Below are 70,392 nucleotides of genomic sequence, written 5' to 3'. Positions count from 1 at the left end.
GGTCCAGGCAGATAAGCACAAAGACAAGTGCATTTCCCATCAGGGTGGCAGAATAGAGGACAGAGAAAATGCCAAAGAGGCAGAGCCGCAGGGCCGGGTTGCTGGAGAACCCCAGGAGAATGAATCCTGTGACAGACGTTTCATTCTGCATGCTGTGCTGGAGGTGAGACAGCACAAACTGCGACCACAGGGATCTGGAAGGGAAGGAGCAAGGAAAAGGAAAGAATGTTGCGTCCTTTACTCTTTACGCTGCAGCTCCCTCCTCCCTGTTTTTCCCTCTGACGCCAGTGGAAGGTGCATACTACCCTTACCATGCTGAGCAATGTAGATCTGAATTGTAAGCTCTAATTGCTGCACAAACTTTGAGCAGTTTTGAGCAACCTCGCACAACTTTACTGCCTAGCTTGCCCTAAGTGTCTTTCTTTTTGTGGGTTGGTTGGTTGTTTTTTTTTGGGGGGGAGTGGGGTTTCTCTGTTGGAGAAAATAACAGCTCTCTATCATGATGAAGATTGCAGGTGTCGATTAAGGTGAAGTCAGAACATCTTCAAAGCAGCTATTTTAAATTAAGTCCATATTAAAATGAATGCACATTCATTTGGTCAACCATGCCCTCAAGATCTGGATCTCCTCTAGTTACCGAGTTAACTTGCAGTTTAACAGCCTGTTGTAGAGACCCTGACTGGGAGACTACTGTACATTGAGGAGTTAGTGATCTAGGTCTGGGACAGATACTGAAGAGACCAGAGGGTCTGAGAGTCAACTATTGCAGGGACTGGGAGGCCCAAGCCAGCCAGGGAAGAGACCAGGGGATCTGGTAAGGTTGTAGGTCTGGAACAGCTACTGAAGAGACCCTTTTGCCTGTGTCTGTTTTTTACCCGAGGCAGCTGAGAGACCATGGGATCCTGGGGCCAGGTACCGGACAGGTTAACTGTCTAAGGCCAGCGACTGATAGGACCCATATTGCTTCTGTGTGTACATATGTATATATTTTCCACTGAGTGTCTTTCATCCTGAGTAGCCTGAGAGGGGACAGGGTCAAGACTGTCTGTGCTCTTTGTATTTGTGCGAGTGCTTCGTTTTCAGTCAGCGTGGATCAATGTGACAGGCCATGTATCTATGCATGCATGTGTACGTGTGCCAGTTGGAAAACACATGCTCAGTCTCACTACTTGGCTGAACATGGGGACATGGAGCTGCAGCAGTGTTGTACTGCATCGAGATACTGGATTTGGCAGGTCCTAACAGTAGGATTTATCCTATGCTAGTATCTCAGAAACAAAAAGCTCTGTACGCTATTGGAGGCAGGGAAATTCTGGGAGGCAGCAAAGGCATAAAGGGGAAAGTGATGGAGGAGACTGTGTTTAACAGAAAAGAAACCCATATGAATGAAGGGCCAGTAAGTACAATGCCATGTAAGTACAATGCCATGTCCATTTCAGAATAACGTGGTGTTTACTTTCTGGAAGGATCCCCAGAGTTCACGTATGGAACTCTAGGGATTTATACTTGAGATTAATTTTTGTACTGCTTGTTGGCAATCAAAACAGTGTCCCTCCAGACACATTACACAGAAAACTTTGGCTTTAAAACCGAATGAATGTAGGGAGCTGAACAGAGTGGAACAGCTCTTTGTTTCTCCTGTTGTCTGAGAAAGTACACGGAACTTTCTAATAAGGTTTCCCTAATCAAAAACACGGAGCTGAACAAATCACAATTGTCCAGATGCTACAGGTAAGGAAACTATTGTGTATAAATGTCAGTAACATTCTTTAAGTGATAATTATCTGCTGTACCTCCAAGTGTAGCTCTCAGTTTGTTCAGCAATCTGAAGTGAAGTTAGATATAGAATAACGGATCAAGCAACTGCAGGATTCATTATGAATGCATTTCATTAAGGTAAAGTGGACAAAGCAATGGATTAGAAACGCTGGTTGGTTTAATGGTAAAACTGGAATTACTCTGTGAACTGTGCATTCATTTTAATATGGACTTAATTTAAAATAGCTGCTTTGAAGATGTTCTGACTTCACCTTAATCGACACCTGCAATCTTCATCATGATAGAGAGCTGTTATTTTCTCCAACAGAGAAACCCCACTCCCCCCCAAAAAAAAACAACCAACCAACCCACAAAAAGAAAGACACTTAGGGCAAGCTAGGCAGTAAAGTTGTGCGAGGTTGCTCAAAACTGCTCAAAGTTTGTGCAGCAATTAGAGCTTACAATTCAGATCTACATTGCTCAGCATGGTAAGGGTAGTATGCACCTTCCACTGGCGTCAGAGGGAAAAACAGGGAGGAGGGAGCTGCAGCGTAAAGAGTAAAGGACGCAACATTCTTTCCTTTTCCTTGCTCCTTCCCTTCCAGATCCCTGTGGTCGCAGTTTGTGCTGTCTCACCTCCAGCACAGCATGCAGAATGAAACGTCTGTCACAGGATTCATTCTCCTGGGGTTCTCCAGCAACCCGGCCCTGCGGCTCTGCCTCTTTGGCATTTTCTCTGTCCTCTATTCTGCCACCCTGATGGGAAATGCACTTGTCTTTGTGCTTATCTGCCTGGACCACCGCCTCCACAGCCCCATGTACTTCTTCCTCTGCCACCTCTCCATCGTGGACATCTGCTACGCCTCCAACAATGTCCCCCAGATGCTGAGGAACCTCCTTGGACAAGGCAGAACTATCTCCTTTGCTGGGTGTGGGACACAGATACATCTTTATTTAATCTTTGCACTTACAGAGTGCGTGCTGCTGGCCGTGATGTCTTATGATCGCTACGTGGCAATCTGCCATCCCCTCCGCTATGCCTTTATCATGAACCGGAGGGTGTGCCTCACCCTTGCTGCAGTTTCATGGGCTTTTGGATTCCTATTTGGTACACTACAAGCCTCTCTGGCTTTACACCTGCCTTTCTGTGGCCCCTGCGAGGTAGACCACTTCTTCTGTGAAATCCTTGCTGTCTTAAAGCTGGCCTGCACCGACACTGCTGCCAATAAAGTCCTGATCTTTGCTGTTTGCGTGTGCTTCCTCCTCTTCCCTTTAGCCTTAATCCTAATTTCCTACCTGCACATCCTGGCCACCATTCTGCGCATCCGCTCTGCAGTAGGATGGCACAAAACCTTCTCCACCTGTGGCTCCCACCTGACCGTGGTGGGTCTGTTTTATGGAAACGCCATCTTCATGTACATGGGTCCTGGGAGCGGTAACTCGTCTGGGAGGGAGAAAGTTCTTTCCCTTTTCTACAGTCTTGTCAGCCCCAGTTTGAACCCCCTGATTTACAGTCTGAGGAACAAGCAGGTGAAGGAAGCCTTGCTGAAGCTTCAGAGAAGGAAAAGAGTTTTTCATTCCGTGTAGTTCAGGATCTAGGCTTTCACCTGTCTCCCGTCTTCCTGCTCTTTCTTCTTGAGCTCACTGAATTTTAAGTGGTTAACACGTAACACAAGAGATTATTCTTTGTCTCTGTTTGTCTCTGCATTTGTCTCTGTTTCTCTGTACAGTCTAATGAATATCACAACACAAAATGACTAATTATTATTCGTTTTATCAGAGATAACTAATCATTCTTCCCCACATGCAGCCATCCTAGGCAGGTAGTATGTTTTACCAGAACTATCGACCCAGCTGGAAAAAAGAGTTTGTCTTCTCGATCCTAACTAGCAGTCAGAATAAACTACTGTGTAGCAGGTTTTTTTCTGAGCATGTCAGTTGATCTAATAAGATATTATTTTTCCCTACCATATTTGTATTTCCTGTATCCTTAGGATGCTAGAGCTTCAACTCTGTTATTAGAAAGAAAAAGAGATAAAACATGATGCTAACGGGCTTGCTTCTCAGGAGGGTGAACGAGCCTGTGAAGAGTTTTGCTTCTGCACACTTTTGAGCCTGACACCTCTCATGGAGGAAGTGAACATGACAACCACTGCAGTGCAGAAACTAGCTTGGTGTGGTTTTGCCAGGCTGCTACCCGCAGCAGTTCCTCAGACTGAGCTAGCTGAGGTACCTGCACTCTGCAGTGTAGTTCTTGCATTGACCCTGACTCAGGGTGTAGGCTCTTAGCGCCTTGCCGTTTACCCACATGTCAAATGTCTTTCTTCCTGCAGCTCTATTTGCTGACAATTATGCTTTGGAAAATCTTCCCTGGTCTCTGTGTTGACACGTCTAACTAGGAGGTCTAATGGTTAAGAAGTGCCATCTATTCCACTGCTCTATCAATCAGCTTTCATGGAATTAATTGTCTGCAGGATCATCCCTTCCAGGAAATACGGCTGCTAACGGGGATGGGATTTTCAAAATAATGGACTACATTCAACACGTAATTCCTCTGGATCTTCCTACTTGGCACAAGTTTAGAGAAGAAGACAAAAATCTCCCTACCCCTCATCCTAAACAAGTCTTTGAAGGTTCCTGCCTTATACGTCCATTCAGGAGAATAACTGCCCGTACCTGTTGTTGAAAACTTCCTGTGCAACATGTAACAGTTGAGACAGCTGACCTCTTTCAAAAGAAGAGAAATGGGAAAGCTGGCACCCCCTTCAGCAACAGGCGCCAGCCATGGCTGTGTTCACTAATGTGAAAATACTAAATGTCAGAAATTTATTAGCCACTTACCATTTGGTTTGAAAGGATGTTCATCTACCAGAGGAGGCTATTGCTGATGTTCTAACCCTGAACATTGATAAACCAGAAACATTAGTCCATTCCTACTTGAACCCTGTAGAAGTTTGGCTTTTTCTAATGAACATGAGAAAAGCAGAACTGAAAAACAGAAAGAGCACCTGAAATTCAAACCACAACAGCCACAGTTGCATTTCTAAAGCTAGACATTCATTGTAGCTGTTTCTGGAACACTGAGATGGCTGAGGGGCCAAATTGCCTTTTCAAAAGCACCCGTGCAATAAACAAAATTATAACCTATTAAAAATCTGACAGAATTTTAAAAGTGAAAGAGAAGTGGGAATAAAGAAATCTCCTTTCCCTAAAGAGGATCATTCCTGATTTCAGCATGAAAAGCATCAGCATTAGCATGGTACCTACACCATTTGGATAACTGGATCTGTAAGAGAGCTTCACTGCCTTCGTTATCCTTTCTTATCCGCATGTTGGCTTTCAGTTCAGAGCCAGAGATAATTCCTGCACACACAGACTCATAGAAGAAGTTAGACTGGAAGGGACCTCTGGGGGTCACCTGGCCCACCATCCCATTTCTGAAGCAGGGTACATCCTGACGCACGCTCCTTTGCACGTCTGCATCATTCTTGCCAGGCCCTGAGATCACCAGTGTGGTCCTGAAGAACATTATTCAGTTCCTCATTTCGTACTACCCTGTGGAGGGAAGAAGAAGAATGGTCTTGTCCTTACAGCCCCGGTGCGTGTAGAGCCCTTCAATGAAGTACGAGTCTCCTTGAGCCCAGCTGATGATGGGAACAAAGCTCCTGGAGTTTCATCAGACCTATGGCACAGCGTGCCCCTGAGGCCCCGAGCTGGTGGCCCTTAGCTCCATGTCCACTTACGCTCCATTCAAACTGAGACTGTCGGAGAGCACAGCTGGGCTTGTGACTCTTCTCCTCTTGGCCGCTTGGTGGGAGATTGAGGAACACCTTGTTCATCTGGAGTGTACCAGTTCTCTGAACACAGGGAAACAAACAGACTGCCTCTCTCACACCCTTCCACTCTATGTCAGTAGGTTACAGTCAGTAAACCTGAAGCACAGCCAGAGAAAAGGACAACAGTGACGGTGACTTGCTCTTGCTATTGTGATTTGCGCCCGTTATCTTGGTGGGAGAGAGACACAGCTGTTGTTAAGTCCAGCCAGGGAGCTGATCTGTCTCTGGTTCTCCTCTATCAGGAACCATCTGCCCTAGTTACGCCACCCAGCAAAACACTGTCTTACCTCATGGTTGGGCTGGCTGCGCACACCCATAGCAGAGTTTGAGGGAACAGTATATATCTCAACGATGGGGATCCAACATCTTGCTCAGGGGCTGGGTCTTTTTCTGCTCATGTCCAAGGCTTACTTCCGCTTCTGTCCCTCAAGTCCTTCCTCCCTGGTCAGATCCCAGGAGATTAGAAGCAAACACCAAGTTACCCGGTGCCCATGTAAGTACCTCTTTCCCATCTGAGAATGGTGCTGTTTGAATCTCATGTTCTCCCTTCCTGCACACACGCAATCTAAGCCCTGCTAAAATCACCTCCTTTCTAACCACATCGCAAAACATATATGGAGAATAACTCGCTCAGAGCATGCACTTTTGCTAACTGCTCCAAGCATCCCTCAAGATTCTCCCCGTTCCTTTCTAAAGACTGCCGCACAACGTAACCCTGACTCATCAGGACAGGGACAGGGATCACTACGAGGAAGTTTATCTTTAACCACATTTTGCTTTTGAAACTATCTGTGAGCTTAAGCCCTCCTGAGCTTAAGTCCTTGACAATATGTCTCCCTTTGGCCAGAAAATGTGAGCCTGTGCTCCACCCCACTGTTACGTTCCCCTGGACTCCCCATGGTTGACCCAAGCTAAGCGCACAAGACGTGGGTGCCTTTCTTTCTAGACCTACCTTCCTTCAAATCACAGGGCATGATTGACATCACAGCCCAGGACTGCAGGAGCTTCACCTTTCACAGTTCAACTAAGGCCAGGTCCACAAGGGCATCTAAGCATCTAAACTGCAACTAATTTTTGGTGTGCTGTGCAATCAGATGCTTTTTCCCCATCTCCACCTCCCCACAGTCAATCGAGGCTTTCTCAGCAGCAGTCTCTGTTTGTTTTGGTCCTTGGGGACAACCTCTGAGGTTTGGGGTTTGGGGAGGGATTTTGCAGTGGGAGTCTGACAGGAGTTACTTCATCCCTAAGACGGCAAGGGAAGCACAGCTGAAGAGCACCACAGGGAAAGGAGGAACAAGTGAAAATGGCTCTTCCAGGGAGCAGCTGTAGATGGAGAAGTGGATGGAAGAACACAGAAGGAAACGGCTGAGAAGGGAACTGACCCTGAACTAAGTAAAGGGTGAAATCCCAACTTCTATCTGACAGCGATCGGGCAACAAATGCTACAGCAGCAGCAGTGGCTGTGCCTGACCTGCCATGCAAGCGATACACTGCCAGAGCCTGAACCAAGCACGTGGGTCACACGGACCTACTTCGGGCAATGGAGCCTGCAGGCCAAGGCTCTGCCTGCCCAAATGGCACAGGGGAGGGTCCCGTGGTGCCGGGAGAGGAGCTGCACGAGGCGTCATTAAGGTGTCAGCGTTTCAGTGATAACAAGCCTGATAGGGCTTCTGCAAGTGGCACGGGTGATTCCCAGTGCCGTTGTTGTGCTGCAACACAGGCCACAGTGGGGGTTGTTAAAAGTTAAGACTTCTTGTTTTGCAAAGCATTTACATGTCTGCTGGCGATGATGTTAGGGGCTGGCCGTGCAGGGCCGCCAGACAATACCCGGTGAAGCCCCTGGGGCTGTGAGCAAAGCCAACACAACAGCAGACAGTTCCTCCCCCACGACAAGGACAGATGATGACCTCTGCTTCTCTGCCTTCCTTGGCCACGGGCAGCCAGCACCACCCGGTCTGCAGCTCTCCCCTTCTGCCACAGCCCGAGGGTCTCTCGGCACAGCCGCTGCAAGCATGGGAACGCAGGCATGGCAGACGTAGTGGGGGAAGAAGGCTCCAGGCTTTAGCTGTGTCTCCCACCTGCCTGCCTACCCTGTCCACTCTCATGTCCATAATACATATAACCCTTCTTCTGTTTGCAGGCACACGCACAAATGCATCTACACATTTATTTTAATGGCAGCTTGTTGGGAATAAAACTGCTGGTGCTGGTGTTATGCTGAATCCAAAGATTTGTTACTGTGCTTGGGATCGCTAAACCGTGATCACGATCAAGAAACAAGGATCACCCTTTCGGGAAGACCAAAACTGCCCCATTTAATTTCTCTACGCGTGAAAGATGTAACACAGAGGGCTCTTCCCGGTCACTACCTCTAGCTCTTCCTCTATCTTGCCCCAGCAAATACAGGACTTTGTCCTCTCCCACTTTCCCATGTTGGATGTGATAATTCCCTCTATAGCTCCAGGATCCCCTTTCATCCAAAACATTGAATCTGCAGCCGTGTGCCATTGCTGACCCCTTTCCCTCTCTGCACTCGTTTCCTTTCCTCCTTTGTGTCTGTTTTCTCTCCCTTCACGTGCCTTGAAGGCTCTGAAAATGCCTGATGCCCTTTACAGCAGGTCTGAACGTGCCCCCTCTGAGTCCCTCTGCTCTGCCAAAGCTTGACTGTGCCCATGTCCCCCGTTCACTGGCCAGTCCCACTGTTATAAGGTTTCTCCCGCAGTGTCCCGCAGAGCGGAAACAACCCCTCTCGTTTGGAGATGCCTGCTTCCTCCCATCACCCCCATGCTTAAGAAAGAGCGCTGTCCTTCTCACGTCACGCAGAATGGGGACAAACTTGTGGAGAGGACTGGAAGCCACGGAGCCAACAGGGCCATTAGCAGAGAGGTTGTAAGCAGTGACAAGGCCTGGACTTTGAAAGTTCCAGAGTCAGCATCCGTTCTCCCCTCCTCCGCTCCAGTCTTGCCCCATAGCTAGAAAAAATACCTTGCAATTAAACAAACGTGGAATACGGTTCCTTTTATAGACAGAAATTCTAGCGCAGATATTTAACACACCTCAGTATGGGTCAAACTTAAGGACATGCTCTCCTGTATCTCTTTCTCATCACGTCAGCTTATCTTGTGCCACACACCTCAACACCAGGAAAGGAGAGAACCATAACACTGGTTATCCTTGGCTTATTTTCAGATTTCCAGGTGTGGAGCGCCTTTTTTAACCTTTGGTTGCCCCTGTATAACTGAAAAAAATTTACATCTCTTACTATTGCAGCAGGTGACTTTGTTGCATTTGGAGCACTAGTTATTAGTCAGGAATACCTGTTTATTTTATAAATTCCCCATAGGATCAGTATTTATATCAGTGTCTTTTACATCAGCAACAAGAAGTTTGTGGTGCCACTGAGATAATTTCCCAGGTGTCTTAGGGATGTGTTTATGTTTTACATATCGTCTCTGAGGCTTAAAGACAATGGCAGATGACGGATGTGTCTCTCCCCTTGTCTCTACTGGAAAACCACTTCTGGAATATGGTAGCAGAACAGGATTGAGAGAAGAGTGTCTTTCAACCGTTCCTTGAGCCAAAGCGCTTTGTGCCCTCAGGGGCTATAAAATCCTGCAACGAGCTGGGCCACCTGTTTGTAGCAGTTTTGAGTGGTATGCATTTGCCTATGGAAACCAGACAACACACTTCCCTATGGCATGTGCACCCTTCCTTTCTCTTCCCTCTCCTCCCATGGAGTTCCAGGGAAAACTACCTTCAGCCTAGACTTACAGGATACATACTTAACATCCGGAAGATCTTGCAGTGTGGAAATAGGTAGGAAAAGTGGGGGAAAATGAATAACAGTCAGTGTCAGAAAGTGGCTTTTCCTGCCTTCCCAGGGTCCCAGGTGGGGATACGCCCGATGGGAAGATCCCACAGGAGGGGCTGTCCCTCACGTGCTTCGCCTGGAAGAAAGGTGGGCAGCGTGCTCAGGCTGGATCTGGAACCTGAGGGCCCTCCGAGAGCCATGGAAAGAAAGGTGTGGAAGACACTGGCCGTCGGGCTCTGCATGGGCAGGCAGCTGTGGGATTTGGGGTGCTGGCTGTGGTGAGCCCAAGTGCTTTCCTGCCCTCCCCACCCAGGAAGGGCAAACGCGGCTGGACTGCGGGGCACTTGCTCTCTCTCCAATATTCCCCCTTGGGATGGCACAAGAGGAACCTCCAGGGCCCTGTGCTCTTCCAGAAACATTCACCCTCACCATCCCTCACAGCCTGCACCCATCCTTTGGGGGGCAGATCCCTTCTTCCCCTCTCAGCTGCTTCCAGAGCAAGTGCAAACCTGAGCTGGAGGCAGGTGCTGCCTGTCAGGGCCAGTTGCCCTCCAGGCAGGTTCCTGCCCCCCTTCTCAGCAGGGGCTGCTCTACAGCCTCCCTTTGCAGAGCTTCCTGTCTGTGTCCAGCTGCATGCCTTTGTCCAGCCAGGAGACGCTAGTCCAACACAGAGCACAAAAGGCGCCATGTCCTGCATGGCATTGCAAAAGCTTTTATTGTACCCTTAGACCATAGAGCCTTGCATGTGTAGCAGTCCTTGTCTTGCCTTGCCTTGCCGGTGTGGGGTAAGAGCTTCTACTTTCTCCTCGCTTCACAGCAGCAGTGGCACGGGCAGGTGTGCAGCCCTTTGCGTGGGGCACCTCTTCTTACTCTTGGTCGCCTTCTTTCTGGAGCGTGAGGCCACACGCTGGCTTTGGGGACAGCCCTGCCGCGGCGCCTGGGCATGCCACCTCGCAGGAGCTGCCTGAGTGCAGAGCTCTTTTGCACCGCCATCTGCAAGTGCGATGGAGAAATGCGCTGCTGCTTGCTCTTCTTGGAAATCTTGCCAGCCACATCCATGGTCTTGTGCGTCACCCACTGCAGCACCGCAGCCAGATAGACGGGGGCCCTGGCTCCAAAGCGCTCAGCAAAGTGGCCTCTGCGCAGCTGCCTGTCTACGCGGCTCACAGGGAAGAGCAGCCCGGCCCGGGAGGACCGGGAGGAGCGGCTCTTTTTGGCCTTTGCTTCGCTGCCTTTGGAGGGGCCCCCAGACCAGGTCACTTCGGGCTCCCTCTCCTGCTCAGGCATTGTGCAGACCTCCTCTGCTCCGGCCATGCTGCTCGCAGCGTGCTCCGGCGGGCGTCTCCACGCTGCGCCTTCCTGTGCCCTGCCTGCCTTGCCCGCCTGCCCTTGCCTTCCTTGCTGTGGTTCCTGTCTCTGGGCTCGCCTTGCCCGGGCCTGGCCAAGCCTTGTCTGGGCAGGGCGGCCAGGACCAACCCCGCTTTGGCTGAGCCCCTCCTGCGCAGGCTCGGGCCCTTTGCTCACCTGGGCAGCGGGAGCAAGGGCTCTCTTGGGGTGGCAGGGACCAATAGGAAAGGACTTCCTCTGTGACCTCACCTCCCCGCTTGTCATGTCATCCCTGCTGGCTCTGCCCTTTGTGGGTGAGCTCAGGGAGCAGCTCTGCTCCCCAGCTCCGCTTCCTGTTTTCCATGGCAGAGGCTTTCCCAGCGCTTGGCACGGGGCGGGGGGGGAGGGCTGCTACAAGGCCGAGTGCTCTCCTCTCCTCTGCATTCTCCTCCCTGGCCCTGCCCTGCAACAGCTCTCCCTTCAGCCCTCGCCTCTCCCCTCCAACCCAAACCTGCATTGCCACTCTTGGGCAGAGGACCTCTTTCTCCATGTCATGGGATCCCGGAGCCACAGGCCACCCAGTCATGGGTCCCATTGGGTCCTGCCTGTCAAGGCCTATCACCCCAGAAGGGTTATTATTAGAGACATATTAAACAGTGACAAGGCCTGGAGTTTGAAAGTTCCAGTTGCAGTATTGATTCTCCCCTCCTCCATTCCAGTCTTGCCCTCTTAGCTGGAAAAAACACCCTGTATTTGTGTCAGGTGTGTGAGAGAGAAATGCAGGGACTCCCCATGTGAGTTAAGTTTCATCAAGTCATTGACATTGTGTCTGAGAAGTTGCACTTATGTGATACAAATGTTCAAAGATCTGTGATTGAAGAATGTTTAAAAACAAACCTTTGGGTAAAGGGAACAATACCTTCTCTTTCCAGAAGATATCAGCCTTGGTCTTGTTCTTATTTCCTTTGATTTCATGTAAGCCTCCTCATTTTTATCTTTCTGTGTAGACATTCATGTCACAAGGTTATTAGGTACATTCCTTAAACTCCTCTGGAGTCTTAGTTGGGTAGCAAGTAAGAAGCTACAGTACTTTATTATAACTATTATTACTCTTAGAGTTATTCTCATGTGAAAGACTATTTGAAAGTGTGAAATATTTTCAGTCCTTGTAGCATTTCAAGGTATAATTATGTATTTGAGAAAAGATCAGCTTTTCTAATGGATTATGCTGTGATACTATTATTTCATTCCTTTGTCTTATGATCTTTCTTTCCAGCAGAACTCTTTTGCATAAATGAGAAAAGGAAATCAAATTCTCACTAGAGAATTAATCCTGCTCAAATTTTCCAGTTTTCTGGATGCGCAGCTTGTGCTCATCCTAATGTTTTCCATCATATACCTGCTTACACTTGCCAGAAATGTCACAATTATGGTAATAATAAGGATTGACTGTACTCTCCCATTTATTTCTTTCCCTCTGTTCCTTCATTCTCATAGATCTCTTATTAATTAGTCATTGTCCCTAGTGTGTTGGCAAATTTCTTAAAAGAAAGGAAGACCATTTCATTTATTGCTTGTCTTATGCAGATGTTTTTCTTCATTGGTTCTTCATGCTCAGTTTGTTTTCTTCTAGTAGCAATGAGTTATGATTGCTGCTTTGCAATATATAAGCCTTCAAACTCATTCTCAGGAACCCCAAAGCCTGTACGCAGCTGGTGGCCTTTTCAGCATTAATTGGGTTTGTGCTGTCTCTGAGAGACATCTTCCATATTTAACTTGATTTTCTACGGCCATAAGATTAACCTCTTCTTTTGTAACATGGCACTTGTGATTATATGGCTTGCATGGACAGCAATGGAACTGAATTTTTCATGTTCAGTCTTAGCATGTTGGTTATATTTGGCTCATTCCTATTGATGCTTTCTTATGGCTTCATCATAAAGAAAATTCCCTCTACTGAAGAGAAGCAACAAGCTTTTCCTAAGTGCTTTTCTCATATTGTTGTGGTTGCTGTGCACTTTGAATGTGTCTCCATGATATATTTGAGGCCTGAATCCAGATTTATCTTGGATGAAGACATTTTTCTTTCTGTTACTTATACTATAATGACTCCCTTGTTAAACTCTGTAGATTATAACCTGAACAAACAAGAACATGCAGCTGGCCCTTAGGAGACCCTTGATAGAAAATAGTTCACTGAGAGTGCATTCAGGGCTCAGTTAGAAAGCTAGTTTAACCCCTTGAGAACTCCTCACCCAATCCAGCAGCTGATAGCATCATGGAAAGAAAAGGCTGTGATATGAACTGCACCATGGGAGAATCTTGCCTATTCACTGTGTTCTGTGAATTAAGTGCTCCTCAGGAATCATTCTCATGCCAGAAAACTTTCAGTGAACAGAGGCTGGTAGAAACATGACTGCAGAAATCCATACAGGATAGCAGCATTTGCAACTCTTCTTCCTAGGCATCTGCTTGAACTTATTTTTCTTTCCACGGGGCCATTTTTGTCCCATCTAGAATGTAGTCTTTCTAGGATGTCCATCTCCTTATAGTTGTTTTAGGAAGTGATTAGGAGGATGCCAATACCATCAGGCCTGCAACAGGCATCAGTATGGTGATACCAGTATGCTTGATCCATCTGTCTCAGATGTTCCCCTGCTAACCACTGAAAGCATCCTGCTCTCTCCACATCTTCTTAATGGAAGAAGTTGTTTTGACATGTGTTCTACGGTCAGAACAACATGTTTGCTTTACGGTCCTGATTAGGTTGTGGTAATCAAGGGCAGGGATGCCCAGATACTCTTGGACAGCCCGGGTCATGATTTGCATACTTTATTATCCCATTCCTTGTCCCTCCCATTCTCCACCACAATCTCCTCCCATATAAACAACCTGCCTCCTTTTTCCCACTGATCCCAGTTTTACTCATCTGTTACCTAATTTGAGATTTATGATTCTGTTATCTAGGCAATTTTGGCCCTATATGGTATTACTTGTTGCAGTAGTCACTTTCTACCCCAAACGGAATCCAAGACATAGCGTTAGTAGCAAGGTTTGTTGAAGCCTTAGGCTGCAAGCTGTGAACTTTCACCCAGATTCCCTGACCGTATACTGAACTTTTACTTGGCTACATGAAGGAAGGCCCCCAAAACCGGTGCAAACCAGAAAAATAAGGAAGCTACAATCTCAGCAAAGTTACAACTTTAGAGACAAGAGAAGAAACGTCCCACCTGGAGACAGTTAAAGGGCCCAATGAAGAATGGGAAGGCCCAGACCCTGATACTACTATTGGTCCAAACTGTCTCATGAGGGGAGGGGAACTTAAATTGTAAGGGTATAATTGCCCAGGGATTTCTTTGTTCCAGGTCCCTCTCTGGAGGCACACAGCTCGAGCTGTTTTCACCGCTGTACCAATCAATAAATTTGTCTGGCGTACATCATATCAGAGACTCTGCTTCAGGAAACCTAGGGTCGAGCCAGAGGGGAGAGAAAGCACCCAAGAGTGAGTGTGTGTGTGAGAGAGGAGTTGAAAAGGGGCACCCATCGGCTCAGTGGAGCTGCCCACTGTGAAGGGACTCTGGTCCTAGCAGTTAAAGTCTTGGGTGGTGTGTGTGTGACTCCCTGAATGGTGTGTGTGTGCTCGGGCAGCGGCTTCTCCTTTAACACACTCATATAAGCTAACTATGGTTGGCCTTGCAAAATCCTTGCCACCAATACCTCCCTCCAATAATCTGTGAAGTGCAATTTCTCACATAAACTGCCCCTTAACCACCTGAGAAATCCAGCCATTCTTCATAATGCTGTCTGTAACTTTCGTCAACCTCTCACACTGTTACTTGCCATGTTGGGCAATTTCTCGTGGCATGACCAGTAGTTTCCTACGCCTTGGTCGGTTTGTTTAACCTCAGGGCAGGGCATAGTCAGCAGCCTACGTGTGCCTGCATCCCTAGCAGTTGCCATGGGGGTATTTCAAACACAAATGCAGCCCCAAAGAACCACTCTGGCAGCACAGCTCTTGGGCTGAGAGCTCACCACATCTGCAACCTGAGGAGGCAGCAGAGGGAAGGGTTTCTTAGCCTCCTCCGAAACCAATGTCACAGAATTCTTCCTGAAAACTGGATTTCCCTGTAATTCTGCTGGTTTTGATGTTTTCTTTCATGTACTTGTCTGCTCTCATCGGCAACAGGTGAGATTTTATCACCAGCAACAGGTGATAAACAGGTTGCTGGTCAATACACTTGCCTGGCTATGCCCTGTACCCGGTCACTGCAGTCTCTCCTGTCTTCTTATTAAACTCTTGTTCCTGACTGTTCTCCTGGGTGAGGGGCTCTCTATTCTGTGTGCACCTGTGCGTATGGAGGTCTGAGTGCCAGCCACTGGTGAGTGGCCCCTGGGTCAAAAAGGGCCATGAGTCTGAGGTACCAGCAACTGGGGAGACTGGAGAAGTGTGCCTATTGTGTGGGTGTGGGTGTGTGCATGTCAGTGTGTAATCACTAGCGAATATCAAGCTGGACTAGCCATCAAGGAGGATAAGAGTTTGACAGCCAGATATTGGAGTGGCTGTAAGCCTGGACTGGATACTGGAGAGGCCAGAGGGTCTGAGAGTTAGATACTGGAGGGACCAAGAGGTCCAAGCCAGTTACTGGAGAGACTGGTCAGCTACTGGGAAGGCCAGTAGGTCTGGACCAGCTAATGGAGAGACCTGTTATTTGTGTGTGTGTGAGTGTGTGTGAAACCAGGAGATCAGGCGATCCAGGAGCCAGTTACTGAATAGATTAAGCATCTAAGGCCAGTTACTAGAGGGATCCATAGGGTGTCTGTGCATGCATATGTGTAGGTCTGAGTACCAGCAACTGGAGTGGGACTGCAGCTCACGGGTCTTGTCTGTCTAGGTACCAGAAACTGGGGAGAAAGGGTATCCCAGGGCCAGCTACTGATTAGACGGGCTGTCTAAGATCAGCTACTGAAGGGATCCATATTTTCATATATATATATGAAAATATGTAAATATTATAAATATTAATATTTTACACTCCCCCACACACATATATATATTTCCACTAACAGGCTTTCATCCTGATCAGCTGGAGAGGGGAATAGGATGAGGCTACAGGTGCTGCTCATGTTTATGTGCGTGCTGTTTTCTGTTTATGGTAATCTCTGGCCATCTGTGCATACAGGTATGTATGTATCATGTACGTGTGCATGTGTTCCTATTGATAATCCATGCTCAGCCTCCCTACTGCCTGGACCTGGGGACATGGAGCTGCAGCAGCCTAGCCTCTATTGGGCTTCCAGAGTCAGCAACCCCAGTGTTGAAACCACACTTGATTCGGACTTCAGCTGGTGCACATTGTCAGGGAGCAGCAAGGGCCAGCTGCTCTGCAAGGGATGGGGTGCTGGGAGCCGAGAGCAGTAACATGGCTGGCAGAGGTGACGGCCGTGCCAGCGAGGGCTCAGTCCTGCAGTAGCCAAGCAAGGTGAGCAGGGCAGGTCCAGAGGCAGTAACCAGGTTCAGACACTGTCCGGTGATCATCAGGCAAATCCACAGTGATGAGGCAGGTCTGAGGTCAGGCCAGGAAGGCAGTTTGTGGGTCAGTGTCCTGGCTTGAATCGATGGGGCTCATGGACAGGCTGAGACGGTGTAAAAGGCTGCCATGTCAATGAGAAGCCCTTTATCCACCTGAAAGCAATGTGCTCAGCCAGCCAGACACCCTCACCAAACTGCAGAGTAGCAAAATGTGAGGTTGGCAGAAAACAAGGGACTTCCAAGGGTATCTACCAGTGAGGCAGATGAAGTTGGGTTCTCCTCACAGTGGCACGCTTGGCACCTGAAGTGGTGCCTCCCTTCTCCTTTCTGTGTTCCTCAGGTCCCCCAGCACTGCTTCTTGCTACTTCTGGTTTGCTCAAGGAAAGCACAAAGTCTCAAAAGGTTCTTGAGACCCTGCTTTGAGCTAACTCTTTCCAAGGTGCTCCCACTTGCATTCCCCTTATTGTAATACCCGCATGGTAATGGCTGCCAGGGCCTGCCAGCATCAACATACATTAGAAAAACTAATGTTCTTTCAGATATGGTCTCATATTCTCTCTTGGGACTGTGCAAGAAGGACATGAAGGTCCCTTTGCTCTTCCAGAAACATTCACCCTCACCATCCCTCGCAGCCTGCACCCATCCTTTGGGGGGCAGGTCCCTTCTTCCCCTCTCAGCTGCTTTCAGAGCAAGTGCAAACCTGAGCTGGAGGCAGGTGCTGCCTGTCAGGGTCAGTTGCCCTCCAGGCAGGTTCCTGCCCTCCTTCTCAGCAAGGGCTGTGCTACAGCCTCCCTTTGCAGAGCTTTATCCCCACGTCTAGCTGCATGCCTTTGTCCAGCCAGGAGACTCTAGTCCAACATGCAGCACAAAAGGCCCCATATCCTGGCCACAGCAATAAGATGTCATTGACTCGTTATAGCACTCTCTAGCCAGGGTCCAGGGAGGGCTGGCAAGCTTGACTGCCCTGAGAGGAGGACATCCGTCTTTGGTCTGGCAGGATGTTTCCTGCTCACGTGTCCCATTCTGCCTTCCCTCCTCCTGCCTGTCCCCCAGGGCCCAGGGAAGCTGCTTGCTATGGGGTGCAGTTGGGCTGCAACCTGGAGGAGCCAAAAGAGGACCTTCCAGCTGGCAGAACAGGCTGCAGGAGTCCAAGAGCAAAAGGGGTTTGCTTCTGCTCTGGGGCTCAAGCGTTCAAATGCCAAATTGCAGCCGGAGACCCTGAGCAATCCCTCCACAGACTCTTCCCTGCCAGGGCAGTGCCGGGTGTCACTGTTTAAACAAAATGCTCCACTGACATGGTGCTCTCTCCCACTGGGCAAGAGGCAGTTGCTCTTCACGCTTTGCTGCTGAAAACCTGCAAGGCATGCCCCAGGCACAGCATGGCGTTGCAAGGGCTTTTATTGTACCCTTAGACCATAGCACTAGATTTGGCAAGAGCCTTGCAAACAGGACAGCTCTTGCCTTGCCTTGCCTTGCCAGTGTGGGGCAAGAGTTTCTGCTTTCTTTGCACTTGAAGGTGACACTCCTATATGCAATCCTTCTTATGGCTAATTGTTTAATATTCCTCTTCTTGAGAGGTGAGGCAACTGACTTCTTTCTTTGGTGTGCCCCTGCCTTGTAGATGGTGATGCCTGCCAGGAGTTTCTTAAGTTCAGAGTATCTTTTGACAGTCTGGAGAATATGCCATGGAGAAAAGTGCTGGTTTGCTTTGCTCCAAAATTTCCTTGTCCATGTCTACAGTCTCATATGCCAAGTACTGGAGCACAGGAGCCAGACACACAGGGGCTCCAGCCCCGATACATGCTGCCTGTTTCCCTTTGCGTGGCTGCCTGTCTTTGTGGCTCACAGAGACAGCCAGCCCAGCCCTGGAGGAGCAGCTCATTTTGATCTTCACTTCTTCCTCTTCCAAATGGCCTGCAAAAGGCAGTTTCATGTCCTGTCTCTTTCTCAGGCATTTTGCAAGATAATGCTCTGTAATCACACTTTCTTTAGCTTGTATTGATATTTCTTTCTGGTTTTTGTCTTTCCTGACTTTCTTTTCTGGTGTGACTGATTTGCTTAAACGTTTTTCTTTTTAGAGGGTAGCTCAGTTCTCTCTACCTGGCATTCTTACCTACCTGTGAATTGCTTTCCTCACTTTCTGTCCCAACCTTGTAAAACAGATGTAAGCAACTCTTGGGCACTGGAGACTTCTTTTTTCGATTGAGTCTGTCTTTAAATAAGAGAATAAATGTCCCTTTTGACTGGGTGGACAGGAACTAATGGGAAGCTATAGCCTTCGTTACTCAATCACAGCAGGCAGCTCATCCTTTTATTGCGTCACTTGCACTGACACACCCTCTGCTGTGTACTTCTCTGATTGACTCACATGGTTCAGGGAAGTAAAATTCTCTTATAGGTTTACTAAGAATGTTACCTGGTAACCCACACTATTCTTGCATAATACAATTTTTAATTTAAAGAGTGGTGAAGAATAAAGCAAGAGACAGAAATTCAATGGATGGCTGTAAGTGGCCTTTTGTGGGAGTTTTTATGAATGGATCCTATAGGTACTGGTTGTTGTTGATGGAGAAAAAGCTACCAGAAAACAAGACAAGGAGAAGGGGAGTATGTGCTGAGAGGTACTATGCAAAAACCTCCCAAGGTCTGATAAACTGTGGAGCCCAGGAGTTCTGCTGGAGCTGCAAGACCTGGTCAACCCAGAATTCCAACAGCCTTCCAAATCTATACCACCAGCACACACCAGCAGTAACCCAGACTGCTGCTGGGCAGTGGCTGCTGTTTCCAACAAAGGCTACAGGGTTGTGCATACATCTGATGAAACTCAGGGCCCCCTGAGGGACTTTCTAAACACCTGCCTAGAAGCCACCAGTGTGTCGATACATCCTTTTGCTGCTGGGTGTCATGCTGCACTTGGCCTCACTGCTGCTGCTCTGAACAGGTAGCTATGAACGAGTGTGTGAACTGCACGAGGGGAGCGAGGGAATGTGTTTTGTGAATAGTCATCTGCTTCTAGTAATACCTGCTCGGCTCTACCAATAATAAATGTTAATTAATAAAAGGTGTTCTAAATAATGTTGGCTGTGATCTTTGGCTCCCCCAAATCTTTTTTGTTGTTGTTTTTAATGAGGGAAAAGGGAATTTACAACAGAAAAACTCATTTCCCAAAGAAGAGCTGATAGAGGCTGCAGAAACTCATTGTTCCTCTGAGAAGTATAACATCCTGAACCAATTTCTTTACTTTAATGAATCAGTGCTCAGGCAACCAGAAATTTGTCCTATTCTGTTGCTCTGAAACATGTATCAAATACCACTTCTACAGTTATTTTGTTCTTTGAACTGAATAACATAGAAGAGGTTTCTAACAAAATACAACACGTTATAAATACTTGTACACTAGGAGGTGTGGTAACTTGTTTGGAGAAACAAGAAGTCTTGAGAGGTCAAAGGGAAGCAGAATTCCAGACTAAGAAGAAGCAAAAGAAAGAAGAAAAAAAAAAGGGGGGAGGAAAGGAGAAAAAAGAAGAAAAAAAGAAATAGACCAGCATTATCTAATAGGGAAGAGAAGATGTACAAGAGGAAATATCAACTGAACTAGTTAATCAACAGGTCGATGATCAGAGCTAGAAGCCCTCAAACTTTCCAACTATTAAGACCCAGCTTTGATCGTTAGGGTTGGTTTCTCAGGCTCAGGCCTCATTAGAGCTGTGGCTTCAAGCTTTTAGAACCTTGGAAAGTCATAAAGCTATTTGATAATTTGCAACAGGGTTACTTTAAACTGCACCAGGGTCTGACGCTAGCTGAACTGTCCACTTGAACTGAAGAGCAGCAGGAAACATTTCTTGCTATTCAGCAGTGTTCAGAAATACAGGGCCAGCCTTAGCAGAAAGGACTGAAACTCTCTCTTTCTACAATTGGTTCTTTTCCATGCAATAGAATAAAACAGAAATAATGGTGGCTCTGTTTACTCTAATAAACCGCCTATGTAGCATTGTGGTGCCCTTATGGGGAGTGAGAAGCAGAAAAGTTGAGGGTGCCCTCCCCTGCTCCTCCAGCTGTGGTCACTGCCTTTGTAGAAGATGTCAGATCACACAGATCTAAACAAGTCATTCCCTACTGATGTTTAGCCCCTCTTTATCTATAACAGACCAACCATTTCCCTTTCCAGATGGCATTCTGCCAAACTAAATGAGACAAGATTTTCAGTCTTTCTTCTGTAAGAGAGGCCTCACATTCCTGTCATCAGCACAGTCCTTTTCTGCACTCCAGTTTTTGTTTGTCTTTTCTGACCAGAGATGCTTTAACCATAAGGGGATTCCAGATGAAGCAGAGCCTTAGCACCAGCTTGTCTCTGTTTCTGTCAGGAACACATTTCCCAAAGTTTATCATGCTCACAGGATGCAAATGGCCCATATAGATCCTGTGACCAGCTTTCACAGTCATTTCCAGCAGATGAACTTATTGTTCCAAGGAGTCCTTTTATCTATTAGTCTTCCAAGCTCATGGCCTTCTATTTTGCGCTATTGAATTTTTCTGTTCTGTTGAGTTTTAGAACTGCTTATGCACAGTCAGCTAGTTGATCTTATTCACTCTAGCTTGCTGGCCTGAGGTCTGATACATTTATTTCACTTCCCTAGCTCTTCTGAAGGCACATGTTGCCTCAGTTGTGGTATATTCCATGCCTAGATGAGCAGCTGTAGATTTAGGGATGCAGCTAGTTCTGCTATAGGTTTTTCAGGTTTGATGATTCTTTTGATTTCCTTGTTTGCTTGTTTTTACTTTTGTAATAGTGGGTTTGTGGTTTAGTTTAAAAAAAAGTGCCTTATAATTGAATGGATCCTTCCCATGATATCTGACTTTGCATGGGTTTTTATGAGTAGAATAGCAATTCATGAACATTATGTATGACTCTCAATCTGTATTTTGGGAAAGGCTTATTTTTACAAAAGGGAAGATGAAAGTGTAAGATCAGCTTACACGGAGGGTTGAATTAGAATGGATACTCCCATCTGAAAGCTATTATAGAATTTCACTTAACCTGTGTAAGAAATTTTTGTTCTAACTTACAGCTTTAAAATATTCATAAACGAGGTTATAATCCTTTACTCCCGGGCAGATATTCTTCAGCACTCTCCTGCAATAAACTTACTTGTCTTTAACTAGCAAGGATAAAAAAATCCAAGATCATTTAGCCTCCTGAAGTATGACAGAAATTATATCCAACTGTTTTTACAGATAGCTCTTCTCTTCACCTATTCCAAACAGATCTTACCCTTCTTAAAGTTTGGTGGTCAGAACAATGAAGCAGAGTATTCTGGATGTGGTGACACTACTGCTTTATATACCAGCACTTAAATTCTACTACCTCTGCTCTAGACACTTCTGATGTAACTGGTATGAGATCTTAACAGGCACTGTATATTCCTTGTTCCTACTCAAACTCACAGGAAATATTATACTCAGGTCCTTCTCTTTTTGAGCCCTTTCTGATTCAGAAAGTTCTGGCTACCAATTCCCATATATGTGGCCCTGCCATTTGCATTATTGAATTTCACCCCATTTTGATTTTTCCGTTCCTTAAGACTTGGAGGAAAATGAACTGTAGCTGTATTTGCTTACAACAAATTAGAAACACTCTATGTTTTAGATTCAGTCAAGAAATCTTTCTCTAATTTACCTTCAGCACTGCCAACTGGCAAACAATCTTCACAACGCATTTTGAGATGTAGCACAACAAATTATGTATCAACTAAATAAACAGCAAAGACTTCTTCCTGTAAGTCCAGAAGTTTGTTGGAGTCAGCTGTCTAGATCAAACAAACGTTGAAATTCTCACATTTATGCCATTTTTTAATACTTCAAATAGCCAGAAGTTTTCTCACTCTGTATAAGGGTAATTTAAGAAATGGAGAAGAGACAGCATTTCTCAACTGACAAGTAGTCATACTACAACAGGATGATTATATAGGTTTTCTGTTAGAGCCTTATCTTACTTTCTTTATTTTAGACCTTATGTATCATTTCTTTTAAATGGTTATAAGTGTTTATTGTCTGGAGCAATAGTCAAATATTAAATTATAATAGTCAATAAATAAATAAAAAGGATATTATCATACAGATTATTTTTCTTAATGCCTACATGAAAATGTTACAGCTTTCAGAGGTGCTGGGTGCTGGCTTGCCTCCTTTAAGTCAATGAATAGCCTCTGAAAGTTGAAATCCTTTAACGTGGTGCCTAAGAGAGGATGTAGAGTGGAACTTTCAAAAGCTCCAGAATTATTTTGGTGCATAAAGCTGATGGATCATTTTAGGTATTTACAAATAAACATGTTTTACCAATGACACTTCCCTAAACAAGCACACTTGTGGAAAAAAAAAAACACACCCCCCCCCCCCAACAAAAAAAAACCACACCAAAAAACAGGTCAGGTTGATTTTTTAGTAGAGTTTGGTTTCTGGAAACCTTGGCTGTTTTTTTGATATTTTGTATTAAATGTTTGGGGTTTTTATGTTCCATCTACATAGCTGATCCAGTATTTTAACAATCTAAGTTTCTTTTGTTACTTTAGACCAGTCATTTTGATTTTAGCACTGATATAAAGAATAATGTTTGGTTAATTTTCTTAGTAAAGTGAAAAATGAAAGCCTAAGTCTCAGTTATGCATGTCCAAAAGTACAAAGGAGGATTAGTTAGCTCATTTTTAGAACACTTTAAACACCTAACATGGAGTAGAATAGTGTACGTAAGCCTCATGCTAATCACTCAGGTGGTAATGTGCATGCGTAATCTGCTTCAGTTCCAGTCATCATTTTTGCTAAATTGCAAAAATTGTACACAAGCACCAGGCTTCCTGTTTCTGTCATGCACATTCAAGGTTTCACAACTGTGGAAAAACATCATGAAAGAGAGCCTTAAAACTTCTCCTATTGCCCTACGCAATTCTTTGGATAATAGCAATAGTCCAGCAAAGCACTGGCCTACCAGCATAACAAAGAATTGCTCTTCTCCAGAGAAATGCAGTGACCGATAGACTCACGGCAGGCACACTGCAGTAGAGCAGGTGGCCAGTTTCTCATGCAATGAAACACATACTCCCTCCTTGGCTATCCAAGTCTCCCTGTCATTTCTTTTCCTCTGTAGGATTGTTTGTTCACCTCAGAGAAAGGTAGTTCCTACAGCTGTGTCCATCTCTGTGAAGGAGATATACGAAATGCATTTTCTTGAAGACCCACTTTACTGTGCAGTCTCAAAATCTGAGTGTTAGTGTATGCTTTTCCTCATGCCATAGATCTGGAGAAGAAATGAAGAATAAAGAAAATTATTCCAGAAATTGAAATAAAACATTAATGCCAGAAAACTGAGTGGAGGAAAATATATTCTGAGATGTAGCCTTTGTCAAGAGGTCCTTCTAGTTTGGTGACTTAGAGCTCCCAGACCAAATGATCACTTTGGGAAGTTGGCATGGAAGGTAGAAGCCAACACCCTGACATATCCTAGCTGAGGTGCCAACCTTGAGCACGAGTGCTTACTTCTTTTGGATGAGAGCGCAATTTGCCAGCTTTAAGATGCAAGTCCACCATTTGGTTTGCTTTCAGCACATTCCAGTAAGAAACAGAAACTAAAGTGTGATCACAAATCTGCTGCTGAAAAGAGCTGCCCAAACTAAAGGACAGCCTCAAAGCTGTAAAACAATTTATTCAATTCTGTGTTTCAAGCCTGAACCTGATGTAGTCAGGAATTAAATATTTTCTTTCCAAAAGAAGAAGAGTTCTAATGAAAAGAGAAGAGTTCTACAAAAGTGGATGCATTTTCTTCACTAATGGCAGAGAGGACTACATGCTAGTCAGCACGGGTAGAAGTGAGGTAAAGAGGAAGAAAGAGAATACAGCAGCGAGTGAGAGAAGAACATTTTCTTGGCAGTACTGTGACTGAGGAAGCTCAGATGTATCTGGATGTCTTTGCTGCTTCATTTGTGTCTGCCAATATAAGGAACCCTGCAAAGGGGTATGTTTTCTTCTTAGCTTACTAGCTGCAAATGCTAGATCTTTTTCTACCTTTTTGTTCTGACACTTTTCTTTTTACCAGCTATGACAGAAGAAGTAACATATGCCAATCTGAAATTTGAAAACAGCCATGAGCTGGATAATATCACAAAGCCTGAAGATACTAAGGAAAAAGGTGTAGTATCTATGAAGCTTTTATGACTTATTCTTGCTAAAGTAGATGGGATGGGAAATACTTTTAATTATATGCCCAAGGGGGCTTTGTTAGCTTTGTTACTATCAGAAAAGTTATGCTAGTTACAAATGTGTCCTGTTTTTTGTTGCTGTCATTTCTGCCTGAACTTTTTAGAGTTTCGAAAGTATACCTGAAATAGCGATCTTATTATTTCACGGAAAAGCATATTACTGAGAGTTATACTAAGCTCCACAAATAGTCCTAATTGTCTAAACCTCAAAAGAGTTAACTTGAACTAATTTTTAAAGTGGATCAGTTCTATTTAATTTCTCCATGTATTTGCATTCAAGCTTAGAACGGAATCAGTTTTAACTCACTCACTTTATTTCACTTCTGAAGTTCTAGCCTGAATTAAGGCACTGGTCTTTGAAATGGCTGTATCTGTTAAAGGGCTGAATGCATTTTAAATACTATATTTTAAATACTAATTTTAAATTAATTTTGCTTAATTTGTGTAAATTGCTTAAGAGTACCTGTGAAGATGAACTCTAGATTTGAGTGGTGCAACTCATGGGAACAAAGAACACAGGAGGTGCTAGCTGTTTGTGGGGTCAGGCTCTAGAGCAGAGGTTTACAAGCAAGCGGACAACTTGCTTGTGATTCAGAAGGAATTTTCTGGGGAATTCTGTATCAAAGAGCCATGGTTTCAAATGCTTTTATGTTTTTTGAACATATGTTATGCTTTTTGAACATATGGTATGTTTTTTGAACATTGTTATGTTAAGTTATGGTTTTGAGCATTGCCAAAGGATAATTCAGGAGCTAAAAAAATAAGGAAAAATCTGAACTGTCTTTGTGTTAAGCTCTGGGCTTCTTTCCTTTAACGTCCAATGACACCAGTATCTTCATATGACTCCAGAGGTCCTGCTTCTATGTCCCAGGACAGACAATGCATATTTCATGATGAAAAAGCACTATTCTGAGAGGGGGCACAGCATAGTCTGTGCATTATTTCACAAACATCAAATTGAAACAACCACAATGAATTAATATATCCATTCTAGGACCCCTGAAGTACTGTACAGGAAGGAGGACCCAGCCCAAGGTCCCTTCAGCTGTGCTAGGTGCAGCAGAAGCAGTGTGAGGTTACAAAGTACAGTACAGGGAACCATTACCTAAAGAAACTCTTGAGGCAATAATTTAATTAAAACAGCCAAAGCTAAAACTACTGGTTGGTCTTGATTCATATTGCTGCCCAGAAAATATTTTGTATTTGTTTATGAAATGTCACTTTCAAACTACAAAATCTTTGTCTCTTCTCATCTAAAAGCTCCAGGAAGCATGGACTATAATGTTTTCAGTCTTCACCTTAGGGCTGTGACTTTGTAGGGGTAGGAACAATATTTTTGCCCTTTAGCTCCAATTCATATGAGTCTATTTAGCAGCCTCCCTTAGGGAGTCAAATTTCTATTACTGAATTTCTCCAGGCACCTAATATTCAGCTTCAGAGCATGTACAGAAGCACTTTGACCTTAAAAATACCCGTATGTCCTAGCAGGCAAGGTGTTCTTAAGTCTTGTTAGGATCTATAAGGTACGTAATTCTCCTGTGCAGGCTTTATCTCTGAGTGTATCTGTCATATGCCTGTGAGATCAGACTTTGGAAAATAATGCAGAAGGAACATGTTCTTTCTCTTGGTGAAGGGTCTGGGTATTTCTCTTTTATGCAATACCAAGTGGTTAGAGCACTTCCTTAGACTGGGAGGCACTTCCTTCTTTGCATTCTGTGATGAAATGCAGGTACAGGGAGAGTAGCAGATGTAATATATATTTAGGAAGGCTTTTGTCAGTGTCTCTTACAGTAGTGTCATTTTAAAGCTGAGGAAGTATGGGCTACATGGTGGACTGTTAGGTGGGTTGAAAACTTGCTGGTCTACCAGGCTCAAGGAGAAGTAACCAATGGCTCAACATCTGTTTGGTGGCAGAGTCCCTCAGAGGTCTCTCAGGGGTTAATACTGAGCCTATATTGTTTAATATCCTCATCAATGATCTGAACAATGACACAGAGTGTGTTTTCAGCAAATTTATAATGCTACTAAGCTAGGGGTGGTGGCTGACACTACCAAGTGATAGAACTTCAGTACAGAGGAACCTTGAGAAACTTGAGCACTGGGTCAGCAGAAACCCCATGAAGATCCACAAGTTGTTGTGCACTGAGGCTGGACTAATCCCAGGCAGTGGTACAGACTGCACGCAGGCTGGCTGTGGAGGCCTCTGCTGGAAAGGACCTGGGGTTTATGGTGAACCCCCATGGTTGAATATAAGCCAGCAGTGATCTGTGCCCCAGTTCAAGACAACATCCATTGCTTGATCTTCTTTCACCTGTTATAATTCATCAACCTGAGTTGCTATAGAGTGAGGTCTTGTACAACACTTTGCCCAGGATGGCTTCACCACAGGAATTGACCACAGATTATTTGTAGGAGAGGCACACTGCATTGTTTCCATTCCTGTTCCTTCAGCTTGACACACTAAATTTCAGTTCCTACTTCTTCAGCAATTCAGCCCTCAATTTTAAATACCCCTTTCCCTTTTCTAGACTAGCAATTTCTTCTCCACATTCCCATTCTACTGCCTTTATTGGATTAAGTCAAGCTGGATGCAGCTCCCCACAAAGTCCACATAGTGGCAACTTTAATATCTGCCTTAGATTTAGTGCTTCCTTCACAAACTGAATGCTTTTTCCCCTTCCTTCAGTGCATCTTAACCCATGAAATCTTCCAGCTCTGATAATCAAGGTCTCTTTTGGATGACTCACACGCTTAAAATTTCTTTTGCTCAGCAAAAGATTGTTCCTTTTTCTCCTAATTGAGTGCTTATTTCTGTATGTAGGCTGTAACACTTATTACAGAAAAATTCTCTGTGAATTCCTAGCTAGAAATCTCAAACTACCATAAAGTACCAGAGGAGTTTACTATAGCACTCAGATTAACCAGATTACCACAGATCTATGCCACACATCACAAATTACCACAACCATACAGTGCATATTTGTTTTCAGCTTTCAGCAATCAACTTTCTACATTTTGCAATACCTTGCTTTCTCAGTGTCTTTTGCCAAACTCTTGCCACAGTCTATGGCCTTGAAAGGACCAAGGCTGTCCACGTTCACCACTGAGCTGTTGTGATCTCTCACTCTTTTACTCTGTTTGGGCATCTTTTGCTGTGTGCAGAGACTGCAGCAGGAATATACAACCACATAAAGTAAAAGCAATTATTTATGACCAATGCACCAGAAAGATGGCTGCGATTTAATGAGGCTAATGTGTTCACCATTCTCTTAGTATCGCACCTCCATTTCATGACTGAATTCCCCCCAGGGCCTCCCACTTCGTCTCGCTCTTGCTGGCCAGTAGTCCTGACTTTGTTCACGCTGTGCCTGGCATTGCTGGTGGTGCTGGTGACCCTGGCAGTTTTATGTAAGTACTAATGCATTTCAGTTTGCTGGGGCGCTTAAGCTACTGAATAACATCAGACCGACATGTTCTTCAGGTGCAATTTCTGGTTTAGCTGAGAACAGGCAAACAGGCAAAACAGATATTTTGCCTTGCTGCAGCATCTTTGTCCTCTTCTCGATGTGATGAGGCTAGAAATGAGCAACATGGAGGGGAGCTGGATGGGAGTGGAGTATGAGATTCACTGCTTGCTCTGGCTGCCGTTGTCTGGTCTCCTAAAAACTGTATCCACAATCCTGCTGTACTGATTAAGGATGGATTGAATTCCCCTTTGATAATGCTGGATCTGAAGGGAAGGGAAAAACTTTGTGTCACAGTAAACAGGTTGTGCCATCAGGTACCTCCCACCCGCAGCAATTCCACTGTGATCTGGAGCTGCAGTCCACATTTTTAGGAAAAAAGCAAAGCCTGAAAACCAATATAAGAGAAAGATACAAAATGGAAATATATGCTAAAAAGTGACACTTTAATTTTGTTGTTCACTCACAAGACAAATAATAAGAAATGCACTATGCAAATGTTCTCCGTCTCAGCAGCCCTTACATGCAACTGTTCGGGAAGGAATAACATTTATCCCAAATGGTTTATTTATCCCTAATGATCTGCTAAGACATTCCCTGTCTGTGTCCCACCCTTTCTGAATGACAGCACTGGAAAATGTCTTATTGTGAATTTCAGTTTTCCAGATTCGCCAGGACTACAGGACACAACTTAGAGACCTCAACATGACAAAGAATGAGCTGCATGCAAATTTCTCAAATATGCTGCAAGCAATAGGAAATCAGCTGTGCTTGAACGGGAAAAAAAAACTTAAAAATAATGGTAAATCAAGTTTTGATGAGGGCTTATCTTTCAACATGGCAGGGAAGGAAATGAGATGTGTCTTCTGTGTCTACTCAGGTCTGTCTCCTCAGGTGAACCTGTGTCTTCTCAAATGTGACCACCTAAAAAGTAGCCAATTAGCTTGTCTGCTTCATGCAGTGACTAGAGACAGGTGCCCAGCCTGGCAATATGTGCACTGGTGTGGGGCCTGGCAGTGGTACCAGGGTTTCAGGATTTAGTTTCCATAAGAAAAGGGTTCTGCAAGATGCCTTCTGGACATGCCAGTTCCCATCAACACTAGTTCAGGGATCTCTACAACAAGCTCATCTGCATCTAATAGACAATTTTACAGTGGTGCCTGAGAATTAAACAACTATGAACAGCAGTCCACACAGAGGACAGTGTGCTAGTACCAACCCCAGGTAAGACAGGAATCTCCTAAATTCAGAAGTGATGTGTGGTGAAGCATAGCTAAACCAACCTGGAAGTTCACTCCCTGTCTCCTGACTGTGTCCAGTGCAGGGCTATTTCTGAAATCAGTTTGCCACAGCTCAGTTATTTAAGTGGCATCTGACAACAAGCCAGCCAGACAATTAGCTCTCTTCAGAAATCATACCCTGAGGAGTAGGGGCATTGGGCAAAGGGATCCTATTGTGACTGTTGGGAAAGCGGATTTCATTTGTCCAGATGTTGTTCCACAGACAAGCTAACTGTCTAGGTCTTGCTTTTAGCCAATGAAGATAAATTGGTAATGCAAGGATACAGTCTGTTTCCTCCCAAGAAAGACACCTGAACTGACAGAAAAAGCACGTGAGACACACCTACTGCTGTCCATTGACTAAAATTGGAATCCAGATGGGTTGACTCATGTCAGCTTTGCAGACTCCTAAAATTAGGCAAAATAAATCCCATCTGCACCACCTGAACCTCCTCCCAGTGCTAAAGGAATGGGAGAGATAGAGGGATGATTCAGTTTTCATCTCTTTAATTACCTGAACCTTCTGGGACCACAGTGGGATTTTGACTGAACGAGGACCGTCTCAAACACTCAGTCCCTACGGATCTTGTTGTCACAGGTCAACAGCGATGTTCTGTGAGGGACAGCCTGGGAACAGAAATGGGGTGATGGTTTTCCTTTTCCAGGCCAGAACTGTGTACTCTGCCCTGCAAACTGGAAGTGGGAAGGTGGCGATACATGTTACTACCACTCCAATGAACAGATGTCGTGGGAACAGAGTTGCCGGTTTTGTTCCTCACAAAACTCTACTCTTCTTCAGATAAAAGAGGCAGCGAAGCTGGTATGGACTGGTTTCTCACTCTGTTTAGCATGGAGGAAGTTCATGCACCCTATCAGCTACTCAATTCACACGTAATTTTCTTAAATGGCACTGTGAGCATGAGTTTTTCTACAGTGATCAGGTTGTCCGAGGCAGTGCTAAGGCATAGGACTGGTCATTGCCACACAAAGCGCTGCCCTTCGAGCGGCTGGCAGTTGGAGACAGCTCAGCTTGCCGTGTCTTGCTGTGGCTGGCTACTTACTGGGATGACTGGTGAAAGCGGGTTCATGGCTGTTTTGTCATGGGCAATGATTTCACTAATTTAACAAGTATTACAGATCCATACAAGGATTTGGTAAGACATTAGTGTGAAAACCTCTTTTAACCTGGTCTCCCCATAGGTAAAACATAGTTGTCCCTATTTTGTGGAAGTTCCTTCCACAAAACTTGATCTCATCTTTTAAATCAAAATTAAAACACTTGGCAGAGAATTGATGAAATCTGGTCTAATCTTTTAGTAAATGAAAACAAACTGAGGTGGGAAAAGAAAATGCCAGGTGTAGAGTGAAATAATGCTTTCGCCTCTGGATGCCAGCAGACATATTGGAAGACTGAAGGCAGAAAAGGTGTCCCAAGAGCTAGCAGTCAGGGCTGGGCCGGTCTGCTCTCCAGCACTTGACAAATGCCAGTTCCCCTCTCACTGAGCTGCAGGCCGTAAGGTTGCTCCCAGAAGGAAAAAGGAGCAGCTTTATTCTCACCCTCCCAAATTGGTGACAGCAAAGATTGTGAGGTGCAGTCTGTTCTAGCTGTCTTAATCACAGCATTGAGAGGTACGAGCAAAAAGAGAAAATGGAGAAGTGCACTGGGAGTGACAGTGATAAGCGAAGAAGGAGAACAACAGAAATAATTGAATTAAAATCTTCAGAGAATTCCCTCAAGCAGCAGTGAGAAAGGCAGCATTATTTAAGTTTACATTCTTACCTGTTCTGCTCAGAGCATTTTTTAAGAACAGAATATTGCTAAATGCTTTACTTTAAGACCTCCTCTACGTGTTCTAGTCCAGCTTTTGGGAATAAGTAAATGATGCTAGAGCCAAGTGTGAAGGTTCAACAATCAAACCCAACAGCTCCCTGCCGAGGCTTCCTTTTCACTGTTGACAAATGCTAAGGACAGAGTAAAGGGGGGGCAATGATTCACTCTGAAGGGGGGAGAACAATCCAGTGTTTCACCCAGAGTGTTTAAATCAGGTTGATGAGGGTAGCATTGCTCTTCAGAGCTACAAATGCATCTTCTCTCTGATTAAAAACAGCTCTATTATAATTTCTCCTTTGATACAAGGCTTTTCCTCTAAAAGCAGAACTTGTCCTGGCAGGTTAACAATTTGTGGTATTTATGTTTTTCAAGCAATTTCCATGAATGTTTTCAACTTCTGAGCCTAAATATTTATTTTTAATATCTTCCTGAATATCTGTTTTGAATTGTGCTTACTCTGCATAGGAACTAGTAAAAACATTTCCTAGAAAAGTATACTGGCTTGGATTAACATTCAGAGCTGAACAGAGAGGCTGGTATTGGGCAGACAACACAACTCTTACAGAAGAACAAAAGTCTTGGTAAGTGGGCAGCTTTCCTGCAGTACATAAAGTTGGTCATCACCCATATGCAACTCCCAGTTTATCTGACACAAAGGGAACATTGAACAGCCAACTTTTATGCAGCAACTTTATGCAGCTTTCTCTGTATTTTGGATCTCACTTTTCCATTCCAGATTTTTCTTGGCCTCACCCAGGACTGCTTGGAGGGTGATCTAGGCACTGTTACTGGGCAAAAGAAGTACCCTGAAAGTTTATTTCCACAATTTAGTTTCAGATTGACCAGAAATGTCATATGTTTCTCTTGCGTTTGAAACCTTGTTTCAGTGAGGACACCTGGGAAAAACTCCAAGGGAAAGGTGTTTCATTCCATGCTTTTGATTTTATACTTTTTTTCATTTTTATATGACACTATTTACTCTCTAGAATCATTTCACTTCAGTTTAACATGTTATTTCAGAAATACAATATATTTTTCTTCTTGCTTTTAAACCTGCTTTGCCAATTTTCCTTTTCATTATTGGGCAGTTGCCTCTTAACGTTTCTATTGAAACAGCCACTGACACCCTCCAGTCAGTACCCAGGTGTTAGGTACAAGAAATGGTTTACGATCCACCCTTAGAGTCTGCTGGGGGTGCTTGTTGGCATGTTCAGGACAGGGTCAGCCTCCTAGGAGTTGGTGCACGATGTCACTAAACACTTTATTTCTTTGTTGGGGGTATATATTCTTCATGAAAGCCACATAATTAATTCTTGCAAAGATGGCTCTTTTTGGAAGGGGCAAGGATGCACCATTTGAATGAGGTGAGATGTAACAATAAAGATTTTTCTTTCCTAGGGCATGGTACCTAAACTACCCCCAAACCTGTGGATATTTTTTTCATTCTAACCTAAGGAGCAAATCATGTGAAGAAGAGCTTTACTATATCTGTGAAAAGCCCGCCATCCAATTACAGCGAGGTAACAACCATTGGCAGGAGGACTGGTTTGTCAGATCAAAATGATGATGAGAAGCTAGAAGGCGTTCCGCAAGGTTGGAATTTATTATTTTGTTTTTCAGAACTATCACATAAGAATTTAAATATGTTGGATCGGACCTATTACATTTCCCTGTTTTCACTCTCTTTTAGACATACGTAAAAATATCGTCATGCTAAGGAAATGGGCATGGTGATGGGCTCCAGGAGTGACCCAAGTCTATCGTTCCAGATCCAAAACTGCCAAACGATTACTCGGTTTTAACTAACACAAGTGATGGACAAAATGGCCAAAAGTGATGGCCGGGAAAAAAGGACAGTGACAAGGCAAGCATGTAAAGATACTGCTTCTCTCCCAGCATCCACTGATACAGTCCTAATACCACTTGTCAGTTCATAACTGCACAGCTGTAACATAACACAAGTGATGATGATTAAACACTTCCAGTCAGGAGATGCTTCTGATGTCTTGTTGGTCTGACTGCTTTAATAGACTAGTAGGCTGGAGTATACAACACACAAACACAGTTATCCTCAGAAGGTGGGACAAGGTGTTCCCAAACTGTATTAATAATCATATTTGCTCTGGAGCACAGGGATTCATAGTCCTCATAAGGACTTGTGCATGTGTCACAGGATAAAATAACCTTCAGCCCTGGCACTGTTAGCTCTCTTTTTTTTTTTAATTATACCCCCCCCTCCTCCCCCCTGTAATAATTCTGCTCTTCTTTTCTACTTTTCTAATTTTCTACTTTTTTGATCTATTGCAAGAGTTACGCTATGGTTCAGTCAGAGGTGTGAACAGAACCTCCTTTTATGTATTTTTAGGATATTTCCTGGAATGCCACACTACTAACTTAATGTGATGAACAAGGGCCTACAAACCCAACCATAGTGAAAACAGCGCAAGCAGTGTTAATGAACAAAATGTCTCCCTCCACATCTCCATAGAACAATGACAGTCAGGTTGAAATAAGAAACCTCAGTGCCATAACAGTGTTTTGATTTGAGCAAAAAGCCCACAAATTCCTGGCTTGGTCACCTCTGGAGACTCATGTATTCCTTGTGGATTGCATCCCAGATTATTTATTGTGGATCATTTACCACTGGTGGAGCAGCTGGGCTTCTAAAGCATTAGTTAGTGCCTTCAAGGAGCTGCTCTAATGTCCCACTGATCCCAGCACTACACAGCAGTTTCTGATCACCAGCATGAACATTTCGGGTGTTATTTTCAAATACCAATTTCATGCTCCAGAAATCTTAGTGGATTTGCCTTCCTCTCTGCTGTTCACACTCATCACTTGCATCTCTAGCATAACGTCTCCCAGCTGCTCCTCTCAGTTCATCTCCTAGCTCTTCCTGTCTTTGGGGGTGAAAACGCAGAGTTTTTTCTGTCCTGCAGTGCAGACATAGCCCCGGTGACTTCTCAGAGTGTCTCTCAGTGTTCATTCCAGCTACACTGAAATAAGAAATCTCATGTGGAAGGTATCCTGAACTGTATTCATGGCGCATCCTTTCTTGCTAATGAAGGGCTTTGCTTTAATTTGCCAGAAAAATTTAAAAAGAAAAAAAAACCTCTGATCTTTTTTTCTCTTACATTAGAGTGACTGTGAGGAAACAAGAAAGATATTTCCAGCATGTTTTTTCATTAATGAGGCATGCCTAAGAGCAGAGGGGCGAATCCTAGGTGTTTCTGCAGTTTGTTGAAGACAAACATGAGCTGAGATTGACAGCTCCCCATGCTGACAGGCAGCCACAAGGCTACATCATATCTTTCTGTGGCCTTAGTCTTTTGAGTCAATTTACTGTTAGCCCAAAAGCAGTCTCTGATGCAGCAACTGTATTTGTAACTGTAGAGGCAGGTGGGGTTAGAGTACGGTTTCACAGTGCGCCATGCTACTGAACCAGAAGGAGCTAGCTTCTTCTCAAAAAACAATGACTGAAACACCAAAAAAAGGAAAAAAAAGAAAGAAAAAATCACCCCAGAGAAGAAAGAGAGGAGGCAGGCAGTGTCCTACCATTCACTGCAGGCATTCAGTGTGCTGCAGCAGACAACCTCATCCAGCAAGGTTGAAACTGGCAAAGGACATACCCTGGTGGTGTTGTAACCAGGTAGGGCTTAAGGATGCGCTGTCTGACTGTATCCCCTTTTCCATTGAAAGGAGCTTTTCCTTACAGGGGAAGAGACATAGAAATGTATTGTTTGTGTATTGGCTGAGATGGCATTTTTGAATCACAGTTCCATACAACAGTGCGTTTCCCATGTCTAAAATCCATTCGTCCCTGCATCTCCCCCCAGTCATAAACTCTAGCTAATGCAATTTGCAAGGTCACATTCTGGTTAATAAACACAGCTGTTTTGTCCAGCCTGCTGACATTTATACATGGGCTGTGTTCAAATGCAGATCTAAAATTCCTGCCTTAGTTTACCTTTCTTTTCATTTTAGTCTGAAAAAACAAGAAATTTTGCCTGCCCTGGATCCTTACAAGAAAAGAGAGCGTGATGACGATGCTCCACCTTAATGCTTTTGTTAATTCTGTTCTTGCAGCAGGATCTGTTTTAAAAAATGACTCCAAAAAAAAGTTATATAATTAGACTCCTTATTGAATTCAGAGCTAGAAAAATAACACAAGAAAATTATTTCACCTCCTGTTTTCTCTCCAGAAGTAAAATCAGGTTGGAGAAAAGTTTTCCCAAAGGAGATTCATTACATGCTTGAGAAGTTGTTGCTAAGACTGAAGAGGTTACTGTCATGAAAACCTGCAATGAAATTCAGTAGCATAGACATGCTTGACTCCCAGTTCTCTGCAGAAAACCCCTTTTTACACTAAGGTGCCAACATACAGTTTTCAGGCCCAATAGACAAGGATTTTTGCACCATATTTAGCATGAGGTTTTTATGAGGATATTATGGATACACCATGAATACACAGTGAATGCTACTCCTTGTGTGCCTGTCTGTGTAACAAAACTGACTGTAAGCACCCTTTACTCCCAACTTTTACCTCACACCTTCTCTTTGCATATGGGTAAAATATAATGCAAGAAATACATGCAGCCAGAGATATTTCTGCTCTGAAAAAATCTATTATCTGCACAGCATGGCAGGAAGAACAGCCCAGTTGTTATCCCACAAGTGTGAGGTCGTTTGCCCGGTATGCATCCCATTTTTCAGTTCTCCGACAAAACAACATTAATTGCAATACAGTTTTATATTTTAAGGATCCATTCTCAGGCCATTTGTCACCATCTTCCAATTGATATTGTGGCCACCATTGATTACAATATCGTTTTAGCTTAATTTTAGTCATGGAATTCCCCCCCCCCCCAAATTTATTCCAATTCTTCAGGATGCATCCTAGAAGAGAGCAAAGGGGTGCCTCCTGGGAAGCAGCAGCACCCATATCGGTACCGAAAAACCCAGCATTTCTACACAAACCAGAACGAGGGATGTCTCCCTTTGTTACTCAGAAGAGAACAGAACCGCATGTAGAAACAAACAGAACTATACCGCTGCCGCGTATCTTTCCTGATGCATCTTATGCAGAGCCCAGAGGCGCACGCTCAGAGGTGAGGGGTCTCTGCTTGGGCTGGGGTGTCCAGCTCGAGGGGTGTGACTTTTAGTATTATAATGAGGATAGTTGGCATGAGGGTGCTTCTTATCACACTTCTACTAGTTGTTTCAGATGGTTCTCAAAAAATCTCAATTAGCTTACATTTTTCTCCAGGATGTGCTTTACTCCCAAGGACAGTAATTCTTGTTTAGACATTCCGCGTTCCAGTCTGAATCCCCCTTATCAACTTTAGTTAAGTCCTGGCCTTCCACCAGCTCCTGTTAGACTACAGTCATTACAGTGTATTTCCAGTCTGTTGATATTATTTTGCAAATAGGAGACTCTGAACTTTACACACAAGAGCAGGAACAGCTACCACAGGAATTCCTCTCTCGTGATTTCCTTCTGACTCACCCTGTCACCACGAAGTGACTCATCATGTCTAGGCAAGTGCCCTGTTAAGGGCAGTTGGTCACTGAAGATGTTTAAGAACTACAGCTCAGCACTAGAGCAAGGCACTGTAAAGAGCCAGAGATGGAGAGTGAGGATGGATAAGCCACTTCTGCACAGTGACTTCTGCGTACAGTACAACAGCAGAGAGGTCCTCAATGTAGTCTGGTCTTTCTCTGACAGAGGCTGAGCAGTCACATGAATCCTGCCAAGCTCCTGGCCTCACCATCCTTTCAGCTCAGCTTTTCCCCTTCTAACATTTATTTCAGTGAATTTTTGTAAACCAATTTCATTTTTCATTTTTTTCATAACAATGTATGGAAATGCAGCCTATTGCTTTCAGTGCAGCTGATGTGTTGTATTTGTGCCCTGATACATGAACAGATATCTTTCATACCTTAACTCAAAATAGCAACTATTCTAGAGCATCTTATTTTAAGGAGGTAGAAAATCCTGACGTTTGCTGTATTTACAGGGTCAGATCAGGTGTATAGTTAAATGAAACAGTCTTAGGTTCCAGCTAGCAACCAAGACTCCTGATCTTCACATTCAGGAAGAAAACACCCATCCTTGACAGTGCCACTTTAACTCCTTAACGTGCTTTTAATATAGTACACTTTTACTATGACACAGTAATCAGAACAGAGCCAGCTTCCTCCGTGGTTTCACTGGAAATGCTGAAATGTGAACCATTCCTATCACCTCAGCATTGGTCTCGCTGCAGTGTGCCCCTACTCCCAAAGTATTGCTATTGCAGGAAAGAAGTGTTACGAGCTGGAGATGGAAGATGAGGAAGGCTACACCGCTTTAAATTTACGACCCTCAGCTTCAGTTATTACTCCTGGATATTCAAGCAGCAACAAATGTTCTGCATTTAAGGCTCCAGCCAGTTGTGTTACAGTAGACAGTAAGTACAGATGGAAATTAGCTTTTCTATCTAAGTCAGGGCATAACTTAAATTTGCATGTTCATGTTGATTGCTTTAGAATGTTTCTAAACTTTCTAGTATATTCTTAGATAAATATTCATAGAAACAGCAGAAAGAATAATTATAATGGAGTCTTGTGTGCTATTGTTTAAGATCACAGATGATATTTTTTCTGAAGCCTATCTTTACTCCAATTACTTTTTTCCATTTACTTCAACACAGAAGACAAATTCCACCTTTCTGTGGATTTTTTTTTCATTTCAGTAGGACTCATTTATTACAGCAGGGCACTACAAGACAGGAAGGCACTATAGTTTTATCAGATAATGCAGGCCTTGGAAATGGAAGCAATTTCCTCAGCTATGGGGAGTAGGAAGGTGTCCTGTTTATCAGTCTTAATAGTGAATGTAAGCTCTGATAGGAGTATATATTTTTATTTGTTTATACTCAAAGCTTTTCTAGAAACAATCTGAGTATTAACTAAGGTAGTGGATTGTGCCCGTGGAATGCCTGACATCATAAAATGATGACTTGAGTACTGTTGCTGCTGCTCATAAATTCACCACGTGGCTTATGTGTGAAATAAATACCATGGCTGCTGTTTGCAGGTTGGGTAGAGTAGACAAAGATTAAATTGACATCACTCTGGTGCTGTCTGGAAAAAATCTAGGGCTATCCATTGAGAATGACCTCTTGACAAGGAGTATGGACAAGAAGCTGTTGAGAAGCAGCAGCCATAAAACCAAGGATAATATATTAGGGAGTGTGATTAGGGGCAGAGCTTCGCAGAAAGAAACAGGTTGGCAAGCTCAGAAAACTCTTAAAATGGCCTTTTGATATGCACAGAGAACATGTAAAGTAGATAGACCAAATTAGGTTGAGAGGGACCTCTACAGTTCATCTTTTCCAACGTTTTGCTCAAAAGGGCTATCTCTAAAGTCTGATCAAGTTGCTCAGGGCCTCGCCCACTTGAGTTTTGGAAAATTCCAGGGATGGAGATCTCACAGCCTCTCTGGGAACTTGTTCCAGTGCTGAAGGAGAAGAATTCTTTTTCGTCATATCTAATCGGAAGTTTCCCTGATGCAGCTTGTGATTGTTGTATTGCGTCCTTTTGCTGTGCCTCTCTGAGAAGAGTCTGGCTCCATCTATAAAGCCCTTTTAGGTAGTGGAGGACTGAAACTAGGTCGTCCCTTAGCCTCCTCTTTTCCAGGCTAAACAAGCCTAGGTCCTTCAGCCTCTCTATAGGTCCCTGACCAACTCAGTGTTCCTCTGCTGGAATCTCTGCAATTAGCTGACATCTCTCTTGAACTGGGAAGCTCAGCACTGGACACTGTACCCCAACATGGCTTCATGACTATCAAGTAGAGAGGAATAATCACTTCTCTTGACCTGCTGGCTGGAGTCTTGCCAATGCGGCCCAGTGCTGGTCAGCTTTCGCTGCCACAAGGGCACACTTGAGGACTCACGTTCAACTTGTCCACCAGGACCCTGAAACATAGCTGCTTTCTAGGCAGTCAGTCCCCTACCTGTACTGGTGCATGGAGTTGTACTATTACAGGTGCCGGACTTCACATTTGCCTTTGTTGAGCTGTTGCACTTACAGCTCATTCCTAGGATTTTTAAAAGGAATTTTTTCCCTTTAAAAGGAAGCCCTACCCTTCTGGCATATCAGTCACCACCCCAATGTGGTGTCATCTGCAGTCTCTTCAAATGACCTTAACTGGTGAGGGCTAGGGTCATCTCCCTTAACTTTGGCTATGTAAGTTTTAGTTGCCAAGCCTATATGGACTTCTGGGCACATTTGGAGGGTGATTCTTCGTACCTAACAAAAGGTTAGTTCCTTGGAGGGGCTTGCTCTGATGCACTGGACTCAAGTAAAATATTTGATGTGTGTAGTACTTCTCAGTTAACCTGAACACTCTAAATAGATATGAAAGAGTATTACAGAAAATTGCAGAGCACTGCTTCCCAAAGGGGAAAAATGCATATATATAAAAAAAATATTTTAATCAGGGGATAGTCAGCTACAAAATTCTGGAGAACTATATTCCTGATTAGACATTGAACCACAGTGGAAATTTGGAGAAAGAACCTGAAGAAAGATGCACAGTTTAATGTTCAAACATTGCAATCATTTAGAAATACCAATCACACGTTCCAGAAGTAATTATCCAAAACTAGATGGTAATTTTTCCCTTTCAAGGTCAAGTCTTAGAGATTGTTTTATTATTTCCAGAACTGTGGGAACTGCAAAATCTAATCTGTTTACTTGTTTCTTGAGAAATTTTACTCTAAAACACTAGAGCCTCAATTAATAAACATTCTCAGTAGATAAACAGCTATTTCTCAAAATGACTGCAGGAAATTCAGAACAGTGGTAACAAAAACTGCACTAAGAAAAAAAGAGGTTCTGCAGATGGAATAAAGGTGAACTGGTGATGTCAGCGAGGAGGTAATACCACTGCATGGTGAGGAAAGCTGCTGTTTTTGTTGCTGAATGGGTTTTTTGTTTGTCCCAGGAGCCTCTGCCTCATCTTCTGTGTGGCGGCCAGTGGCCTTTGGTTTCCTCGCTTTGTGCCTGGTGCTGCTGGTGGGGCTGGTAGCCCTGCTGGCACTGTGTAAGTACTGTGGTGTTCCAAGCTGCAGCTGTGGGAGTGAATTCCAGCTGTACAACTGCTTCTCCCCCCCTTGCAGACTGTCTCTGGTGCCCCTGTTCCCCCAATGGAAATAATACAGCAAGAAAGGCAATAGTATGGCTCTCCCACAGACTTCTCCCCACAACTGAGTGTCAGCACACGTCACTCGGGATCACTAATATCTGCATTTATAGTTACCTTAACCCTAATGGTCACACTAATCCTAATGCAAGACCTAAACCTAATGAACCCTAACACCAAACCTTAACCTTAACCTTAACCCTAAACCCCTAACCTTAATGACCCTAATCCTAACACTAAAGCTAATACCTAACCCTAAGCATAGGCCTAACTCCTAAGCCTAACCCTAACCCTTACCCTAAACCCTAACCCTAACCGCTGACTAACCCTAACTGTAAATCCTAATCCTAACCCATTTCTGAAATGCTTATTTTTCGCAGCTAGAAGCTCATGTCGTTAGCCACACTATCCGGACAATGGTGCCCCCCTGTGACTGTTGCTGGAATATTTCACAGTTGCAATTCCCTCGTTTTCTTGGTTTGCAAGCTTTTTGCAGGGAGGGAGGGCAATCCTGACATCAAAGCATCGTGACTGGTGCATTTGCCCAACGATTACAGCAGATTTTCCATAGAAACATTTCAATTAACAACCAAAGGTGGTGCCACGTTACATTTGGAAGCAGAGGCAGAGAGTCCCTGTCTTCTTTTTGGCAGGAGGGAAGCAGTTGCAAGTGCCCAGGACGAACACTCAGGGTGGTCCATGGCATCACAGAAATGTTAGCTCCGAGGCAATTCTTCAGATTTCTAGTCTGACACCCACCCTTTCCTCCCCACCATTCGAAGCTGGCTATCACCAATCCCAGATAAACTCATCTATAGCTTTGTCCAGGTGACTTTTGAAAATCTTCAAGGGTAGAGATGCCCCCACCTTCCCAGGTGACCTTTTCTAGTGCTGCACAACCCTCCTGGTGAAGAAAATGCAGATGATGTACACACAATGGTGGATATACAAATGGAGTAGACAAAAAATAAAAGCATGCCAAAAGCTACAAATTAAAGCTACACATTTTTAAAAACAATCTTTGATAAGCACTTTCATGCCCTTCAGTTTTTCAGGTTTCCAAGGATCCTGAGGAAGGAAAGAAGCTGCAGGAAATGAGGGAAGCATTGTGTTTTGAAGGGAAGGAGAAAAATGGTAAATGTGGTTGTTATGTAAATAAAGACAATTCACCCCCTTTTCAGAACCCGTTGACTGAGAGACTATAAAATCACAGGTAAAATACCTGATTGCTTAGTGTCTGTTTTTAACTGTGAATAGTATTGGAGATGGGGATACGTGTACACTAACAAGCAAAACAACTTGTCTTTCACCCCTCAAGAGCTCAGCTGATTCATGGTTACCGTTAATCTTTTCCCAGTCAAGCCAGTAGCTGAAGCCCCTGTATTCCTCACAGGTCTGCATAATACTCTCTCTGATTTCTAGAAACAAAATGTGCTCTCTGTCCAGCAAGCTGGCAAAACAGTGGAGCTGATAACTGCTTCTACATTTCAAAGAAGAAGAAAACATGGAAGCAAAGCCAGGAGTTCTGTTCCTCAAGAAACTCCACTCTTCTTGTGCTAAAAGACAAAGCAAAGATGGTACAGTCTTAACCTCATGCATTCCTTTATGTCATGTTTTAACTTCCAGCAATCTTGCATGCAGAAAATAGTTTGGTTGTTTACAGTGCATGTATTTAATTTTTTCTGGGTCAAGTAGCCTTCCTGCAGGTCACAAGATTGCCACAACTTGCTACACATTCTAAATTGTATGCTGTGAGAAATAGTGAAATTATGTATTATGAGAAATAGAATAAGCCATTGTATACAATACCTTAATTAGCTAATACTTAGGTTTTCACAGAGAAAACAAATTGCATATTATCAGCATGGAGGAGAGACCCAGCATACAGAATGCATGTTTTCATTATCTCTTTCCACAAGTTTTATTACTGAGGGCTCCCAGCATCAAACTCCCATCTACGAGAAATCAAGAGAGTGGCCCATTCACCATGGTACTGTCATTTGGACGCTACAGTGCAAAGTGACTGTAAAAGGTTGTTTTCTGACCTTGCGTTATACCCTTACAGAGTGGTATTAATGATGGCACAAACACTAAACAGCAGAGGATTATATTATGATGACTGAAAAAGGTTTAGGGAATTAATAATTTTAAGTAGTCTTACTAATTTGGGGGTGTTTTGCTGACTAATGAAAAATCTGTAATTTGCTGTCAAGACCATATTTCCCTTTTTGTACACACATACCTGGGAACCTCTTTTTCAACAGCTGTTAAGCTTACACGAAGCCCAAATCTCCTTATTTTCTTTTTGCTACATAAAACTTTTAAAAGGAAACAAGCTTCCCTGAAAACGTCTCTCCTTTTTCCAGATGGAGTTAGTTTCAGATGGGGGGGTCTCAACTCTTTTATTTTAAGGCATAAAGGCTGGCCTCTTGGGTTTTTTATTAAAGTGAAAATCAGATGGGTAGAGACAAATAAAATAAAATAAAAAGTGGAGAAATTGCTTATTATTGAGTTTAGCAGCATTCTGAGGTCAGAATCATGGTTCACACTGCTGGGAGAAACCTGAACACCACACCTTCAATGCTGAATTCAAGACACTATTTTGGTATGCTATATAAATCCCTAGATAGATTGATCCCAGATGTCTGGGTGCATGTTTCTTCTTCCATGTTTAGTATATGCAGCTGCAGCCAGACTGAGGCCAGACCAGTTTAAGCCAGCTGTGGATTTTAGATTTTGGATGCGTCCCTAAACATGCTACTAAGCAACAGTAGAGTATCTGGAGGATCTGACAGGCTAAGAGGCTGAGGAACCTCTTAGGTAGCACTTAGACACCTAGGGGATGATTCAGGTGCCTAAGTATAGGCTTCTAGGACAATCCGAGATGCCTGGGGGTGACTCCAAATAATGGAGTCACCAAATATTTGACCTCCAAATAATGCCTCAGCAAGGCACTGTTCTCCCATAGGTTCTGGGTCTTGTCTGTCAGCCATATGTGAAGACCTCAGACAGGTTGGAGAATCTCAAAAGGTGCTAGAGGCCTGTATTTACACAACAGGCTCTTGCCCTCTAGGCTGGGATTCATCTCACCTAACTTTAGGCATCTACAGTGTAAGTGGTCTGTAACTTCAGAGCTACTTCCTCATGCTCCATTAGAGTCAGTGGGAGATCTGGCCATTACAGTCACTATTCAGTAGCACTCCCACTGTGTGAGATGAATCACTTCTCAGGCTCCATTGGATCTGTTGACCAGACCTCTGCTGACTCTAACTGGGGCTTAAATGGCACTCCTATATCTATATCTAAACTGCAGATATCTAAAGGCAGTGTAGAAACCTAAAAGCAGACCAGATAAAGCTGCTTTGTTTGTTTGTTTGTTTGTTTTCTTTTAAAAAGCTGTGTTTTTACACACCCAGGGTACATTTGTCTTGTGGCAATTCAATAAGCAACAGTATTTGGATGATCCTATAATCAGAGCAGTTAGCACTGCCTCATGGAAAACAAGCATGGACAACAGGTTACTCTCCTATTGAGTAAGAGTTATCTCCTTTGGTTGCAGAACCTTCACAGCTGGAAGATACATGAACTTAGGTCTTATTTTTGAAATATCATTGTGATGATTTTCTCATACCTATAGGTTTCTCTGCCACAGGATTCACAGTTTTACTGGGTTGGATTATCATACATATCTGAAAGGAGCGGCTGGTACTGGGAGGATGGAACAGCTTTTTCAAAAGAAGCAACAAATTGGTAAGCCTTCATAACTTAGAACCAATGTGTTTCTAGCTGATGGGCCCCAGTAAATTATATGAGACTTGTGCTTCCTCTTACTTTCCCATGTTTGTCATATGTGCAACGATGAAGGAGCATGGAGACCATAGTATCTGCTATGGAGGTCTGAATTCATGTCCTGTATAAGGAACAATGGGTGGCAAAGTACAGCTCGATCACATGCACAGACCCAAAAGGACCACCTAGCACAAATAAAATAGCTCCAAGGGGGAAATAACTCTACCTTCCAGTGGCAAATCAGTATGATTACAAATAGTCCAAATATAGATCACATGATGTCATCAGGACATCATTAAGGCGTATCTTTTCATTTCCTAGGGTTATGTTATATGACAACATCTTCTGTGCCTCCTTATATACACGGATTATTTATGCCAGACACTCCTGTTCAACAAAGCAATTCTGGATCTGTGAGAAAGTGGCTGTTCACTTCACCTGAAGAAGCATTGCAAGAAGGGATGTGGGATCTGCCACTGTGAGATACCAACTTTAGGAAATGAAAGTTTTAAATATATTTTAATTTTTGTTTGTTTATCATGCAGTTTTCTCAGAATGGTGATTCAAATGGACAGGTCATTAGAGACTAAATCATCCTCTTAGTCTGCATTTTCCCTCCCAGGCTCACAAATGAGAGAGAGAAAAAAAACTACAGAGCTAAAAACTACAAGCCTAGGAAGCCACTTCAAAGAATTAGCTACAGTCAAGCAACGATGCTTGCGCAACTCTCTAGGTTGACAACCACACATTCTTGCAGATCTCTATATTTCTTGAGCTTCAGTCAGCATTTTACACTAACACTTGCCAGTCACAAACCAGTCCAACTACATCCCTGATGATTTTACTCACTGAATTATTTACCGTACACACTAACTACCATCCACCCATAATCCTCTTCTAGACCAGTTTGCCTAGGCATGCCTTCTTTCCTAAATCTGTTCTTCCAACTGTTCCCTGTTTGAGGTACAGGGATACAGAAAGAACACAAGGTTTTCTTTATCCATAAAATCCTTTTTTATATATGCATTAATAATTATAGAAACAAAAGGACAGTTATGAGAAGTCTACAGGGAATCCCTGGAAGCAATCTCTGTGAAAAGTAGAGTCAAATGTCATGGATGGATTAAAACATTACCTGAATAATTTCAGTGCTATCATAACATTAATTGCTACGCAAATAGCAGTGAGGATAATTATTATGTGCTCCATTCAAAGCTACACACAATCAGTACTCAAACTGATGCAGAATCCATTGCCACAGATCTTACTTGAGCTTTTGTATTATATCCACACTTGTTTGGGATCTCTGGAGCCCAAGGTACAGACTATGCATCATGTGTTATTAAAGCACTTGTCATACTTCTTGAAAGAAAATGATGCCTCCACTTTTCTGGGTGGAGTTTCATTGCATGAATTCTTTGAAGCTTTGTATGTCAGCATCTGTTTTGTATTACATATGCATATATTCCTTGTACATATATACCTTGTACCTTTGTGTATATGCCTTAGTATTTGGAGACTTTCCTTAAAATAAATTAAAAAAATTAAAATATGTCTTTAATATTCAATATTTCCTTGGAAAATATTCTCAAAGACTAAACCAGCTCCTTGGTAAAAAAATTAACCCCTCTTCCTAATGTGCCAAAAGATGTTTGTGAACTGAATAAATTCACTATACTCAGTAGACCCAAGTCATAATTCATGGGCACAACTACCAGTTGAACTATCTAGAATTCCTAACTATTGCAGTAGGAAGTGCAAGGTACAATGCAAGTAAGGTACAATGTTTCATCTGTTTCAACCCATTCAACTTGAAAAAAAATTCACAGCAGGCATCTAAGCTGCCATATTTTACCCCTTTTTCTTCCCATAAAATAACACTTGATTTTTTTTCTAGCAATCTGCTATATGCCTTTCTTTGATTGCTGCATTGTGAAAACAAATATTAGCCTCTGGGTTTCCTGCTGACTGTTTGGTGTGACTTTTTAGGGAGGATTCACTATTACTGCAGGAAGGTCAGGTCAGTGGTGATAAGTTGCAGGACACTTTTCTTTCATTTATGTGGCTAGATGATCTTTATAAACTCTTCCCATATCTCCATATAGTAAACTCCATTTTTGGTCTCAGCCCAAATCTTGGCTCCAGCAGCAGCTTGGAAAGGGCTTTTCCCCTGTTAACAGTGGTGTATTTCAGAGGGAAGAATTTATAGTACCTAGTATTTTAAATTCAAGCAAATCCATTATTTCATCCAGTCTGCCTTCTATCTCAGAGGCTGTCAAAGTTCTCCTGACTACACATGTATGGAGCCCAAGACACAAGCTGCTCAGGGAGGTCCACTATCTCTGGAGATAGGGGAGGTTCACTACCCTTCCATGGCACTGGGAAGTTCAGAGAAGCGGTTCATTTGAAGCACATTTTGTATGGAAAATAAAACTTAGTATTGTATACTAAGTGTGAGTGTAAAGCCCTTGGTAAAGCCTGAGACATCATAAATCTTGAAAGGTTTGGGAACTGCAGAGAAGTTGTTGACTTCAACATCCCTTCAAACAGGACACGGACAGTGAAGAAGATAAGGGTTAAGTGAATAAAGGGGTGCATTGGGGAAATGAACCCTGCAGTGCTGTTCTGACGCGGAAGGAGCATGACAGCTTCACATTTGCCCATCTACAACAAGATAACAAAGACAGTGAAATGGGAGGAACCTAAATGTCAGCTGCTGGATAGGAAAAAGCAGAGTTCACAGATGTCAGGAAGGCAAGTTCAGAAATAAAAGAGTTGAACCAAACACTCTGGCTGCACAGTGCCTCTTCACATCCACTACTACACTCTCTGCTGCAGGCCCTGCACTGAGTGCATCCTCTCTCATTCCCAATGGCCTCCATCATCCTTGTTATGAGCACACCGGCTGCCCTGGAGGGGGTTCAGACTTGCCAGTAGATGCTGGTGCTCACAGGCTGAAATGCATTGTCAGCAAGGTGCTAAGTGATATAGTGCCAATCTGTGTTCACAGACACTGTCTGTAGAAAGCAACAAAGAAAAATACCCCTTCCCTGTGAAGGTCAGCCAATTTGCTAAAGAATTTGATGCTCATCTGTCCCTGGATCTTCCTTCTCTGTTTGTTCTTTCTATTTCAAATCAGAATCTTAAAACATTTAACCATTATAACATCTTTCACTGATATGCTTTTAAATCAGTGAAAAGTGACTAAAAGACTACAAGAAGGTGCCCAGGAGCACAGCCACAACGGCAGACATGGGACCATCTCTTTATCAGGAAGTGCTCCTTTGGAACCCTCTATCTTGTCCCCATATTCATACTTACGCCCTGCCAGGGCTGATTAGGGCACTACTAGAGGCAACTAACAGAAACTGTAGTAAGGGAAATCCCAGTTAGACACAAGGGGAACACTCTTCACAGCACAGGTGGCCACACACAGGAAGAAGTATCCAGAGAGGCTGGGAGATCATCGTCCTTGGAGACTGCGTGCACTCAACTGGACAAGTCCTTGAACAACTTCAACAGAGTTCAGAACTGCCCCAGCTTTAAACAGGAGGTTGAACCACATGACTTCCGGAGGTTCCTTTCAAACAATGGTACTTAAGACATAAGTCTTAAGACTTAAGACACCATGGTTCTGCCATGCATCTTTTCTTGGGCGTGCTGGGACTCCTTGACACAGGTCTCAGCTCTGGCTCATGCATCTCTAATGACAGGTTTCCAGTTACACAATCTCACTATCACCCTAGAGATTCACATCGCTCTAAGCCTGCCTGGTCTTTCCCACAGTATCTTCTGTCCTTAACGGGATCTTTCAACTGGTATTATTTTGTCCATGGAGCATGGTCCTTCACTCTGTCCCTGCCTTCACTTGGTCAGTTTTTGTATTTGTTTCATGTTAAATTAAATAAACCTCTACTCATCTGAAACATCTGAGGCAGCAGGTGAGGTGGCAACCTTTCAGAACCTTCTCTCTTGACATCATTACTTTAATACATCTTATGTTCTCCTGGTAGAGGAACTTCCAGAGGAAAAAGGGAAGAGTGCACAGCACTGTGCAGAAGGGCCAGCAAACTGTGAGCCAAGCTTTGCAAAAAGAAAAATGGGCTCCTACTGTAGTTGGGTGGTGCAGAGAATTTGAGTTACTAAAGAAAGTAGTATCAAGTCTGTTTCTCACTTTCTAAATTTTTCTCTTCAAGTTACAAGAAAGGGGAACAGAAGATGCTCTTTCAGGTGTTCGACTATTGTTCCCTTGGGCATTCTCCCCTAAAAATCATAGTGAGTCTTCCCTTCATATTCATAGATCACAGAGTCATGGAAAGATTTTATTTGGAAGGGACCTCTGAAGTCCATCTTGTCCAAACTCCTGATCAGCAGGTCTAATTTCAAAGCTGGATCAGATAAGCCCAGTCCCTGTCCAGTCAAGTTCAGAAAATCTCCAAGGACCGACCTGGGCACCTCTTCCAATATTTCACCACCCTAACTGTAACTTATGACCATTGTTTCTTGTTCTTTCACTATATACCTCTGAGATGTACTTCTATCTTCTCCACAGCCCCTTTATGCAGTGAGAGACTGCAATTGGATTCTCCTTAGCTTTCTCTTCTCCAGGCTGAACAAATCCAGTTGTCAGAGTCTGTCCCTATAAATCAAGTGCTCCAACTCCTAAGCATCTTGGTGGCTCTCCCCTTGACCAGTTTTAGTATTTATGTGTTTTATGGGATTTTTTTTTTTTTTTTTTGCTGGGGAGCCCAAAGCTGGACATAGTACTCTAGCTGCATACTCACAAGTGATGGAGAGAAGAGAATCATCACCTCCTTTGCCCTGTTAGCTACGTTCTTGCTAGGTCGGTCCAGTATGTGGTTAGCCTTTGCCACAAAGGCTCACTTCTCTTATTTGTTAAATCCTGTCTGTGTCTTTTTCCCCACACTCTGATTTCCCACTTCTTCCTCTGAGAAGATGACATTAGACTCTGGACAGCACCTCCTACCTCCTCTGTGTGATTAAATAGCTTCAGCAGCTATTTGCAGCTGCGAACTTTGCTCTCAAAGGAACACAGACACCTAGATTTTTAGCCCTTAACACTGAATAATGAAAAAGACACAGAGCTGAAGTTAGTCTGCCTCTGAGATGAATCAAAGGTGTTTGTTCTGGTTTAAAATGTGGACAGTTCAAAGGAGATGAAAGTCATGGAAGGCTAAATGGAAAAGAGGGGAACTACCAGGCCATATATTTACTGGGACTCATGTCATCCCTATGTGTCTCTAGACCTGGGGATGCAGACCCAGGCTGAGATGTGATGGGTGGGAAGAGAGGAGTTCTTCCTCTGAGGGAAGAAAAGGAGGAGTTAGACGTAACACTTGAATAAAATATCTTGCCTTAGGGCATTTGAAGTGTGACTCATTCTCTTATCCCCTCCCTCTTTCTGCTTTTCTTTTTGCTTCTCCTTCACAAATCATTCAGTCTGTCTTTTAAGAGGATCGTTATTGAACCACGAATGAGTTCTCAGATAATGCATACGAATACAGAGGGAGAGGATGGATACTCTCATTTAAATCACCTGCCACAGGATGCAGCCAGACACTACATGTCCCTGAACATCAACAAAGGTACGACTGACACTTGCTCTTTGAACTTTCTGCACTATGATAGACAATGAACACTCTCTCTTGTCCAGCTCAGTAAATAAGAAAAATATGTACTTATAGGTTTAATGCACTATTTGTATTGTTTTGTCTGACAAAAACCCAGCATGCATGAATGTGAAAATGCATAGAGTAGATCTGCTGCCATTACTTGCCCTAAATTTCTGTAGGAAAAGACAAGTGGCTTCAGGATCAAACTATGGAAGGTAGGAATCAGATTTAATGTGGTTAGTTTTATTTATTGTTTATTTATTATGATAGGAAATGGCTATAGAGACAGGACAATCTGACTGTAATAAGAAAAAAACTTTCACGTTTTGCCCTCTGGACCTCAATTTTTCAGAAAATGCTTAAGATTCATAGCCTTTAAGGCCAGAAGTGATGAGACAGCACCAGGCCTGAATGCATAGGTCATATCATTTCCTTTCTTCAAGACCCATACGTCCAGCTGAGCTAAACCATGTATGTCAAGACAGCATCCAGTCTTGAGTTAAATATTTCTTCATCTGAAAGGTCCATCATACTGCATTGCCATGACTGATTGGTGATGGTAACTTGGGAATTTTTGAATCCAGGGAAACCTCAGTGGATATTTTGGACTCCAGAATTTTCCTGAACTGGGCCTCAGCCTAGAGCTGGCATCTAGCCTGAGCACTGTGTGCCCTGAGAACAGGAAGGATTTGTGCAAAGTGTAAGATTGTATGCAAACACTTCCTTACTCTGTTCTGACAGAGCAGAGTAATACAGTACTGCCAAAGGAGAACAGGAGCATCACCTACTTCTAAGTCAAAGGATCACTACAATGTTTCATACTTTCATCATTTCTCAAAGGCAAGGAATCCCCTGCCTGTTCCATTTAAACCATGTCCAGTGTCCCCTTTCAAACAGACCTCTTTAACAGAGGCACCACACCTTCTTCTCAACTTGCATTTTGATTGATCCTTAAAATATAATACAGCCTGGAAGGAGAACTCTTTCGAGAGTCACCAGATGGCTCTTCATGGAAGGGTGGAGGGTTGGGAGTGCTGCTGAACATGGTGCCTGCCCTCAGATAAATTGTTGGTTTCTCCCAGGGCGCTCTCTTCCCTTTGCTGTATGGTGGCCAGCTATCTTCACTTTGTTTGCACTGTGCCTGGCCCTCACCATAGGAATTATAGTCCTAGGTAAGTGCTGAAATATACTGTGTTCCTTTATTCATATTAACACCTTGGGAATAACTGCACTGAAGAAAGGTGGCAGACTGACTGCAACAAGGACAGCCATAGCTCATCGTCCCCGCATATACTGTCCTTTCCTCTCCTCCTAATTGCCTGCAATGAACACTCTGCAGCTTGGTGCACATAATGCTTTGATGGAAGCAATGTTTTTAAGTCTGGACTTGTGCCCAGAGCAAGGATATAGAAGTCAAGATGATATATTTTGGGAAGAGTGGGAGGAATGGATTCCGTCCTCATCCATCTATTACTCATTTATTTGCTAATTTGAATTCAATTATAAAATTCAAATGTTGACTTTTATATATCAGTTTGTTGTTTCCCTTCTCCTCTTCTCCTGTTGTTCAAGTCTCTCTACTGGAATAGCAGTTCCTGTCTCATTCCTTTGATAAATCTTTCATGTTTGCAGACTACTGTCTTAAATTAGTTCATACTAGTATGTTAAAAATGGACATACTAGAAGCACTCAGATTCATGAGGAAATCCCACTTTTTCTGTCTGTTTCACTCAGTCATCCCAGTTTACCTGAGATGTCCAAGAGAACTGAAGACTCTCATACTTATATTAGCTGTTATTATCTGTGACATGACTGTATCTATACTTTCCATCACAGAGCCTGGACTTATAGTAATTCTGAGACGTTGCTACCAAAAGCCAGTATCTAAATACTGTTGAGGGAGATATATGAAAACACCCTCCCCACTTTCTTCAGAGAAGTTTTACCAACCTTTAAGAATAAAAGGTTTTTTCAACCTGAAGTACGTTTAGGATTTTAGTTTTTTTCAAAACTTCCTTTAAGATCAACATGATTATTTCAAGATAGTCCTTCCTAAGCATATTTTTTTGCATTATTTTAGTCTTTTATTAGGTAACCAAGTGGCCTGCAATGGCACTGTGATTAAACTGCATTTAAAATTTGGAAATCCCTTTATCCATCATTTTCTCATCTGCTGATGTCCTCACAATATGTGACACTGTAGCATCAGAGTTGCATATGAGCACGCTGTTGCAAAAAGTGAATTTGCAATACATGATGAAGCATGTATCATGCAGTAGCATCATCACAGCTTTTTTGTCTCATGAAGAATATCTTTATAAACTCCAGGTCTCAGAGGTTCTAAGGCACCTGCGGGACATAATGAAAACTTGCAAGGACTAAAGGAGAGATTGTGCTTGACGGGTGACGCAAACAGTAAGAACAATAGTAAGTAGAACTACTGCTCACACAGACTGAAATCTATGTGTTAGGCCTTATATCAGATTAAACAAGGGTGTTATATGCCATATCAGATTAAATGATAAATTTTAAAAAAAAGAAATAATGAGTGTAGATCTGACCCATAAAATGCCCATATACATTTCAGCTCTGCATAACTTTGACTTTCCAGGCCTATGCGTGTAGACTCCTCTACTCTTCCTTTGGCTGTTTATAAGGGACTGATGGTTTCTTTCTGTTCTAGGACCTGCATGTTCACTCTGCCCTGTAAACTGGAAATGGGTTGGAGGCGACACCTGTTTCTACTTTTCACAAAAGGAGGCCACATGGCAGGAAAGTGAAGACTTTTGCTTCTCCCAGAATGCCACCCTTCTTACGCTGAAAAGGAAAAGCAAGTTGGTATGGTTCCAATCATACTGGAATTTCTTTGCATTGGTATCAGCTATTCAAAACTCCTCACCAGTCAGCAAGTACCTCTTGATGTTACGTAGTAATAGAGATACTGTCCCCAAGGTCTGAGGCAATGCAGACTGCAGAGCATTTAACCACAAATGTGTAATGATGAGGTAGCTAGCAACACAGGATATTATTCAGCCAAACAGTGGACATGAGCGTCATGGATCCTGTGAAAGTTATAAGCAGTGAGTCTTTCATTCAGGAAATCTCTTTGAAGACTCTGAGAGAGAGGCCTCTAAAAAGAATTGTTGCCCTAGTCTTACATTTAGTAGAGATGCCAAACACAAAATATTCCTGTTTGCATGCCAAATAGAGACGTTGTCTCTTGGAAACTGTTATGAGGGCCTGATGAGCAGTTCAGAGAGTCATTGTCAAATTGCCTCCTTTGGTTCTTTCTTGATCACCTCCTCTCTCAACAGTAGTTGTTTAGGTACAGCAAAAAAAATACCCACAAGCTCCTTGGTGATAAAGGTTTTGCATTTTTTATAGATTAGCATATCTCAAATATCACAAAAACGATCTTACTGGATTGGATTGTCATACGGAGTTGATGGCTGGTCTTGGATAGATGATACGAAACTTTCTACAAAGAGAATGGACTGGTAAGTTTTCTAAACTTAAACAGTTGGTGGTTTTTAATCTCTTCTTGCACAATATCCTCCCTGTGCACTGAAGGAGGAGGAAACCAAAATTCCATTAATGGCAAAGCTTCAAGGCAGAATACAGCCACAGATGTATTTGGAGTTATAATACTCTTTTAGGTGTGGAGTCCCTGAAATAGAGAGAGTTTCAGAAAACTGGAAGCATGAGCAGGAGAAGGAGTCAACAAACCAGTGCAACCAGTGACTGCTCTCACTATTTAAACCCATTCACTTTATGAAACATCCCACAACTCTATAGGAAGCAACCCACACTTCCTTCAAGATAGCCTACCTCCTGCAAAGCCTGCCTGCACCAGCTTCTTCTTTACTAACCTTGGAGAAAAAAATTGAATTCCAATTCTGTTCTGTGTGAAGTGATCACTGTATGCAGTTATATGAGAGTCCTCTTCAGGGTCTGGAGAACCTTCTTCGAGTTGAAGATTCTCCAGTGCCTCCTTGGAAACACACACTCATTTTGTCTTGCAAACTCTTACACTTCCTGTGGCTAGTAGACATCAGGCAGAATGATCTGCCTGTTGTTCAGGCAGACCACTGCCTTTCAGTTTCCAGACCCAAATTACCACTATAGAAAGCAATGGTTGGAGTGACATAGCCACTGGTGAGGAACTAGTGCTATTTTCTGCTTTGATGATGCTCCATACGTAGGCTTTCTTTTTTACATCTTTGAGCTGAAGGCAGGTGGGAGAATGATCCTTCAGACTTGAATTATATGAGCTGTTATGTTCTTCAATATTTTGCATAAACCTTTATAAACCTTAAAATGACTAAGCAACTTTTGCAATAATGTATGATTGTCCAAAAGGGCTTTAGTTTTTTTTTTTTAATTTGTACGTAAGAGTTTTTAACAAGATGGTGTGGTTTTTTTTCTAGGATTGATTTGTCCTCTAAGCAAAACTGTGCATACCTGTTTTCTCGTAAGTCAAGAGTTTACAGTGAGAATTGTTATGAGAACTATCCCTGGATCTGTGAGAAGGCAGCAGTCCAGCTGATCTAAAAAGATTATCATCAGAAAAAGAACTGGAAGAGTATGAAGAAGATTTTGATATTGAGATTTTTCAAAGAAGGGGTGTAAAATAATGTTTAATACAAATTCAGAGCAGAGTCCATCTTTTCTTCCTAGTGTATTCACAAAAATATAAACATGGAAAAGAGATAGAAAGCCTTTGCAGATAAAAAGAACCAGCAATAATAAATATCTACATATCAGATATGAGACATTAGTCTCATTGTTCTAGTTCAGAAATGACTACCTTAGCGATGCTGACAATCTTAAGCATTACTTACAGCCAAAGAAATCAGAAGTGTAAAGGCCTGTGGGACCACTTATTGTCACTGATTGGAATTTCATACATATCCATTTCTACCAAGGCTCTCTCTTTAGTCCATTTGACCTTACTCAGATGATAAGTCTTCTCTCACTTCTATTTGTAAAGATATGCTAACCTCCAATAACTCTTAACTATTTCCAGCCCTCTTTTCAGCACACTAACTTTCAGTTATTCTATATTCCTCTAAAACTCCTCTACTCAAAGATATGTGGCTCCCTTGTTCACTGCTTGGCAGTGAAGCATCACTTGGCATCCTCATCCTCTTCTTGACTGCGTGTAGTATATAAATTTTAGATATGTTCAAATTTTACTTCCAGATAATAATGCTTTTCCTTTACATGCAATAATATGATCTTCCAGGAATGCCCAGAAGTCAGTGTTAAATGAGTTTTAATAAACAATATGCTATTATCATAATCACCATTGCAGTTATGCAGGGAGAATGGGAATAATGATTGGATTTTTCCAAGAACGCCATCTGAGGGCCATTAGTCTTCAGCTAACATAGAATATGTCCATCCCTTTACCTAATGCATCTCATCATATGAAAGGATGGATATGTGGCATGAATGGCTGCACTGATAGCTGGAATGCTGTGACGGTATTCAGAAAAGTATTAATTGCTGAATGGGGAACTGAATTTTCCGATGTATTGGAAACCACATATTTTTGGTACTATATATTAATTGTCTTTTGGAATGGATGATTTTCTAAATCTAAGTAACTATATCTGGTATATCTTGTTCAGTATCCTGAGGGGAGCAGGGTGGGGAAAAAGCAAGCTCACAATGCTGGACTTCAGGAGAGCAGACTTTGGCCTCTTCAAAGATCTGCTCAGGAGAGTCCCATGGGATAAGGCCCTGGAGGGAAGAGGGGCCCAATAAAGTTGCTTAATATTGAAGGATTACCTCCTCCAAGCTCAAGAGTGGTCTATCCCAACAAGTAGGAAGTCAGGCAGCAATGCCAGGAGGCCTACATGGATGAACAAGCTGATCTTGGCAAAACTCAAACACAAATAGGAAGCATACAGAGGGTGGAAGCAGGGACAGGTAACCTGGAAGGAACACAGAGACACTGTTCGAGCATGCAGGGATGATGTTAGGAAAGCCAAAGCCCGAAAGGAATTGAATTTGGGGAGGGGTATCAAAGGCAACAAGGAGGGCTTCTACAAGTACATGGGTGACAAAGGGAAGATTAGGGAAAATGTGGGCCCACTGCTGAAAGAGATAGGGGACCTGGTGACACAGGACCTGGAAAAGGCTGAGGTACTGAATGCCTTCTTTGCCCCAGTCTTTACTAGCAAGACCGGCCTTCAGGAATCCCAGGTCACGGAGACCAGGGAAAAGTCTGGAACAAGGAAGATGTATCTGTGGTGGAAGAAGATCAAATCAGGAAATACTTAGGCAAACTGGACACGCATAAGTCCATGGGTGCTGATGGGATGCACCCACGAGTGCTGAGGGAGCTGGCAGATGTCATTGCACAGCAACTCTCAATATTCTTTGATTGATCGTGACAACTGGGAGAAGTGCCCAAGGACTGGAAGAAAGCAAATGTCACTCCTATCTTCAATAAGGGCAGGAAGGAGGACCCAGGGAATTACAGGCTGGTCAGCCTCTCAACCCCTAGGCAGCTGATGGAGCAACTAATTCTGGAAACCATTTCCAGACACATGAAGGACAAGAAGGTGATTGGGAGTAGCCAACCTAGATTCACAAAGGGGAAGTCGTACTTGACCAACCTGATAACCTTTTATGATGAGATTATTGGCTTGGCAGACAGGGAGAGAACAGTAGATATTGTCTACTTGGCCTTCAGTAAGGCTTTCAACACTGTCTCCCATAAGATCCTCATAGAGAAGCTGTTGATGTACACGCTGGATGAGCAGACAGTGAGGTGGATTAAAAACTGGCTAAACAGATGGACCCAGAGGGAGGAGATCAGGGGCACGAAGTCTACAGCTGGAGGCCAGTCACTAGCGGTGTACCCCAGGGGTCAACACTGGATCTGACCTGGTTCAACATCTTCATTAATGATCTGGATGATAGGGCAGAGTTTGCTAACAACACAAAACTGGGAGGAGTGGCTGATACCAGAGGATTGTGTTGCCATCCAGAGGGACATCAACAGGCTGGAGAAATGGGCTGACAGGAACCTCATTAAGTTCAGTAAGGAGAAGTGCAAAGTCCTGCAACTGGAGAGGAACAACCCTATGCATCAGCACATGCTGGGGGCTGACCAGCTGGAAAGCAGCTGTGCAGAAAAGGACCTGGGGTTCTGGTGGACACCAAATTGACCATGAGTGAACAGTATGCCCTTCTGGCAAAGAAGGCTTATGGTATTGTGGGCTGCATTAGAAGGAGTATTGTCAGCAGGTCGAGGGAAGTGATCCTTCCCCTCGGCTCAGTACTGGTGAGGTCACACCTGGAGTGCTGGGTCCAGTGCTGGGCTCCCCAGTACAAAAGAGACATGGACACAGTGGAGAGAGTCCAATGAAGGGCCACAAAGATGATGAAGGGACTGAAGCATCTCTCCTATGAGGAAAGGCTGAGAGAGCTGGGATGGTTTAGCCTGGAGAAGAGAAGGTTTGGAGGGGAACTTATTAATGTATATAAATACCTGAAGTGAGGGTGCAAAGAGGATGGAGACAGGCTCTTTTCAGTGGTGCCCAGTGACAGGACCAGAGGCAGTGGGCACAAATTGAAACAGAGGAGGTTCCCTCTGAACATGAGGAAACACTTTTTTACTGTGAGAGTGATTGAACACTGGCACAGGTTGCCCAGAGAGGCTGTGGAGTCTCCCTCCATGGAGATATTAAAAAGTGATCTGAACACAGTCCTGGACAACTGGTTCCAGGTGGCCTTGCTTGAGCAGGGGGGTTGAAGCAGATGACCTCAAGAGGTCACAGAATCACAGAATGGTTGGGTTGGAAGGGACCTTTAAAGATCATCTAGTCCAACCTCCCTGCCCTGGGCAGGGACATCTTTCACTAGGTCAGGTTGCTCAAAGCCCATCTAACCTGACCTTGAATACTTCCAGGGAGGGGGCATCCATAACTTCTCTGGGCAACCTGTTCCAATGTCTCACCACCCCCATCATAATAAATTTCTTTCTTATGTCTAATCTAAATCTACCCTCTTTTAGTTTAAAACCATTGCCTCTTGTCCTGCCACTACAGGCCTTGGTAAAAAGTCCCTTTCCGTCTTTCTTATAAGCTCCCTATATATATTGAAAGGCCACAAGAAGGTCTCCCCAGAGCCTTCTTTTCTCCAGGCTTAACAACCCCAACTCTCTCAGCCTTTCTTCATAGGAGAGCTGTTCCAGCCCTCTGATCTGAGGCCCCTTCCAACCTCAACCATTCAGTGATTCTGTGTTTTTTCAAGAGCTCAAATTTTAGACACTAGTGAATAAAATCTTTGTGTGATACTGATGTGGCCATGTTCAAATGAGGTGCTCAATTTAATAGTGCTTGCCATTTTTTAGTAGGAACACTGATTACAAAAATCGCCTTGTTACTGTTCCAAGTTTGAAAGTGACTCTCAGATCTTCACTTCATGTTGGAAAATTGAGTTCAGTGGACAAATTGGAAAAGGTATTTTGATGTATTTTTGTGACACTTAATACATTATGTCCACTAGAAATTTGATGCACATTTCTATACGCATTTTGCACAGGGATGCAACTGGAACCACCACACTCAACAATGACACATCTTCGTCTATGAATGTGTGATATTTGTGATACAGTCTTACTTATACAGCAGAAGAAACTGCTCCCTTTCCTTGGGTTGTAATATTATGCTTCAAAATGCAGATTTTTTAAGTGCATGAGACTTTTGCCATCATAACATGGGCAAGTTGATGTTCGTTATTTATTTACTTTCTCCTCCAAAATACTGCTTTCCAGCTACACAATTCTTATTAAATGTCTGCACCACTATTTGTGCTATGACAAGCCTTCAACTTAATTTGACATTATGAATAGTGGCAAATATGACTTCAGCATGGTCATTTGACTGCCCATCTCCAGGAAACGTTTTACCCACAAAGGCCACCTGTGCATCTTGTGCATTGAAGTGTGTTCCAACTGAGTGCTCCAATTCCATATGTCACTTGAGTCTGTTTGTTTGTTTCAGGTGCCCACTGTTACTAGCTATATTCTTCTGAAAAAAGCCCAATAAATCTAAAGAACGAGAGAGGAATAAAATACAGGAAACACTGAATAGGGAGGAAATACTGGTTTTGCTGCTGCTGACTTCATCAGACTTATGTGGTTTTTCTCTGCCAAATATTATTTCACAACTCTGAATATTTTTGTTTCAAATCAGAACAAAAGGGCAACCCTTCTACAGAAGGAGTGAGCATTTCTTCCTGCTCAGTTTCCTGGTGGGCCTACAGAATAGTGAGGAGCAGGGAGGGTAGGTAAGTTTTCAGGATAGCAGGCATATGTGTGATTGCAAACCACTGACTGAATTTCTGAAACAGAAATAGAAATAGGCTTCTCTGGAAGCATTTAGACAAGCTGTGCATTTTAGTTTTCAAATGTAAAATCACAAGTTTCTTTTTGCTAAATTTACAGGATAGGAATCTTAATTTAGCAAAAGGAGAAATCCCCACATGACTCTAACCAGAGAACTGGAGGATGAGTAACATTTCCTTTTTTACTTCTTTTTTTAGCATTAAAACTAGTTCTTTTATCCAAGAGGGTTAGGATGAGATGGTGGTGGAAAGAGAATCAGAGATTAGAGAGGGCAAAAGATTAGCCTAAACAAGCTTGAATGCACAGGTTTAAGTGCAGGTTCAAAAACTCCTGACTTTGTCTGCAGAATTCCAAGTGCACAGAATAAAACTCTCTTGACCATCTCTCATGGCTTTGACTTTGATTTTAGGTCTAGGACGTGAACAAACATTTTAAACAAAACTGAAAACCTGAGCAAACTTAAATATTTCACTCAAAGCACCCAATATGCAGCTGCATTTACTGTGATATATTCAGTAAATCATTGTGCTTCTTTCCTTGCTTCCTTGTTCTCTCAGCAGTCCTTAGCAGAGGTGGTTTAGCAGCATTTTCCATATATCATGTGGCTGTGCAACTTGAAAACAGAGACTGTATTTTGCAAGGCCTGCTGTTAAAGACAGCAGCTCCTGTGTCCACATGAAATTATAGACACACCTATTTTCTCTGCTAATTGTGAGTATTGGGATCTTGCTGCAAGAACATTTTTCTCCACTTGGATTTGTTTAAGTTTTTATGACGCAGGTGGTTTACTGACTGTCTGCCACCAATGGTAAAGAACATGACAATGCAGAGAAGACAACTTATTAAAAAGTAAAACTGTGACACTCCATTCAAGGTTGCGTCTCTGAGCTTTGCCAAGAAATGAGCTACTTCTGCAGCTATATGTCAATATGAAGCAACTGAAAGCAATGTAAGAAAACTAAGTGAGCAGAACAATTTGTCCTTAAAATATATAGGCACTATGAAGAAAAATGTTCATAAGTTTGGAAGATCTATTGAGAAGAATACTCATGTTGGGAACAGTAGGGAAATTATTTGCCAAGAAGCACTGAGAGTGGCTTGTGAGCTGAAGGTTTGTTTTGTAACAACATGGCATGGGTGTAATGTTTATAGCCTGATTTTAATGGACATTGTATTGAACTGAAAAGGCTAATTATAGACTCAAGATGTTTTTATCACTGTGAACAACATAACATCAAGAATACAGAACTGGCTGTGCTAATTAAACCTTATGGCAACAACAGACAGCAATGAATTACTAATCAAGTGAGGGCTATAAAAAAAAATTTTCACCCTTTGTCTTTTTTGGTGTCCAACAAAACCTAAAGATTTACCTATGAGCATTGTATGACTTGAAATGACTCAGTTCATTCAATTAAAGGCATGATTGCATGCTGCCTTTTGAACTTTGTCAGTTTTAAATGCTTTCTGCAGCCAAATGACAGCAGAGATGACACCGCTCTTAAGACAAATTAACACTGAAGTTGCGGTAATTTCGAAGGACCAGACTTCACATGTAGCTGTGCAAAATGCAATGGTTAGCATGACTTGCAAAGCTAAGTGGAAAGACTGTTTCTCTAACTCATTGCGTACTGAGAATATTCCCTTTACTCAGCAGCACAGAACCGACTCCTGTGAGCCAACTAGTTTAATGGACCCTGGGCAAGCTGAGAAAGATTTCTGAAGAGGACATTTCAAAGGGAGTTAAGAAGAATTGCATGAAGAACGCACAGTGATTTAGAAGATGGTCCGATGTGTGTAGGTGGCTATGGGACAGGTTGAAGTGCAGAAGATATGTGCATGAAATTGCTTAGTTCTGAATTGCTTTAAAGTTCTGAACATTTTACCCTCATATAACAAAAGATATGACATCTGTTAAAATAATCATTGTATTGCGACTTAAGTGATCATCTTATGTATAAGGCTAAATTTTTCTCTCCTGGTTTAAGCCAAAATACAAGAACTGGTTTACGCTACATATCAAGGACAGGGTTAGGTATTACTCAAACAAACACAGTAACAGGTTGTACACTGCACATCTTGGGGCAATTACTGGATGCCATTTGGTCTTCTATTCTGTGCAACTTAGCTCATCGTGTAGCAGTTATAATTATGAGTCATTGAGGCATGAAGATGTGGTATAAAATGAAAAACTCCAGACAGCAATGAGAACCAGGAACTTACCCCTTGTTTTATAAGTTCCTGAGCTTGTGAATATTCAGCAGCCAGGCACGGGGACCAGTGCTTCCTGCCCCAGACAGGGGGACAAGACAGGCTAATGGATTCTCCTCCCAAGCACAGTACAGAACAGCAGACTTTCCTTCAACATTTCCTTCCTTCATTTTCTGCAGCATTTTGCCCCCAGCAATAGTCCATAATACCAGTGCTTTTCAATGCAACCCTCTGCCCTCAGCCAGGCCCCTAAAATCAACTGTTGCTCCCCTCACTGGTCCGCTGACCCCATGCCCATCACACCAGTTCCCTCACATCAGTTTCACTCACTGCTTCAGCTCTTCACCGGCTCCTCCTCATACCCCTCAGTGAGGGCTCTCCTGCTTCCTCGTGGCGTGATCTTTAAGACCCTCTTGTATTATCAAGGGTTATAAGACGGGGCCTCCCACCATGCCCTGCATGTGTTAGAACAACAGCCCTGTATGGGTTACCCCTCCCATCATTCAGGTCGTACCTGCATCCTCTATAGACCAGTCAGTGCTGGGATCCCAGGTAGTATCTCCATGGCTGCTGAGGCCCCATGCTTAGACTTAGAAAATGCAACATTTCCAGACTATGAGATAGCTGTGTGGCAAGACACTCTCTGTTGCCCCTGCTCCTCTAAATTACTTCTTCATATCCATAATTAAGATAATTGCCATATTGCTAAACACTCATTTAGTGAGAGATACAGCACACTTGTTGGCTGTTGCTACTGCAGACTTCTGATGCACAGCTTTATGTCTGAAATAAACATAATCAGAGGCTTGCCTAAATACCTCCACCTCCCCCGACTTACAGTTCAATTTTCATTGAATGGCTCAAATTAGTACAAAATACACACAGGAACAAAAGTCCTGAAGATAAACTTGACTGTTCCTGAGAGATTTCAAAGATCTCTATTGTTTGCTAGTGCCATAGAAGAGAGATGCTCTTTCTGATGCAGTCTTCTCTTTGAACAGCCTCCTAAACAGCAGCAAAGCAGCAGGAGGCTTTGCATCATTAAAGGCCCTGTGTGTGATGGCTGTTGAGCCTACCGTGTACAGTGACTTACTAAAAAAACACACTACAGAAAAGGTCAGTAGCAGCAATCTTTATTCCAGTTGTGAAATTCTGCAACAGAATGGAAAATGGATGTGAGAAATCAAAGAACTGGATTAGATGTAACATGGATAATTATCAAGACAGATGTCTTAGAGGAATGCACCTTTCCCCCTAACGCCTGATGCAGCAGAACAATCCACTAGCAGCTGGACTGGCATTCCTGGGCATTAAATATTGCTGACTTTCCTCAATAAAGACATGTTCTGTATTTGCCTTCTGTTTTTTGAGCCCACAGGGCATACGATCCCATTTGAAAGCTTTTCTCTCTAACCAGAACTATAAATATTTTTATTTGTCTTTTAATGCAGGCTCAGATTCTGTTGCACTTTCTAGTTATCAGTAGGTGGGGAGTGAAATTAAATCAAATATTTGGAAATCTATTGTAAATTGGGAGCTCACATCTGTGAATACCCAGTGGATGGATTTTGAAAACATGATCTGTTGCTTTTACAAACAGTCATTGATTCCTGTTTCTGGGAGATAGGTATGAATCTTTAAAATAGAGTTCTGGAATCATATGCTTAATTTTGTTTCATTTAGAGAGGACTTTATGAGAAGTGGATAGAAGTGGTTACACAAGAATGCAAGGCCTGAAAGAAGAAAGAGGGAATGAAGTTGTTGAAGAAAAAGCCCAAGAAGGAGTCTGGCTGATGTGCATCACCAGAGGGCAAGTTAAGCTTAGATTATCCGTGATGTTACATTAACCTGAGCTCAGACTTATTTTCCCTATCGCAAACCCTGGGGCAGAACTTGCCCCCACAACGGCGTACCCTGGGACGGGGCTCTCTGCAGAGCTCTGCACACTAGTGCCTGTCCGAGTAGCTCACTTGCTCGACCACCGCAGGATCCACCACTTTCTCACAAATGTAAAATTTGTAGTCGCCACACTGTGCAGTGTCTATGTTTGCGCCTTGAAGCCACACACAGTCTAGGAAAGGACTTGAGCTGGCTTGTTGGATCTGAAACCTGTGAAAAAATAGCAGAGATATTCATCATCCCATGGAAAAAGTCACAGCTTGATACAGTAATTCCCAACTGCTGCTACCCATTTGACCCACAACAGCATACAAGCTCTCTGATGGGGGCTTGCCTAGGTTGATAAGCCAGTGAGTGATGGGTAACCTGTCAGTTGGCAAGCAGGCGGGGAGACAGGCGATTACTGAGTGGCAGTTAAAGGTTGCTGCTTCTGGCTCATAACAAATACACCTGGACATGGTCTGCTCCTATCTGTGCAGCGACTTACAGATCAGGGGAGAAAGCTGATCCATCCTCCCATAGCCAGGGTCCCTCAGCTCCATTGCGAGACAGCCCAATCCAGAAAGAGTAAGAACTGTAAGACTGTACTGATCGCATTGCGAAGTCCTGTATGGAAATAAATGCAACCCCTGTGAATCACATCCCTGCTTCAGTCATAAGAGCCTATGATTTGGAACAGGAGAGAGACAAATGAAAGCGAGCTGCTCGTAACAGGCTCTGTTCACAAGTGAATCTGGGCAGTGCCTCCTACTCCTGGCAGTCGGTGCTGTTTTGGAGATAAGGAAAATGAACCTGCTGAGAGCTTTCAGTAGGTCTCAACTAAAAGGACAGTTGAGATAACCTAAGCCTGCATATTAGCTGGGCAATGGGTACAGGATAATGACTTCCTTCCAACACCCTGGTTGCATAAGACAGGTAGGAAAAGGGCTTTGCATCATTTGCTATCATTGTACACAGGAAATTCAAAATACAGACAATAAAACCATGGAGTTCAAGACATAATTCCATTGCCATTAAGGGTCTGGGTAGAAATTCCTTCACAGCGAAGAGATCTTCTGGCTGTGCTTTACCTGCTGCTACATCTACAACTTAGGAGTCAGAAAAAGATATGGATCCTCTTCTGCTCATGTGGAAGAAGAGGCCAGGGAGCATGCCAGGCCAGCGAGCTTTCTAGTTGTGGACAGCTAGAAGCTGAAGGCCAGGCTTCTGATGTTTGCTAAATAGTTTGCCCCAGCCAAGACAACAAAAGAGTTGTCAACCAGTACTAGCTCAGTTGTATTTTCCCTGAGGTGGGATGTGGATCTAGATGTAGAACCAAGCTGGTGTGTCTCAGTTAACTCCCTTGAAGTCAGTAGAGATGCACCAGGGAGGGTGCAGCCACAGTACAGGTAGAGGGGCTCCAAAGGGGCAGGGACATTTTTTGCCACTTGGTCCAGCACAGGCATGCCATAGCATACTGCACCAGTGGAAGGATGGCGTGGCTGTTCAGGCGACAGTAAAATGCAGAGTGTCTAATTAGAGAGAGAGAAAAAAATAATCTTTACCAGCTCTTCCTTACTCTCTATCTTAAGAAGTCTGGACTCCAGAGCAGAGCACCGAGCCTTGCTTTCTTGCCAAGTTCTCCATTCCTTTGAAAAGTGGTAGCAGTTCTCCCCATACTGTAGCCAGTTCTCAGGACAAGGAATACATTTATGTCCTTGAAAACAAAAGAGCACCTGATCAGGTTCGTCAGTGACAGCAGTCTCTAGTGGTCTAGTGGATCCCTGCAGGATCACTAGAGCAGTGCACAGCCTCTCTATCAGAGAGGAGCAACAATTCCTCCTTCATTCTGCAGCTAAATTCATGTATTCATTGAAGACTTAATACATCCAGTTGCCAGAAGACCAGAAAAACATTTCTAAATGAAAATCAGAAAAACAAATAATAAAGATTTTTTTAATCTGACCAGCAAACCTGGAGGGTGCTGGTAAAACACAAATAAAAGAAATTTAGGAAGGTTGAGCCATGTTCACAGACACATGGATCTAGTTGGACGTAAAAGGAAACCTAGGCTTTCAGTCATATGGGTGCATCTCTATTCATGTGAACTTACTTCTTGTTAACAACATCAGGCTCTTCCCTGTTATATGCTTTGCAATGCAATTTATACTTAAACTTCTCTGAAGTTTTATACTTAAACTTCATTTCATACTTGCTGTGGATTCAGTGTGCAGGCATCAGATAGTGATGGCCAGCCAAAATGAAAGATAATGAGGCCATTTCTCTTAAAGAAATACCTTTCTGACAGCTGCGCTTTGACTCTTTCTGCCACATTATTCTGTTAGCTGCCTCTTGGGACCCTGAGTAATACTGAAGCCAGAAAGAACTCAAAATGTTGGATTTTTCTTTCAGTCTTGCACCATTTGGGGAACTCCATTTCTAGTTGGAAACTGAAATAATTGCAAGCAGCAAAAAGACCTGCCAGGCAAAATATTTTGGAGACCTCTGGGAACTGCGTCCCAACTATAGAGTGAATCATGTTTGTTGCTCTACAGTTCACAGGACCATTTTATATTGTAACAAACCAGTGCCAGCTGGGAATGCCAGGATTTGATGCTGGATGGCAATAGATAGCACAGGACAGTGCACTTGACTCTTACAAGAAGCTTCTGGTTTGTGCTAAATTCAAATGCAGACATTTACATAGATAATAACCTTGCCACTCTCTCACAAGATGTTAATTTATTATGATTCTCTTCCTTCTGCTATATGATGATCTACCATAATCAGCTCACCCATCATTAAAGTTTCACACAATTATTTTGCACAAGAAAAAAAAATACCCTTAGCATATAGTCTGTAAACTGTTATAGCCAGTGATTACAATCCTATTTGGTAGAGGGCAGCAGTATTTACATTTCTGCATCCACTACTGCATAACATAATGAAGCTGTCTTGAGGACTCAAACCATTCCAGACAATTAAAGCCAGTAGGAATTTTCCATGAAAATTTTTTACTATAATTCACTGAAACTGACTGTGAAAGAAGGAATGGTAGCATCAATGAATTTACCTGTTAGAAACATTTTTTTTTTTAAGGTGTCATCATCATGGTATTTTCTGAATTAAAATGTTTTTTTTATGGTATAAACCAGCTCCATTACAAAAATTCAATAAATGTACTTCAAAAAGACTGATACTTAAAAAAAGATCAAAATAGAAATGCAGCCTTTTGATTGACTGAGTTGAAATTTGTTTTTAAATGAAATAATTCAGGTCAATTTTAGAGATTTTTATTTTTTCCTTCCAATATGGTTGCTAGAAAAAAAAAATTCAATCTGTGACTACCATAATGTGACGGAACCACCATCTTCCCACCGCTATGTACCTCTGGAGGTGGCAAGTTGCTTTACAGTCTCTGTCAAGTTCAAATTTTGAGCCTGGAGGAGCTCCAGCTGCTGGTTGAGGCTTTCCATAATTGCCTTTTGCAGGGTGAAGTTTTCATCCCTCTCCTGCACAAGGTGGCAGACCAGGATGACTTGAATCACAGCGAAACAAGAATGAAATTGTTCCATTAATATTAAAGCTATGTGATATTTCCATTAATATTAAAGCTCAATGCAACCAGAATAAACTTACCAAAGACACACGTACCTCCCTGGAACTGAATATACTTGACCTACATACAGTTTGTGTACACCTATGAACAAGACTTAATACATCCCAGTTTCAAAGACTGGGAGATCTCCTGAGTGGGTAAACTCTTCCAGCAAAGGACACTTTTTTGCATCATTAATCCTCTGGGCTAATCCTTTTCCTTAACTAATTTCCTAGACTTTTAGTTGTTCGTACTGAACTCTGAGCACGCCTTCTGTGACCATACTTACACTTGGCAGCCAAGACTCCTGCAGCTGCCACTGAACTTAGGCAGAAGACCCCAAGTGCCAGTGTAGCCAGTCGCCAACAGGAAGATGGACCGGGGGAATCTGGGATAGACAAAAAGAAGGAAAGCAGCAAGAACAGGAACCTCTTCTCTTTGTATCTGCAGCTCCTACATTGCACGAGACAACATGACTGGTAGTCCACCCAGTGAATTGCTGAGTTTCAGACCAGTATGTGGCATTATGTTAGGAAAATTGTCCCATCGTTTGGCTGTGGCCAGTCCTCCTTAAGAGTTGGGGGCTGGGAAGTGAACAAGCCATGGAGACTAGTTTAGTCAGGAGCTTTTAAGAGAAAATGAATTGGACAAATAAAGATGAACAGCACAGAACTTCACTTGTGGGGAAAGAACATCAAGGAAGTATTTGTGCTTACAACATGGCTGAAATTGTCATATGCAGCCAGGTATTGGAATATTTTTACTTTTGAGTGCCTAACCTGCCAAACTGGGAATGAATTCACCTTTTCAGAAAATAACCTCAGAAACAGCCACCAATGAAAGCCAAGCCCCTGCAAAATAATCTGAAATTAGGGCATAGAGATGTGAACAAGACCACATACCTGCAGTTGCACAGAAACAGTCTCACACCTGGAAATGCACACACCATTCTTGCAATTTGGGCAAATGCAAACACCCATGTGAATTTACACAATCCAAAAACACAGAGGAAAGGATTGCTTCCAATTTGTGACTTTTGTGTTCTTTTACTAGACTCCAGTGCGAAATTTCAGTGGGAATACTACTATTATGTTGAGGTCACCAACAGAAATAACTGGCATACCAATCTGTGGTATGCCTTTTATTCCCTGTGTTCCCTAACCCTTTAACCAAACAGTTGAGAAGAACCCTACTAGATTACTGGGAGTTCAGCTTCAGCCTCCAAGTATATGACTCAAGGACCCCTCAAAAAGTGAGAATGAGATAATCACTGGCTAGCCAATAAGGGGAAATTTCCTTCAGAAAGAGCTCTTTAATCTACTAGATTATTATCAAATTTATCAAATTAATCTCCAGACACTTAGTCAGGCTGGAACATGACATCTCTTTGCTTTGCTACTACCTTTCACACAGAGCAATTCTAAAGCACTAATGCGTAGCATAAAGAATATAGATTTGGGATCAGTCACATCTGTTCCTTCCTCTGTGAAGCTATGTAGCATAATTTTTATGATTTTTAAGCACAAAAAGGTATTTGTCCATCTACTTCTTCCCTTGACAGAAAATGTTTTTTTTCCCCTAGCATTTACTTCATCCAGTTAGTCAGATTTAAATGAGTAAAGCTGAAAGACTTTTGCAAGGTCCCTTAGGCAGATTACTTCACTAACTTCCAGGAGCTGACACTTAATGTCTAACTGGAACATGTTTATTTTTACTTAACTGCATCCCACAACCTTAATTACATCTCTCCTCTCAAATCTAAACAGTTTTTCCATATTCTCCAACCTTCCATTTTTTTTAATCTCCTGCTCTTTTTCTGTCCGTCCAATTTCTTAGAAGATTTTAGTCCAAAGGCCTCCCAGAAGCCAATATGCAATATGCAGGTGACATCTTCCTCTGAGTGCCACATATAAAATGTTCTCCAGGGTGAGAGTTTGCCTCGGAGAGAAGTGCCCCCCAACACCACCACTACCTTTTGCTCTGGTAGTCTGGAGCTCCTGGTCCTGGGATTTTTCCAGTGTCATGAACCTCAGGTCTGCGTATGTCACTTCTTCACTTGTCATTTCTGGCAAGGTTACAGGAGAATTCAAATGTTTGGTTGCTCCCACAGGAGAAACAGGGATAAGATTCTGGCTGGGATCAAACAAATGGTCAGTGTCATTGGGAGCTAACAGAGTGATTCATGCCAAAGTCAGAAGGGGTTTTTTGGCTCATACTAAAGGATTTCATGACACAGGGATGCTGGGGTTGTTTATGTGCAGCAGAGTCCCAGAATAGTATTTAACTCTCCTGTGTGTGCAAAAATGCAGTGGGGCACGGATATCTCACAGTTCTCAGTTCCTGGAACAGATGCAGAGTTACCCAATTTGGGGGTACATCCTTTCTGTAGAAAGAAAAAGAAGGAAGGGGAGAGGTGAAGAGGAAATTACATTAATTTTTGATTAAATCTAAACAATTCCTTGAAGTTTTTCAGCATCAAGGGGGTTTGTTTCCTGGCTTTATTATACAGTGATTAATATTCAGCCAGAAGGGCTCCTCAATCTCTCAAGTGGCAGAGGAGGACTGGAGGTAAAATGAAGTGAGAAACATACTGATCCCGTTTGCTTATTGCTTGTAAGCACATCACACTTGTCCTGATGGAGCAGCACATAGACTTGTCACAGCCATTGCCTATTCCTAGGACACAAAGAAATGAATCCAGGTTTGCCAGCTGCCGTTCCAAGTATGTCTGCCCTGTAAAAGGGAATGAGCCAAAGAAATCTGTTGAACTTTGGGAGTCTGGGTAGAAAATTAATCTACCAGAGTATGATGCTGTGCTCCTGGACTAGCTCTGGCCTGGAAGCAGTCCAGGCAAAGTCACATGTGATAATCCCTGCCTTTTAGCAAAAGCGATTAACAGAGCACAGCAGCATGCCATTGCACTAGGGCTGCCGCTGCATCCAAGGAGGGGTCACCTGTCAGCTTGAGTGCCTGCACCCATGCTCTCTTGAACTTTGAGCACCAGGAATAAGATGGAGAAACTTAACTGGTCCTACATTTCCTGGTATTTTTAGGTCTGCTGGTGAAATGACAGGAATGAGACCTGAACTTTCAGTTTTATTTCATATGGCTCTACTGCACACAGCCTAAGAACTGCTGGTCTCATCAGCTGTTAACTCAGGAACAAGGATGAGCACCAGATAGCCCAGAATACTATCCCCCAGCACCGCGTCTCACCGGGGGCTTTCCCAGCCTCTGCCAACCCAGGCTGCTGGAGATCAAAGCTCCCTGGGCAGAAGGCATTCCCAGACTTTCATCTTACAGCAGAAAAATTGAGCACAGTGACTTAGACTCCAGCATCTGGGCAGGCACATATAGACCAATACATGTTAATTTACAGGAGTGCCTTACTCTGTCTCCAATGAGCTGCTGCTTTTGAACCCTCTGTCACATTCTCTGTCAAAGGGAGGTAGCAACCCTTATGTCCCCATTGGAAAGAGCATGAAATGTGGGAGGGAAGTGTTCTGCTTCCTTATGTGCAGTTTATTCAGTAATGATCTGGTTTTGTTTTACAAGCAACAGAGCCCTTTTGGATTATCATCATCCAGTGTAAAATACATGAAAGCTTTGATAATGTCTTACTATACCTGCAAAAGTCCTTGTGAGCC

The 70,392-nt window shown here is 43.2% G+C and overlaps 5 protein-coding genes and 1 long non-coding RNA gene across 10 annotated transcripts in view; 4 read left to right on the top strand and 2 right to left on the bottom strand.

The window, feature by feature from the left end:
- Positions 1-3,345, top strand: part of LOC140646574 (olfactory receptor 2A2-like) — a 3,871-nt gene extending 526 nt beyond the window's left edge. The window contains exon 2 of one of the 2 annotated variants that reach the window (XM_072850719.1): positions 2,413-3,345. In XM_072850719.1, coding sequence (XP_072706820.1) covers positions 2,413-3,345 — 933 coding nt within the window. Of the gene's footprint in view, positions 1-2,406 lie in introns of those variants that run through there. The other variant, XM_072850729.1, reaches the window with a different exon arrangement.
- Positions 1-7,909, bottom strand: part of LOC140646561 (olfactory receptor 2A2-like) — an 8,697-nt gene extending 788 nt beyond the window's left edge. Inside the window, exons 1-2 of one of the 3 annotated variants that reach the window (XM_072850687.1) lie at positions 7,902-7,909; positions 1-152 (exon numbers count right to left, since the gene is read on the bottom strand). The exon at positions 1-152 is cut by the window's left edge and continues 788 nt beyond it. In XM_072850687.1, coding sequence (XP_072706788.1) covers positions 1-152; positions 7,902-7,909 — 160 coding nt within the window. Of the gene's footprint in view, positions 153-3,071; positions 3,084-3,878; positions 3,888-7,901 lie in introns of those variants that run through there. The other 2 variants (XM_072850706.1, XM_072850697.1) reach the window with 2 other exon arrangements.
- A 2,209-nt stretch (positions 7,910-10,118) lies between these two features.
- On the bottom strand, positions 10,119-11,016 carry LOC140645864 (uncharacterized). The gene is given in 3 exon segments (XM_072849482.1): positions 10,119-10,241; positions 10,244-10,317; positions 10,320-11,016. Coding segments are annotated over 3 exon segments (894 nt in total).
- Positions 11,017-24,199: 13,183 nt separating this feature from the next.
- Positions 24,200-33,064, top strand: LOC140646557 (uncharacterized). Its single transcript, XR_012040485.1, has 8 exons — positions 24,200-24,266; positions 24,348-24,440; positions 27,820-27,918; positions 28,633-28,776; positions 29,920-30,074; positions 31,551-31,666; positions 32,484-32,678; positions 32,776-33,064. It is a non-coding gene; the product is annotated as an uncharacterized lncRNA (long non-coding RNA).
- A 4,227-nt stretch (positions 33,065-37,291) lies between these two features.
- LOC140646541 (natural killer cells antigen CD94-like) lies at positions 37,292-45,588 on the top strand. Of its 2 annotated transcripts, none has more exons than XM_072850652.1 (6): positions 37,292-37,534; positions 40,075-40,173; positions 41,320-41,406; positions 41,695-41,849; positions 43,925-44,022; positions 44,383-45,588. In XM_072850652.1, the coding sequence occupies exons 1-6, from the start codon at positions 37,408-37,410 to the stop codon at positions 44,501-44,503; spliced, it is 687 nt and encodes a 228-aa protein (XP_072706753.1). In that variant the 5' UTR covers positions 37,292-37,407; the 3' UTR covers positions 44,504-45,588. The 2 variants fall into 2 exon arrangements, with proteins under 2 accessions (XP_072706753.1, XP_072706744.1); XM_072850643.1 differs by having other exon boundaries at positions 43,910-44,022.
- Positions 45,589-49,539: 3,951 nt separating this feature from the next.
- Positions 49,540-54,849, top strand: LOC140646550 (C-type lectin domain family 1 member A-like). Its single transcript, XM_072850666.1, has 6 exons — positions 49,540-49,667; positions 50,777-50,866; positions 52,023-52,121; positions 52,378-52,532; positions 53,079-53,191; positions 54,122-54,849. The coding sequence occupies exons 1-6, from the start codon at positions 49,556-49,558 to the stop codon at positions 54,243-54,245; spliced, it is 693 nt and encodes a 230-aa protein (XP_072706767.1). The 5' UTR covers positions 49,540-49,555; the 3' UTR covers positions 54,246-54,849.
- Positions 54,850-70,392: the final 15,543 nt, after the last annotated feature.

The sequence above is a fragment of the Ciconia boyciana genome, chromosome 1, assembly GCF_034638445.1.
Source record: "Ciconia boyciana chromosome 1, ASM3463844v1, whole genome shotgun sequence".
NCBI lineage: Eukaryota > Metazoa > Chordata > Aves > Ciconiiformes > Ciconiidae > Ciconia > Ciconia boyciana.
Note: the sequence above shows the minus strand (reverse complement) of the source record. Positions and strands in the feature narration are given on the sequence as shown.

What these genes read in the sequence shown, in the direction of transcription:
- LOC140646541 (XM_072850643.1), top strand. Translation starts at nt 37,408, where the DNA reads ATGGAAGATGAGGAAGGCTACACCGCTTTAAATTTACGACCCTCAGCT. An exon ending in CAGTTGTGTTACAGTAGACA is followed by an intron (nt 37,535 to 40,074) that starts GTAAGTACAGAT and finishes TGTTTGTCCCAG; the next exon opens with GAGCCTCTGCCTCATCTTCT. An exon ending in TAAAAGACAAAGCAAAGATG is followed by an intron (nt 41,850 to 43,909) that starts GTACAGTCTTAA and finishes TCATACCTATAG; the next exon opens with GTTTCTCTGCCACAGGATTC.
- LOC140646550 (XM_072850666.1), top strand. Translation starts at nt 49,556, where the DNA reads ATGAGTTCTCAGATAATGCATACGAATACAGAGGGAGAGGATGGATAC. An exon ending in CATAGGAATTATAGTCCTAG is followed by an intron (nt 50,867 to 52,022) that starts GTAAGTGCTGAA and finishes TATAAACTCCAG; the next exon opens with GTCTCAGAGGTTCTAAGGCA. An exon ending in CGCAAACAGTAAGAACAATA is followed by an intron (nt 52,122 to 52,377) that starts GTAAGTAGAACT and finishes TTTCTGTTCTAG; the next exon opens with GACCTGCATGTTCACTCTGC.